At 37.6% G+C, this 71,492-nt stretch overlaps 5 protein-coding genes and 1 non-coding gene across 7 annotated transcripts; 3 read left to right on the top strand and 3 right to left on the bottom strand.

The window, feature by feature from the left end:
* The first annotated feature begins 46,150 nt into the window (after positions 1 to 46,150).
* On the top strand, positions 46,151 to 49,015 carry LOC133794345 (uncharacterized). Of its 2 annotated transcripts, none has more exons than XM_062231562.1 (9): positions 46,151 to 46,367; positions 46,821 to 46,897; positions 47,101 to 47,329; positions 47,418 to 47,572; positions 47,703 to 47,748; positions 47,831 to 47,922; positions 48,009 to 48,105; positions 48,192 to 48,248; positions 48,333 to 49,015. In XM_062231562.1, the coding sequence occupies exons 1-9, from the start codon at positions 46,233 to 46,235 to the stop codon at positions 48,462 to 48,464; spliced, it is 1,020 nt and encodes a 339-aa protein (XP_062087546.1). In that variant the 5' UTR covers positions 46,151 to 46,232; the 3' UTR covers positions 48,465 to 49,015. The 2 variants fall into 2 exon arrangements, with proteins under 2 accessions (XP_062087546.1, XP_062087545.1); XM_062231561.1 differs by having other exon boundaries at positions 47,819 to 47,922.
* On the bottom strand, positions 48,948 to 49,031 carry LOC133798787 (small nucleolar RNA SNORD36). The gene has a single exon (XR_009876006.1). It is a non-coding gene; the product is annotated as a small nucleolar RNA SNORD36 (small nucleolar RNA).
* Positions 49,032 to 49,364: 333 nt separating this feature from the next.
* On the top strand, positions 49,365 to 51,160 carry LOC133794346 (uncharacterized). The gene is made up of 4 exons (XM_062231564.1): positions 49,365 to 49,520; positions 50,200 to 50,288; positions 50,469 to 50,566; positions 50,899 to 51,160. The coding sequence occupies exons 1-4, from the start codon at positions 49,511 to 49,513 to the stop codon at positions 51,002 to 51,004; spliced, it is 303 nt and encodes a 100-aa protein (XP_062087548.1). The 5' UTR covers positions 49,365 to 49,510; the 3' UTR covers positions 51,005 to 51,160.
* Positions 51,161 to 51,752: 592 nt separating this feature from the next.
* LOC133794343 (uncharacterized) lies at positions 51,753 to 56,321 on the top strand. Its single transcript, XM_062231559.1, has 14 exons — positions 51,753 to 52,052; positions 52,283 to 52,676; positions 52,875 to 52,969; positions 53,131 to 53,289; positions 53,481 to 53,817; positions 54,001 to 54,119; positions 54,206 to 54,278; positions 54,347 to 54,570; positions 54,677 to 54,733; positions 54,826 to 54,997; positions 55,068 to 55,187; positions 55,277 to 55,447; positions 55,578 to 55,637; positions 55,774 to 56,321. Exons 1-14 carry the CDS (start codon positions 52,003 to 52,005, stop codon positions 55,888 to 55,890), a joined length of 2,148 nt encoding a protein of 715 aa, XP_062087543.1. The 5' UTR covers positions 51,753 to 52,002; the 3' UTR covers positions 55,891 to 56,321.
* On the bottom strand, positions 56,280 to 60,794 carry LOC133794344 (protein MODIFIED TRANSPORT TO THE VACUOLE 1). The gene is made up of 5 exons (XM_062231560.1): positions 60,227 to 60,794; positions 58,919 to 59,665; positions 58,526 to 58,681; positions 57,084 to 58,019; positions 56,280 to 56,880 (listed from the first exon to the last, which is right to left on the bottom strand). Exons 1-5 carry the CDS (start codon positions 60,431 to 60,433, stop codon positions 56,839 to 56,841), a joined length of 2,088 nt encoding a protein of 695 aa, XP_062087544.1. The 5' UTR covers positions 60,434 to 60,794; the 3' UTR covers positions 56,280 to 56,838.
* Positions 60,795 to 62,597: 1,803 nt separating this feature from the next.
* On the bottom strand, positions 62,598 to 67,528 carry LOC133794342 (tRNAse Z TRZ4, mitochondrial-like). Its single transcript, XM_062231558.1, has 12 exons — positions 67,214 to 67,528; positions 66,718 to 66,807; positions 66,141 to 66,185; positions 65,957 to 66,011; positions 65,807 to 65,847; positions 65,338 to 65,676; positions 64,962 to 65,227; positions 64,733 to 64,856; positions 64,549 to 64,599; positions 63,784 to 64,187; positions 63,205 to 63,697; positions 62,598 to 63,100 (listed from the first exon to the last, which is right to left on the bottom strand). The coding sequence occupies exons 1-12, from the start codon at positions 67,346 to 67,348 to the stop codon at positions 62,825 to 62,827; spliced, it is 2,319 nt and encodes a 772-aa protein (XP_062087542.1). The 5' UTR covers positions 67,349 to 67,528; the 3' UTR covers positions 62,598 to 62,824.
* Between the last annotated feature and the right edge of the window lie 3,964 nt (positions 67,529 to 71,492).

Raw genomic sequence — 71,492 nt, 5'->3', positions numbered from 1 at the left:
GACCGACCAGGCATGACCTTGTCTGACCAGTCATATGATTGTCTGCCCAAGCATGACCTTGTCCAACCAATCATATGATTGTCTGCCCAGGCATGACCTTGTCCGACCAGTCATATGTTTGTCTGTCCAGGTATGACCTTGGCCGACTAGTCATGACCATGTCCGACCAGTCATGACGATGTCTGCCCAGTCAGGTGCGTGTCCACCCAATGAAGGTTTGGCCGACCAGCCTGAATGTGATATGGATCGACTAGACAGAGCAGGGCTATGTAAAAAATCCCAGAAACGGCTTCAATAAGAATCGGTCTTGGCTTGCGTGGGAATCTCTCAGTTTATCCCATGAATCTAGTGTATTGTTATATTTTGAATATTATTGTAAATTAAATATAGTGAGAATAACAAAATATCCTGATTATGAGGGACATCATCTGTACGATCCTAGACCTATAAATACAAGGCTCATGGCATCATACAAGGATTCAGATTTTATTTTTCCAGAGAGAGAGTAATCATATCTTGAGAGAACTCTTGTATTCTTATAATCTACACTGAAGAAACTCAGTTGACTCTGGTTCATCTGATCTTGAGTGTAGATCTATAATCATAACTCTAAGTGGATTAGGCTATTACCAACACATTGGGGCTGAACCACTATAAAAATCATCTGTGTCGTTTATTTCTCTTGAAGGTTTTTTGTCGTTTTGACGTCTACACGTCGTTGGCCAAAAATGCGGTCAACATTTTGGTGTTTTTATTGAGAGCCTGAAGAGAAAGACAGACGATCTCTGAAGTATTATGGCGCCTAAGAACACTAATGTAGCCTCCAAGAAGACAGGTTCCTCTAAAGAGCCTGCCAGATCAGAAAGTCCCAGCCCTCGAGACCGTGAGACTGAGCCTAGAGTCATGCTCGAGGACGTGACTCCAGAGGTTGAACAACTCCAGGAGGCCATGGGGGCTTTTAAGGAGGAAATGGCACAATTCAACGCCAGACAGGAGGCGTTCACTGAAGAAATGGCTAGGCAAAAGGCTGCATTTGAGCAGCAAAGATGGGAGATGGACGCTAGGAGTGAGGAGATCCGACGACAGCAGGAGGAGGCCAATAGGCAACATCACGAGGCTGCACTCGCTCTGGAGGTAGCTACGCAACTGACCCAGGCCAATGCCCAAGCTGCAGCATGAGAAGCAGCCACCCCAGGAGCAAGGACCACAGAAGTTGGTCGTAAAAACACTGATAGACCCAATTCTCGAGAGCCAAACAGGAGTGGTAGAAACCCACCTAGTCGGGAAGAAGATGGGATCCGGTCGGGCACTGCCTCAACCCAAAGGGGGAACTCTAGAACCCCCTTAAGGAGCCACCGATCAGAGACTTCTAGATCAGGAAGTCGTAAATCAAGTAGCAAGAAAACTCCACCCGAGCAGGAGCAAAATAGAGCTCCTCGAAGTAAAGAAACTTCACACTTCAAAGATGGGCATGGTCATGATGAAGCTGATAGTCATCACATTGATCAGTCAAAGGAGAAGAATGATAATAACCATCGAGGAGGAAAAGACCGCCCAGCGCAGACAGGAAGGCCACCACTGCATCCCAACCAGCACAGTGGCAAGGAGCATGTTCCGCATGGCAAGCCTTCCAAAAAAACTCGGAGTACGGTGTTCGATCGGTTAGGAAAGCATACCGCTCAGAAGGATCTAAGAGACGTCATTGCTGATAGGAGAAGGACCGTCCCGGTCGAAGGGCGAGATCCGAACCGACCTACCAGTCAAGTAGAAATACTTGATGATGGTATGCCGGGTAGAAGCACCCGACCAGGCGGTCCCGAGATGGAGACCCAAGCAGTGGCCCCAGGCATCCAAGCCCAGCTTGATGCTCTGACAGCAGCAGTTCAGGGTCTGTCGAAACGACCCTCTGCGATCGATCCAGTAGACCACAGGTGTGGCAGCCCGTTCTGTGCTCGAATTAGAGCAGCCCAGCCACCAGCGAAGTACCAAGCACCGGTACTGCCAGTTTATACAGAAAAGGTAGATCCGATAAGGCATGTAGGGAAATTCGAAGATCAGATGGAGCTGCTCAGAGTGAGTGATGACTATCGGTGCAGAGTCTTCCCTACTACATTGTCCGACACTACCCAGGAGTGGTATTGGAAGTTTAAGCCAAACTCTATCACTTCTTGGGAAAGTTTCAGAAAGGAATTTTGCAGGCAGTTTAGTGCTGCACAGACCCCTCCAATTTACGCCAATCACTTAGCGAATATTAAACAACGGAAGGACAAATCTCTCAAGAACTACATACAAAGATTCATGAGAGAAGATAACCGAGCTACTGCAGTTGGATATGAGGGGAAGATGGTGGCAATTTCTTCCGCCATAATATATCGGAGTCCTTTATGGGACAACATTCATCGCAACCCAATTTCAACGTTACAACAATTTCTTGACCGGGCGGACAAGTATATGAAATTGGATGATGCGATTGAGAAGGGAGAGAAGGGCCTGAAAAATCCGGGCGGATCGAATGATCCTCCCAAGAATGGTGGAAATGATCAAAGTGGTGATAAGAAACGTGGGAATAACGAGTCTGACCGCCACAATGAAAAGAAGGCTAAGTCGGGGTCAAACGACAAGCCAACTAAGTATGAACCTCGGTTCACCAATTGCACCACTCTTTCGGGGAGCCGAGCGGAGATATATCTCGCAAGTCATCAGGAGGTCCCCTACCAGAAACCCCCACCAATCAAGAAGGAGATGAATAAGAGAGATATGAACAAGTTCTGTCGTTTCCATGGGGACTATGGTCACGACACGAATGAATGCAATCATCTCAAGGATGAAATAGAGTTTCTCCTCCAGTCGGGGAAACTGAAAAAGTATTGAGCAGAAAAGAACCAAAGAGAGGGAAGTAGCAACAATCCTGGGTTCAAGCGGCAACGATTCCCACCTTTGCAACCTGAGCCTATGGACTTTACACTAGACACCATATGTGGAGGTCCACATCTGGCTGGAGATAGCAACAAGGCAAGGGAGAGGTATGCTCGCACCCTTCGTCATGAGTTGGATGCAGCATCAACCTCCGAAGTTATGGCCGTGGAGGAGTGACCTCTGAAGAACCCATGATACGAAAGTGAGTCCCTCACTTTCACTGAAGATGATGCTGGACACGTGAGATATCCTCATAATGACCTTCTCGTCGTGACAGATCAAATAGCGAATATGAAGGTGAAGAGATTCTTGGTCGACACAGGGAGTTCTGTGAACATTATTTATAAATCATCCTTTGACAGGATGAAGCTATGTATCAATGACTTGAAGCCATGCTCTCAAGTAATTTATGGGTTCACTGGAGAAGGATTGTCACCAGCTGGAACGATCAAGTTTCCAGTCACAACGGGGATGCTCCCAAGCATGAGACAGTGATGACAGAATTTTTGATAGTTGACTGCCCGTCCGCCTATAATGTGGTTATTAGTCGACCACTGCTCATAGCCTTGCACGTAGCAGTCTCTATATGGCACATTTCCATGAAGTTCCCGACCAGTGCAGGCATAGGCTGCGTCCGAGGAGACCAGAGAGAAGCTAGGGAATGTTATAATGCCTCGGTAGCTAAAGCAAGGAAGGGGGCCAAGGAAAGCAACATGATTGTGTGTGTCGAGAGAGAGGAGGTAAACTAGATGGATGTCGACCAAAGTTTCGCAGTCGTAATCGATCAGGAAGAAATGTTAGAAGAGTTTGGCCAAGAAAGCACTCTTTGTTTAAGAGAACAAAAGGCCCCATCCGGTGATGAAGTCACCAAATAGGGCATTGCCCAAAGAAAGGGAAGGGACTTTGATCCTCACTTTGGGGATTATGAAAGTGAGGTGGGACCGCCCGAGGAGTTAGAGGACATCCTAATAGATGAGAATGACCCGACCAAAGGGGTCAAAGTTGGAAAAAAGTTGAAGGCAGAAGTGAGAGCACAGCTGATAGAATTTTTGCAAAGGAATCAAGATGTCTTCGCCTGGTCTCACAAGGATATGGTGGGTATCTCACCAACTGTGATCAGCCACGTGCTCAACGTGGATGAAAGCTATCCAGCAGTGCAGCAGAAGAGGAGATTTCTTGACAAAGATCGAGCAAAGGCTCTCAAGGAGGAGGTGGAGCGGCTAAAGGAGAACGGGTTCATAAGGGAAGCATATTACCCTGCCTGGGTATCATACCCAGTGTTAGTGCCCAAGCCCAATAGAAAATGGAGGACTTGTGTGGACTTTACCGATCTGAACAAAGCATGCCCAAAGGACTGTTTTCCTTTGCCGAGAATAGACCAGTTGGTGGACGCGACCTCTGGTCATGAAACATTGTCCTTCATGGATGCGTATTCGGAGTATAACCAGATAAGCATGCATCCTCCTGATGAAGAGCATACCAATTTCCGAATGGACATAGGGCTGTACTATTATAAGGTCATGCCATTTGGATTGAAGAACGCCGGAGCTACCTACCAGCGTATGGTGAATGGTATGTTCCGTGACTTAATCGGCAAGAGCATGGAGGTGTACGTAGACGATATGCTGGTGAAGTCAAAGGAGGCTGCAGGACATGTACGAGACTTGGAGGAGTGCTTTGCAATACTGAGAAAGTACAACATGAAGTTAAACCCCCTCAAGTGCTCATTTGGAGTAAGTTCTGGAAAATTTCTTGGGTTTATTGTGAACTCCCGAGGAATAGAGGCAAATCCAGAAAAGATAAAGGCACTCGCAGAAATGAAGTCTCCGACCAGAATTAAGGATGTGCAAAGCTTGACTGGGCGTGTAACGCCCTGGCTACCCCAGAACAGTTACGGTGAACGGTGGACCGGAAATTTGACTCGCTACCCGAGTCCTTTGGTCAAAAACGTGCTCTAAGTGTAATTAACAGGTTAAGGCATAAAACCAATAAAAAGGAAATGGATATTTTCATTACAAACTGCTCTGCAGAGCTAAACAAAACATTTACAAGTGGTTCTCAGTACAAAATGGTCATTAGTGTTTTAAATTTACAATCCCGCCGACCTAAGCGGCAAAAATAGGGTAAACCCCCTAGTTCCTCTGAGAACTCCTTGGCCGTGGTGGTCAAGCGACCGCATATGTACACATCACCACATCGGCTCTCCACTCAAGGCTAGGTGAGCTTTTCTTTCCCTTTACCTGCACCACATAGCACCCATGAGCCAAAGCCCAACAAGAAAACATAACACTTTATATAAACATTATCAAATGATTATCATTATAATCACACTGAGCGTAAAGCTTTTAAACAAATGAGTGAACATCACATGATTCAAGCGGGAGAGTGGCAGCTAGGTAAGCCACTAGCCTCCAAGTGCTTATCTCAATCATCGACCCTCGGGGTCTGTCTTGCATTAATGCTCCTTGAGTCATTCAATGCTAATAGTCGATTAGATCTAATCTCTGTTGGCTTGCGTGATCCACGCTAAGGTCGTTCTGACTAATGAGTCAGCGCTATGTGACCAGTGTCCAGTATCACTGCTGAACCTGACTAATAAGTCACAGATTCACAGTTGATACTAACACCTTTGCCAATTCTGACTGATAAGTCAGTGCAACGTGACCAGGGCCCAATACCACTGCCGAACCTGACTAATGAGTCACAGCTTCACAGTTGATACTAGCACCTTTGCCAAACCTGACTAATAAGTCAGTACAATGCACAAGTGAGCAACATATGCCCAACATTCTATATTCAATCCATGTCCATATTACACAACCAACATGCCTCACGAGTGTCCATGCATGTCACACTTGGGGTGCAGTTTTCTTACCTATGGTTCGAGCAAGAATGAATAAAAGAACGACCCTGAGAATGATCAACCTTTTGGTCCTTTAGCGGTTACCGGGTCATAACCAATTATGGGATTCCATCAATAAAATGAACAATAAAAGGTTCCGAGACCAAAACCTAACCTCCGGGACATCAAACACTACTCAACCGGGTAGTAGGTTCAACCCCGAGGCCTTAGGTTTGAATCCCCATGCTAAAAACACTATTCTGGCCAAAATTTCCCTGTTAGGCCGCGGCTCACCCTCCTGACAGAGACGTTTCCACCTCTGAAGGCATCTCAGGCCGCGGCACACCCTAGACAGGCCGCGGCTCATTATGCTAAATTACCCAGAATTCAACAATGCATCAGCAAACTCCCCTACGTTTTCCCTCTCAAACCAGCCCTTCAAACCAACTCAAAACCTCTTCCAAACACCCATTTAAACCTCCAAACATCACCCATAACTCTCCCCCATCATAACCCAACCTAAACATCACAAAAACTCCCCTTGATTCCAAATTTCCACACCAAAATCTAGAGCTGAAATCTTAAAACGAAAACAGAGCATACATGGAAACTAGTGGCTAAAAGCGTACCTCAAGTTCAGGTTATGGTGCTCTTCCACAGTGGAACACTCTCCCAAAGTGCCAAGGCCTAGCTCCTAAGTTCAAATTGTTGGGGTTTTATGCCCTAATTAAAACCCAAATTCTTTGTAATCTCATTTCATGATCAATAAAAGAATTGAAATCATTTTTTGACTTGGTCAATCACTTTGCTCACATGTTTTATTTTCATGATTATTTGTTTAATATAAACTTCTATTAAATCCCAAGCATATAGCTAATCTTATTTATAGTGACGTAATCACAGTGGAATATAAATACGATTATATGTTCAAAATAAGTTAGTCCTAAGATTAGTCAGCGCACCGGATTTACACTGACTTGCCAATCTACGATATGATCTACTTACACATTACAGTGTTATGTTCTTTCCAGAACATTAGCAAAGTAGATAAGATCGGATGTATTTGTTACATCGGACATGACTGATATTGACAGTTGATAAGATAAGTAAACATACTGTTATTATCTATTCTAGTCATATCATATAGTTGACCATAGGTCAATTCAATCTCAATTCTGAGTGGTTAGTATTCTAACTGATTGTATTATTTAAGTTCTTTGACTTGTTCGTTACCAGCTTACCCTATGGACTAGCCCATACTTACGTCTTGGGAACTCGGTAGTATAATTGAGTGGGAGTGTTAATCATAGATATGAACATCTATAGCTTCTGATGAAGAAGTGAAACGATGGTTTCCTTTTAGTTTGGTTCAAGGTGTTAAATGATAGAGATCTCATTTCATTAATTAAATTAGTTTACTGAAATATCATTTACAAGGAACTAAGTGTTTTAAGGATAAAATACAATGAGGGGTAAAACGGTATTTTAGTCCCATCTCATTGTAGACCGTCTATAGATGATTGAGTGACAATTATGGTTGTAACAATAGATAATTAATAGTGTATCTATATTTGTTATAGAGCGTTCTATGAATTCAAGAGTGCAATTCAAAGTCTATAGTAGAGTCACGAGGAATTAATAAGTTAGTAAATTTATTTGTTAGATTTATGATAACTTATTGGAGCTTGATTTCATAGGCCCATGGTCCCCATTGTACCTTGGATAAAATCATCTAGATAGTCTCAATTAATTAATTTAATCATCAATTAGAATTATCAAAGTTGACCAGGTCAATTTTGGATAGTTTCACAGAGTTGTGTAATTTTGAGAAGAAAAGATAAATTATGGCAGATTTATTAATTAAGATAAATTGGTATCTAAATTAATAAATAAATTTAAATCAATGTTCAAATTATAAATAATTAATTTGATAAAAGATTTAAATAATTATTTAATTAATTAAATCAATAGAAAATAATACATGCCTTGATTTTAAGTCCAATGGGCTTATAATCAAATGGGAAATTTCACGGGCCTATAGCCCATGATAATTTCGACCTAGGGCTTCAAAATGGCTGTTATTTTATTGATTTTTTAATTAAATTAAATGGCCTAATTGAGTCTATAAAAGGAGTGCTTAGAGAGAAGATTTTAGGGACGACAGGTAAGTCACAAGTCAGATTTCTGATAGTTTTAGATTCTCTCTAAACACAAGTCCTTTTCTAAGCCACTTTGTTATTTTATCTTCTTCTCTCTATATCTATCTCATGTGTTGAGAATTGCCCACACTAGTCTAGGTGGTTCTAAGGATACATTGGAAGATTGTGAAGAAAATAGAAGATCGGTTCAGTTTCTTGGTAATACTCTGCGACAGAGAGGATACAAGAGTTAGAGAAACTGAAGGAAGGACTCTTTAATTCCGCTGCGTATACTGTGAGTATTCCATTCTTTGTTTCTCTTTGAATTCAATTTTAGAAACATGTTTTAGGCTATCTCGTATTAATTTGTTTAATATTAGATATACATGAAAATAAGTAAAGATCCTGTTTAAGCTTTTCCAACACAAATCCTCAACAAGATCACAAAAATTCACAAGGAAAATGAAGGAAGGAGAAGGTACGGGAAGGAGAAGAAGAATTGTCTCTGTTTTACTCTGTTTATTCTACAGCCTCCAAACATCATATATATCCAAGCCAAAAGACTAAAATACCCCTAGGTCTTTTAAAGCTTCTAAAGCCACTTCAAGGGTAATTTTGGCACTTTCCATTTACACCGTTAATCATAATTAATGCTTCCCAATTCCTGCTAATCTCAATATACTCAAACACCGATAATCCACATCTCGTTACCATTTAATGTCCGGTAACACTCTAATCATTAAAACACCCCGAGACTCACCCCGAGCCCCGAGCTTAAGCCTGTTATGACCAAACCGATAATTAACATTCCTTGATCGTCTCATGCCAAATGGCTCGAGCAAACCCACATCATAATGTGGTCTCAAATTATATCACCAACATGCGTGCAAATAAACAATTTACCCTCAACGGGCCAAATTACCATCACACCCCTGTAATTAGAAATATGGACTCATATGCATGCATTTCACATCATATCATAATATAATCAGCATATACATGCATTTTGTCAATTAATAACATAATTAAGTAAGTATGGCCCTCCCGGCCTACTGTTCACGCCGTTAAACACATCGGAGAATTCGGGGCATTACAGGGCGGATTGCAGCTCTAAGCAGGTTCATCTCTAAATCGACGGACAAGTGTGTCTTGTTTTTTAACCTGCTTAGAGGGAGCAAGAAGTTTGAATGGACGGTAGAATGTGAGCAGGCTTTCCAATCCATAAAGGAACACTTGGGCCAACCTTCTGTTCTTTCGAAACCAGTTGATGGAGAAGACCTCTTTATTTACCTAGCAGTCATGGAGCACGCTGTTAGTGCTGTCCTAGTACGAGAAGAAGATAAAGTGCAGCATCCGGTGTACTACGTTAACAAGTGATTGATAGGAGCAGAATCCCGGTATCCCATGATCAAGAAGTTGGCCTATTGCTTGGTACTTGCATCATGTAAGGTGCGACCGTACTTCCAGGCACACCCCATTAAAGTCCTTACCGACCAGCCCCTACGTCAAGTCTTGCAGAAGCCGGAGTCATCTGGTCGGCTACTTAAATGGGCGGTTGAATTGGGCCAATTCGAAATTAAGTACCAACCGAGATCTGCTATTAAGGGTCAGGCTTTGGCGGATTTCATTGCTGAATGTACTGGGATCGCTGATGTTCCCGACCAGCATGAGCGTGTCACTGGGCAGAAAGAGGAACTTCCTACTTGGCAACTTTTTGTTGATGGGTCGTCGAACGAGCATCATTCGGGAGCTGGAATTATATTGGTCACGCCAGAGAAGCACCGAATTCATTGCACATTAAGGTTCAGATTCAATGCTTCTAATAATGAGGCAGAGTATGAAGCCCTCCTAGCAGGCTTGTGCTTGGATAGAGATGTTCGTGCCCGGTCGGTTGAAGTAAACAGTGATTCCCAATTGGTGGTCTACCAAATCTTAGGGGAATATCAAGCAAGGGGCCTACTCATGATGGCATACTTAAATAAGACCAAGGATCTGCTAGCACAATTCGAGGAGTATACCATTAAGTTGGTACCACGGGAGAAGAACTCTAACACAGACGCTCTAGCAAAACTAGCTAGTGCAAAAGATGCTGAAAATCTGAATATAATACCGGTGGAATACTTGGCAGCGCCGAGCATTAATGAACAAGAAGCCATGCCCATCACAATAATTGACACTTGGATGACACCCATCATTGCTTACCTTGAGCAAGGAACCCTCCCAGATGATCGTAATGAAGCAAAGAAGATCATGAGGTAAGCTGCTAGGTACATTATGATGGATGGGGTGCTGTATAGAAGAGGGTACTTTTTGCCTCTACTCAGGTGCGTAGCGCTCGACCAGTCAAAAAACTTATTAGCTGAAGTGCACGAGAGGTTCTGTGGAGATCATGCTGGGGGGCAGAGCCTATCCAAAAAGATTTTGCGGCAAGGATTTTTCTGGCCTACAATGAATGCGGATTCCATGGAGTACGTAAAGAAGTGTGATAAATGCCAGAGATTTTCTCAAGTGCCCAGGGCGCCTCTGAATGTCTTGAAGCAAATGTAGAGCCCATGGCCTTTTGCAGTATGGGGGATTGATCTGATCAGGAAATTACCCAAAGGGAAAGGAGGAGTACAGTTTGCAGTGGTTGCTGTGGATTATTTCACCAAGTGGACTGAAGCCGAACCACTAGCCACGATCACCTCAAAGAAAGTGTTAGTGTTTGATAACGGCACTCAGTTCGACAGTGACATATTTACTGATTTCTGCACTCGGCATGGCATCACAAAAATTTTCTCCTCGGTGGCCCATCCATAAGCCAATGGGCAAGTTGAAGCAGTAAATAAAACTTTGAAAGATACTCTAAAAAAACATCTAGAGCGAGCTAAGGGTGCTTGGGCGGAAGAATTGCCAGAAGTCCTTTGGTCATACAAGACTATTGCCCGGACAGCAACTGGTCATACCCCCTTTTCCTTGGCATATGGGTATGAGGCCATGTTACCTGTGGAAGTAGACCCACCATCTCATCGAAGGACCATGTATGACCAGGAGGAGAATCACCAATTGTTAGCTAAATCTTTAGATTTCCTCGAGGAGAGACGAGAAAAAACAAGCCTGAAAGTTGCTACTCATCAGCAAAAGGTGGCACGCTATTTTAATTCCAAAGTCAAAGATCGAAAGTTCCAGGTCGGAGGTTTGGTCCTCAGAAAGGTGTTCATCAGAGACCCGGCAGCTTGAGTACTAGGACCAAACTTGGAGGGACCGTATCAAATTGAGCAAGTCTTGCCACCCGACATTTACAAGCTTGCTCGGTTAAATGGAGAGCTGATCAGGAACTATTGGAATGGTGAGCACTTGAGAAAATATTATCATTGAATACTACTTACAGAGTAGTAGCTTTGTATCAAGTGTTTACCTTGTTATTTAAGTTTGTTTGTGAACTGGCTATTTGCTAACCAGTCATGTTATTTTGAACAATGTTATTTTGTTTGAGACTCGTAATTATACATGTTTTGTTTATTTTTTTTTCACGAGTAATAAAAGAGATCACGCGCAGCACGGTCGAATCTTGCTACAAAATTTTCATATGTGTTGATTATTCTTTCTTTGGCAGTGTTCAACTGTCATTACAACTTAAAACAAAAAAGGTCTTCTAAAAGAAATATCGGGCAGTGTTCAACTAGTCGGTATCCATCAGATGAACGACCAACGTTTAAATAGTTGCATGTTTTTGTAGTGGTTAACTGCTGAAATATTTTTTGTATATTCAATGTGTTTCACGAGTAATAACTGCTCGGACAAATTCGGTCAAGTAGCAAGTGATCAAGGATTTTTCAACCCTCAATCACTTGGGGGGCACATAGAATATATTGGCATACACTTCAACACAGGCAATAAGAACACGAGCAAAGATATTTGTTTTCAGGCTGACTTGCAAGGCTTTGAAGTCGAAAGGGTTGTTAAGCTAACTTGTTTACAAAGCTTAATTAGCTTGGAATTTTTTCAAAATTTTAAGTTAGAAGCAGATATTCGTGTGACAGTAAACATTATGCTCATAAAATATTAGAGCAATAAGAGTGTGAGAAAGTATACTTAGTATGGACTTATGAAATGTCTAGAATTTCTAAGTTAAAAAAAACTAAGTACTCACATAAAAAAAATAAGGCATCTATATAATGAAACTTTTAAATGATTGAGTCTATAAAAGTAAAATGTTCACAGCTCGGGGATACGAGCAAAAAGTTCATAGAAAAATAGAAAATAAAGTCTACAAGTCGAACTGGTCGGATGGGGGCCTCTCTGGTCGGATGGGAGCTTACTGGTCGGCTATGGCAGGTTGATCAACCCCTTCCTCAGCATCAGCTGCTTCTTCCGGTCGGAATGACAGCGTGGGGGAAACAGATGTAGTGCCGGTAGGATTAGCTTCTTCCTTGGCAGCCTTTGCCTCACATTTCGCAAGCTCCTCTGCATTGAATTCCTCTGTGAGAAAGTCAAGGTTGAGAGGCTTGTTCCGCTTCCACACCTGGTAAAAGCAGTTGAAGCAGATGTCCTCATAGCGAGCAAGATCCGCTTCTTTCTCTCGCTTTAGCTCCTCGGTCTCACGAGTCAATTCCTTGTTCTCGTGAGTCAGTTTCTCCAACCGATCAGTGAATGACTTGTTGGTTTGGGTTAGCTTGTCGTTCTCATCCGCCAACCCCCTAAGAGACTCATCTCGCTCAGCCACAGTCTTCTCTGACCGCTCCAACTTGGATTTAAGATCCTTTTCTGAAGAAGTCAAAGTATCCACCTTAGCTTGGGCCTCCACTAGTTGATCATTTAAGACCTTGATCAACTCCTTGTAGTCTACTGCTCGATGCTGAGCATGACTGATGGTGATGAGCGTCTGCATGGAAAACAAGAGGTTACTACAAGTATAAATATAAATAACAAACTGTCTTGTGATAGAATACTTACATTCGCCAACTGAGCAGGCCCTCTTTGTAAGATGACATCGATGCTAAGTCGAGGAAAGGATTCAAAGCTTTGAATCGTTGAAGCGTCATGAAGAGTCTGATCAACCCCTTCCTTCCCAATAGTACCAGTAGTGCGAAGTGCCTCACTCAAGCCAGTCAGGCAAGTGGGGGTTAGGCTCGCAGAAGGAGGAAGCGAGGAAGGGGTCAGCTGCGGGATTGCAATCGACCCCTCGGGTTGTCTCCCTTGGCTGGGCGGAGTGGTCCGTGGGACTTTGCTCGGAGGGGTGGAGCCACTTCCTTCCCCGTATTTCCTCTTTGGGGCAGGAGGGGCGTTGAAATGTCTAAACATCTCTGAATCTGCAAAAGAGAAAGCACAAGATTTGTTAGTAAAAAAAAATACAATAAAGCAATATGTGGATAAGTACATTACTACTACTAGACAGTTCTATAAATCCCATATAACCAAGTTATCAAACATCTCACTATGACTACTAGACCTGAGTTGAGGATTTGGTCGAGGAAGTTGTCCTCGCCGTCGGATGATGAACTTAAGGCCCTCTCAAGCTGGATGGCCTTCCCCTTCCCAGGCTGTGTGGGAATAGCAGGTCTGCGATGGTCCTCTAGCTGGGGCTCCCTAATGAAGAGATCGCCTGGTCTGCGGGAGTGAGGAGATGGTCCAAGAGAGAACGGATCGGTCACTACCTCAGTGCCGGCATTGGACTGATTAGTTGCATTATTTTCCTCAGTAGTGCTCTCCACTATGATGTTCTGGTTACTTGGTAGCAGGCTCACCATATGAAGATTGTCTACAGTAACCAAAATTTTCACATCCTTCTCCTCGATGCACATGTTGGCCAACTCCTCTGCTCGGTCAAACATTTCTTTTGTGGGCAAGGGTTGGAGAAATGGATCCGCATGCGTAAAATCCAGGTTGTTGGCTTTGATGTTCGAAGTGAGAAAATACTCTGTATAGTATTTCCCAGGATTCAACTTGTGAGCAATTCCATATAGGTATTTAACCCCTTTATGCCTATGAAAGAGGTGGAAAAAACCTGTGTTCTTATTGTTAGACCCAAAACGGGTATGTTTAAAAATTTATAAATCGCAAGCGCACGAATCATTCATATGGAATAGTGATCGTGTAAGCAAGGATGTCGAACCCAAAGGAGTTGTCTAAAATCGAAAAAAGAAAACTATTTTAAATCAAAAGTAATAAATTCTAACCTAGCTCCAAAGATTGATGAGTTTTAGTAGTATGAACATAAAATAAAATATTGAAAAATAAAGCTATTGAAGAGAATAAAAATAAAGCAATAATGAGTTGACAATAAGTGTTAAGAGAAAATATTATTAAGATATTAGAATCCACAAAATGTAAGTTTAATAATATTTATTAGTATATTGATTCCCAAGTTTTAGTGATAGTTAAAATAATTTAAACTATCATTTTCAAAAAAGATTTATAATTTTAAGCACTAATTTCTTATAAAAAGATAGGATTTTTCTTCACTTTTCAAAATTATAATTTCAAAGCATTTAATGTAAATCAATCTAATGAAATAACAAATAAATCAATGAACATTATTTATAAGACAAAACATAATATTTTTGTTCTAAGCATGGATGTGTACAATTTAATGACACATCTTACACAAAGAATATTATGTTTATGCACTAATGAAGAACAAAGTGTAAATATGTTCTAACAATCTAAAATACAAGATATTTAAGATGAAAGAAATATATGTAGAAGAAAAATCCATAAACTTTGTTGTATTACAAGGGAAATCAACATACAACATAAATAATACATAGTTACAAGTTGCTTCATCGTGATCTTAATAATCTTATGAAAAAGATTAGAAGCACATAACTAGAGTAGAAAATACACACTAAAAATTACAAACATAAATAGGAAAATTTGGAAGAGAAACCCCCAAAATTTCCTCTAAAAATACATAGAAAAATAACAAAAAAAAGAAGAAGAAGATGAAGAGAATAGAGAGGTTTTGAAATGTGTAGAGTTTTTGGTATGGTAACCTCCCCTCAAAATGGACACCCTAAATCCCTTATTTATAGCCAAAAATAAGGTATTAAAATAATCAATTTAAATTAATTAAATTGATTAAATTAATTTAATTAATTATAATATGGTAAATAGGGGTAAATTATAGGGTGTAATAATTATGTTTTTGGGTAAAATATGTGTAAAGTGGGGAAAAAATGTTGGTATTTTTAGACAAAATGGACAATGTTGGGCTCAATAAAATTGGGCAGCTTTGTGCTTGAGGCAGGCGTGTGGCTGGGTGCAAGGGGCTGTTGCAGAGTGTTGCACATGACTGTGGAGAGCTGGCTGGGGGATTCGGTTGGGCAGAGGTAAATGGAAGCTGCTGATTGCTGGGAGGGACACTTGAATGTGGAGGTGCATGAGGGAGAAGATTGATGTCTTCATTTGGGCCTTGGAGGTGGGCCTTTATCAAGGCTTATGGCATTTGAAAAATGCCATTTTTTTTTTTTTTTTTTCCAGCTTTATATCTTTTCTCTTCTTTTCTTTTCAAAGCCCACAAATACAATAAATTCCCTACAAAATAAACATAAAATAAATCATAATAAAATATTTTCAATTATAAAATAAATCAATTTAATTCTTTGAAAATATTAATTATAACTTAATTTATATTTTATATTTAAGTTCAATAACACAACATTTTTTTACCACTAACTTAACAATAATAATTCAAATAATTAACTACAACATTTTACAACAAAATAACTATAAAAACACACAAAAGTATATAAAATCATGATAAGACTAATAAATTCAAAATTACTTAAAAACTTAATAAATTACTTAAAAACTCAAGAATTAAGCAACAAGTAGCACATAGAAAGTGGTAAAATAACTCTATTTTGTAGAGTTATCACACCCCCAAACTTATTATTTTGCTAGTCCTCGAGCAAAAGAAAAATTAAAAACACACATTTTTTTTTTAATTGGTGATGTCTAATGTTTAACTCAAAAATTACATATTGGAAATAGTTCAAAGAAAATCACAAATAAAAATAAAGCTCATGTAATTAATTTGAAAAGTTAAAATTGTTTTCAAAATAAATATTTAACATGCAAACACAAAAATCATCATGTGAACGTTTAGACAAGCTTATGCAAACAAAAATAAATTAAATCTCAAGAGATAATCAAGCAAATTCTAGGATTTTTTAAATTTTTTTTTTTTTAGAGATTTAAAGAATTTAATGCTTAAATAAACTATATCCAAATATCACAAATTCGAATATAATAGAAAAGTGACATATTATGAAAAATATATATTTAAACAAAACTAACTTAAAAATTAAAAGTAAAGCTTAATAATTATTTATATTTTTCTAAGAACTAAGAACAATTTCAATCATAATTCTTATTATTAGAAAATGAAAATCACTAATATATTTTTTTTCAAACAAAACAAAGACAATAAATTTTTTTTTTAACATTATATAACAAATGAAAATCACATAAAAACAAATAAAGAAAATAATATTTTTTTTTTGAATTTTACTACAAATGAAAAACATGCATAAACACAAAGAAAAACACATAAATACAAATAAAAATACACACACATTACCCCCAAACTTAAATGAAACATTGTCCTCAATGTTTAATAAAATAGAAAAAATTAAGAATTACTCCCTTTGATGAATGCTTCATTGATTTGACTCATTTGGTTGCTTCTCTTCTTTTCTTTTTGGGCGAGAAGTTTCCTTCAAGCTTTTTGAAAAACAAAAACACACAACAAAAGTGAAATATAAAATGAAACATTAAAGTATGGGTTGCCTCCCACAAAGCGCTTTAGTTTATAGTCTTTAGCTCGACTATAAATTTTTTTTTTCTTTTAACCTACACCCAATCGATGGTGTAAAATTTCATTAGTAGGGTGAGTTATGACTTTGATGTAAATGCCATAAATAATAATTGATAACATCACACCTACAAGAAAGTTAGAAATATGCAATTTTAAGGGAATATCAATAAAGTAAGGAGAGATCTGGAAAGGAGAGACGTTGAAATAATCCGCTACTGACTGGAAGAAGGGGTGTAGCAGGATAGTAGCTCCTGCATATATATGGTGTCTAGACTAGGCACAGTAAGGTCCGCCAGGCCTGTTAGCCCTCTGATGAGGGTGCGGACATATCACATTCACTCTCTTAAGCCCAAGGCTTGGATGTGTTTGTCAAACATCCCAGGGTTAAGTTTCGTAGGCTTGGCGGTAAACCAAAAAGGTGTTTCTTCTCCTTCCCTCCTTGGTTTTTGGACAGCCAGACGCTGGATCTCGGTAGCGAATTTCTGGGTAATTTTTCGCCGAGGCTTATTTGGTTTTGGCGTCTGGTGGGGTGGTCTCGAAGAAGCCGCAGTTCGGACCTCACTGCGTTCCACCACTTTCTGTACCGCTCTACGGGCTACTTGAGGATCCTGGTTCTGCGGGAGTCTGTTGGACTTCTTTACCCTCATTGTCGACTGTTTAGCTTGATTGAGGAACTACTCTTCGTGAAGAAAATATAAAGCTAAACGGGAGAGAATCTTCTTAAAGCGACGGAGGCGGTCCTCAGGAGTGCGACTGTCAGGAGACGACGAGGAGTCGCTGCTTTGAGGAGTATCGCTCGACTGCGGGACACGTGTCAGAATTCGTGTGGTTGTCACCTCCCCTATGGTCGAAGCGATTCATCTACAAAAAATAAAAATGGGGAGGTGAGTAACCATACAAATATAATTCAACAGAGCAATGTTTATTTTTCTACTTAGAAATTTTTTATCTAAGTAGTAAAAATATAGCATGCATGAGGGAAAATAATTTTTAAAAGTGCCTAAGAGTGCCTAAAAAATGCTTAAAGTGTTTAAAAAGGGTGGTGTCCGAGTGGCCCATGTGGTGTCCGAGAGGACACCTTGGGCTGGCCGATCGGGTGCCATGCTTGTCCGAGCAATTCGCCTAGCTTCCATGTGCGCGCCTAAGCTGATGTCCGAGGGGCCATGCTTGTGTCCGAGTGAATGGCTAGCGTCCGAGGGGCTGCGTCTGGGTCTGAGGAGCGTCGTTGTGTCCAAGCGGGAGGCCTAGCTCCCGTGTGCGCGTCTAAGCACCAGTGTCCGAGGAGCCCATTGTGTCCAGTGTGCGTGTCCGAGGGGTATGCCGAGAACATCCGACTAGCAGCTCCAGGCATCCGAGGGGCCGAGACATAAGCATCTGAGCGGATGCTGAAGTATCTGACCAGAAGCAGCAAGTGTCCGAGAGGCTGGTGCATAGGCATTCGAGCCTAGGGTGCATCCAATTGGAGTGAAGCATCCGAGCAGCCCAATGCTAAGCATCTGATCGGGCTAAAGCATTCAAAATACAAAGGGTAGTGGCCAATCGGCCATACCCCAAACATACCTGAACCTCATCCATAAACCCATTTCGAAAAACCCTAAATCCCTAGGACATAAACATTATTTCTCATCCAAAACACACAACCACATGATCAAAATGAGGAATTTGTAAAGTTTCAAATGTTCTAGAGACCACATTCGTATCATCCATTGCCCATAAAACCATATATGTGATTTAGGTTGAAAAACTCATTTTTCTTTAAATTTCTATGAAATTGAAGGTAAAATTGAGTTACCCATAACCTAAATAACATCAAAACAGCCACAAAATACATTGCATTTCAAAAGATTCAGACATAGATTCAAGGGGAAAATTTTCCAAGAGGGTTTCGGCCAACACTCATATTTTCATGAAGTTTTGAAAGAAAAAAAAAACAATACAAGTGAAGATGAAGGAGAAGGACTTACCCAATCTTGAAGAGCCCTTGGATTTTCTTGGAGAAGGCTTGAAGAATTGAAAGCTCCTCCTTGAAGATCCTTAGACTTTCGGGCAAGAGGAGAGAACCTTGTGGGTTTCGGCCAAAGAAAGAAAAAAAAAGAAGATGAGAAATTTCTCTTGATTTTTTGCTCTCTTGTGTGTGTGGAAGTGTGGGAATGTAAGGGTCTATTTAAAGGAAAAAAGTGGGAATTGTCACTTATTTTTGGACCCTTGGAATTCCTTGGATATTTTTTCTCCCCACGACTATGAGCAGTTAATTGCAGTGATCGTGGTCTATGGAGTTGTGGTCTGTTGCATGGGCGGGAAAATAAACAGTTGGATTTTTTTTTATTATGCCGTTAGCTGTGGAGAAAAAAGTTTATTATGTGAGAGCATCATATAATAAACTTGGGGGGCAAATGTTATCCCCAAAATTTGAAAATGATGACGTGGAAATAGAAATGACAAATGATAATGAATGGTTGGGTGATCTGTGTAATGCCCCAAATTTCCTAATGAGGTTTAGGACCTTGATTAGGAGGCCGGGAGGGCCATAATTGATTTATTATAGTATTTAATGATTATATGCATGTTTACGTGAATTATATTATTATATGATGGTGGATGCATGCATATGGGAGAATTTACTATTGTGAGGGTATTTTGGTAATTTGGTCACTGTGGGCGTAATTGTATATTTTGGGTGCATGGTTGTGATTAATTAACATAGCCACATTATAAGGGTGGTTGGTTCGAGCTATTCGACATGAGACGATCATGAGATGTTAGTGTTCGGTCTAGTCATAAAGGGTTTAAGTTCGGGGCTCGGGGTGAGTCTCGAGGTGAATTTAATGATTAGAACATTACCGGGAATGAAAGGGTAATGAGATATGATTTATTGGTATTTGGGAATATTGAGAATAGCGGGAATTGGAGAGCGTTAATTATAATTAACGAGATAGGCGGGAAATGACGGTTATACCCTCGGAAGCTTTTAGAGGGATTTATTTGGCTTAAGGGCATTATGGTCTTTTGACCTTAAGGATTTATATCAGTTCTTGGGGGTTTGGAAGGCTGTAGAAACAGAGCAAAACAAAGACGTTTCTTCCTTCTTCCCGTACACTACTTTTCTCCATTTTCTCCTTTGGGGTTTTGAGTTCTAAGTGGGGTTTCAAGCTAGGGAATTCAAGAGCTGAGGTTGTGGACTTGGTTTAATCATTGAGGAAGGTTCAAAGCTGGTTTGAGCTGAGTTCCAGTCTTGTATTTTATGGTGCGCTCTGTTTTTGAGTTAAGTTTTGAGTTTCTTAAGTTTTTACGCTTATAATTGGACTTTGGCAATTGTTGAGTTTTTGGTTGGTTTGAGCTTCAGGTTTTGGTGGTTTTGGACCATTGGGAAGTTTGGTAGCTTTGTTTGGGTGATTTGTAGATGTTTAGATGGGTTTTTGGAAGGTTTTAAAAGTGGAAAAACGAAGAAAAATGGCTGGTGCGAAGTTGGGCCGCGGCCTTGTTCTTGGGTGCCGTGGCCCTAGCTTGAAGAAGGTGGAGGAGGCTCTGCCAGGGGGGCGGGCCGCGGCATGGTCCATGTAGGGCCGCGACCCTTAAGGGAAAAATTTCCCAAAAGTGTGTTTTTGTGATGGAAACTTAACTCTAAGGGCCTAGGATCAATCCTACTACTTAGTTGAGTGAGATTCGATGTTCCGGAGGCTTGGGTTGGGTTTGGAAGTATTTAATTACTCATTTTGATGAGGTTTTATATTTGGTTATGACTAGGTGACCGCTAAGGGCTTAAAGGTTGATCGTTCTCAAGGGTCGTTCTTTAAATCGTTCTAGCTCGAATCTGAGGTAAGAAAACTGCACCCTGTGTATATGTGACATGCATGGCTATTAATGATGCATGTCGGTTGATTAATGAGTATGACATGCATGGCTATTATTGATGCATGTCGGTTGGTTATTGAGTATGACATGCATGGTTATTATTGATGCATGTCGGTTGATTATTATGTGTGACATGCATGGCTATTCTTGATGCATGTTGGTTGACTATTAAACGTGACATGCATGGCTGTTATTGGTGCATGTTGGATTGCTGGATATATTGCATATGATGCATGACAAACTTGTGACTGGGACATGCTTTGTATACTGGGTATGATATTGTTCAGAGCTTGTGCCTCTATGGTTGTGCATGGTCCTAATTGTACTAGTATCTGTTTAGTAAGCATGCTGAACACCTTGTTTACGAGTATTGGGCATGTGATATATAATTGGTGGCATGACTTACTTGTGTATGGCACTGACTAGTCAGAGACCGACCCTAAGGTCGATGAACATGCATTGAATGGCTCTATGGCATTAATGCTAGACCGACCCTAAAGTCGAGAATCATGCATTGAATGGCTCTATGGCATTAATGCTAGACCGACCCTAAGGTCGATGATCACGCATTGAATAGCTCCATGGCATTAGTGCGGGACCAACCCTAAGGTCGAAGAACTTATAAGCGCTTGCCTGGTCTATGACCAGATGTTTATAGCCAAGGTATATGACCCCAATGACTGTCTGTCACATGGCTAGGGGACGCTGTCCATAGCACGACTCTAGAGTCGGGAGGAAGGTTATGTTAGTGACCATTCACCATGCACCTGTCCTGATCAAACTTATGAAAGAATCACTTATCAGTTAAGCCCTGGTGACCCTATCGTCACATGGCTAGAGGGAGCTATGCTCATTATGGTGACTTTTGGCTATTGTCACCTATTTGCTTGGACTGATAGTCCTGAATGGTTATTATGATCATTGTTGATATTATATCATGTTTTATTATGTTTTCTTGCTGGGCTTTGGCTCACGGGTGCTACGTGGTGCAGGTAAAGGCAAGAGGAAGCTAGACCATCCTTGAGTTGGAGACCTTAGGTGATGACGTGTACTTATGCAGCTGCTCGTCCGCCACGGCCGAGGTTTAAAGTGGAACTAGGGTTGAACCCTGTTTTGCCGCTTAGAACGGCTTGTTGTAAATATTTTATGTAATAGACTCTGAAATTATATTTTTGGGATCCCAATGTATATACTAAACGTTCTAGTGAAACGTTACATCGTAACCAAGGTTTTTAATCCCTAAACCGCTAATCATACTTAGTTCACGATTTTGGCCAAATAACTCGGTTAGCGAGTTTAGCATTGTTTACAAGGCACACCGTAACGGTCCCTGGAGTTTGGGGCGTTACAATCTGGCTTAGGAGTGACTCGGTAGACCAATGAAGAATTTTGACTAGCCAGCCAAGTGTCATGACCGACCAGGCATGACCTTGTCCGACCAGTCATATGATTGTCTGCCCAGGCATGACTTTGTTCGACCAGTCATATGTTTGTCTGCCCAGGCATGACCTTGGCCGACTAGTCATGACCATGTCCGACCAGTCATGACCATGTCTGCCCAGCCAAGTGCATGTCTGCCCAGCCAGGTGCATGTCTGCCCAGTCAGGTGCGTGTCCGCCCAGTGAAGGTTTGGTCGACCAGCCTAAATGTCATATGGATCGACTAGACAGAGCAGGGCTACGTAAAAAATCCCAGAAACAGCTTCAACATGAATCGGTCTTGGCTTGCGCGGGAATCTCACAGTATATCCCATGAATATAGTGTATTGTTATATTTTCAATATTATTGTAAATTAAATATAGTGAGAATAACAAAATATCCCGATTATGAGGGACATCATCTGTACGATCCTGGGTCTATAAATACAAGGCTCATGGCATCATAAAAGGATTCAAATTTTATTTTTCCAGAGAGAGAGTAATCATATCTTGAGAGAACTCTTATATTCTTGTAATCTGCACTGAAGAAACTCAGTTGACTCAGGTTTATCAGATCTTGAGTGTAGATCTATAATCATAACTCTAAGTGGATTAGGCTATTGCCAACACATTGGGACTGAACCACTATAAAAATCATCTGTGTCGTTTATTTCTCTTGAAGGTTTTTTGTTGTTTTGACGTCTACACGTCGTTGGCCAAAAACGCGGTCGACAAGATATTTTTAAGATATTTTATGATAATTTAAATAATTAAATAATATTTATTTAGAAATAATAAATGCATACATATCATTTTTTTTATATTATAAATTTGTGTAATTGTTTGTTTTTTATCAAGTGATTGGAGTTTTTTTTCTTCATCAAATTCACCTAAGGACATTGCGAGATACATTAAAAACTAAAAATAGTTGATGCATGTATATTAATGTCTACACTATTGACTTTTTCTATTTTTATTTTATTTATATTATTAATTTCTTTTTTAATATTATTGTAATTTATATATATATATCATGTAGTAATGTAAATATATATCTTTGTCACGTTGTGTTTAGATGTCATATATGTAGAGATTATTGATATAAATATCTATATATACTATAGAACTATAATTTATTCTATTATATATATATTTTAAAAATAGTTAACCAGTTTTTATCAAAATGATACACAATGTTTATAACTTTAAAACTAAGCAAACGTGGATTTCGCGTTACTTCTACCACCTAGTATATATATTTAAAGAAACAATAATATAACCTTTGGAAGATAGGTACATCATATATGCATGATGTTTATGTGTTGCTTGAGATTGAAGGAATACAAAAATCAAACTATGACACTAGCCATCAAGAAAAATGACAATTTTAGTAGTAAAATTCAAACAGTTTAGTACGAGAGCCACATATATGAAGATTACGTAGTTCAAGGGGTAACTTATTAAAAAACAAAATAATCTTTATCAGAGATTATAATAACTATAATAAGTTATTACGACATTTTGAATAATGTATATGTTACTATGTTATTTACATTTGACAAATTTAATTTAGTTATTACTTGGCTGCATAGGTTATCGATCCAGTTGCCAAAATCAACATTATCTTCAATATTAACTTGACTATATCCCAACTTCAACTATCATAATCAATCATCTACTTATTATAAAAGTGTGGAGAGTAATTTGGTCTTGAGAATTTTAAGACCATTTTATTCTAATTATCATATTCTGAAAATTTATTCGTTCTTCATAATTTGAGGACCATTTGACCTTAGTTATCTACTTATTATAAAATTGTGAACACTTTGCACCAATCATTTTTACTGCAAAAATGTTTTGGGTCATGCTTGAAATTTAATTCAACGCCGGATGATTTAGTATTTTTTTAATTTGTGGATATACCTCATGCATACAGTACAGTATAAGTTGTTTGTTCGTCAGAATTTTTTAAAAAAAAATTAATAATGAAAGATCAATCGCATTAAAGAAACCACTCCTACTGCTTTGTTTTTGATCTTCACTTTTTAGGAATGGGCTCCGTTGAACAGGGTTCTCAATAGCATGCCATGGTTCTTTACAAATGGAGTTCTGATTCTTGAACTATTTCACAGTTTACCAGAAACTTGGGACAATAAATTGGTGAGATTTCCACTTCGGGGGAGAGCTTTAGGGATTTTGCACAGATTCATCACCCAGAATATAATGCCTCAGATTTCCTAATAAAGTTTAGGACTTTGATTAGGAGATCGGGAGGGTCATAATTGATTTATTATGTTTTTAAATGATTATATGCATGTTCAGGTATATTAAATATGCAAGTGAACTCATTTCTGATTAATTGGTTAATTTTCATATTTTGGTCATTTCGGGCATATTTGACATATATGTGATATGTCTGTGGTGCTTTATTATTATTTGGTTATGCCAGGGTTACCCAGCACGAGACGATCCTAGATGTAAGTTAGTGGGAAAGTTACAATGGGATTTATTCTTGACTCGGAGTGAGTTAAGGGGTATTTAGTACATTACTGGGTTATTGAGTAATGAGAATAAGTATTTGATGATAAATTGGGAGTTAGTAAGATCAGGGGGAAATTCTGGAGGTTTTGACTATTTTGTCCCCGGGGTGTTTTCAATTTGTTTGACGCTACTTAAGCTTGAAGTAACCTTTTAAGAAATAAAAAGAACGTTCAGTAAGTTCTCTCTCCCTCAAAGTTCCATTTCTGTCTCCCAATCGCATTTTCGAAGAAAACTTGAGTTCTAGGACCCAGATTCAAGCGAGGATCAAGGCATAGCGATCCTAGGAAAGATTAGAAGCTTATTAGCCGGAGGATTTAGTTGGGAAACAACTTAATCGGAGGTAATTCAAGTTTTAAGTTATAAGTTTTTAAAGTTTTATGCTTGAATTGGACTTTGTGTTTTGATGAGTTTTTGGGCGATTTGAGACTTGGGTTATGTTGGTTTTGGATCATGGGGATGTTTGAGAACTTTGATTTTTGAGTTTGGAGATGTTTGGATAGATTTTTGGAAGGTTTTAAAAGGTTAAAAATGGGAAAAGATGGCTGGTCCGAGGTTGGGCCGCGGCCCAGGCTCGAAGAAGCAGGTGGAGAATTTTCAAAGGGCTGACCGCGACGCTTGGATAGGTGGCCGCGGTGCTTGGTTCTGTTTATGGCCAAATTGATGTTTTGTTCAGGGGAACTCAAACCTTAGGCCTCGGGATCATTCCTTAGACCTTAGGCTTCGGAGGCTAGGTCTTGGTTCTGGGATTGGTTTTAGAACTTGAACTCATTGGATCACCATTTGTGGTTGTGACTAGGTTATCACTAGAGGCTTGGAATCGAGATCGTGCTTGTGGCTCGTTTATTGGTAACCTGTGCTTGGACCAGAGGTAAGAAAACTGCACCCCATATGTGACATGCATAGTTATTTTTTATGCATGTTGGATGTTTAAATGTGAACATTGATAGCCTATCAAATGCTTAGCAATCTTGCTCACTTGGGTATGATTATTATTGAGGCATGTCGGGTGATTAAATGTGATGCATATGAAGCACAAGAAACATGTGTTTAGGGCATGCCATGAATGTTAAATATGAGACTGATCAGAGCTTGATTCTCTTTGTTTGTGCATGATCATAATTGTGCTAGCAACTGTTAAGTAAACATGTTGAATGCCCTACGTTTGGATATTCGATATATGATATATGCTTGGTAGCATTGCTTACTTGTGCGTGGCACTGACTCATTAGTCAGAATTGGTAATGATGTCAGTATCAACTGTGAAGTTGTGATTCATTAGTCAAGTTCGGCAGTGGTACTGAGCACTGGTCACATGGTATTGACTCATAAGTCAAGAACAGTCTTAGCATGTTTAACGCAAGCCAATAAAATATTAGATCTAATCAACATCTACATTGAATGACCCAAATGAGCACTAATGCCGGACCGACCTCAAGTTCGATGAAAATTAAAAGCGCTTGTCTAGTCTAAGGGCTAGTTATTTAGAGCCAGAGCCAGAAAGGCTAAGGTCACATGGCTAGGAGGGTTTGGGACCTCCAGAACGTGATTCATTAGTCATCTATACAAAGTGTGACTCATTAGTCACTAATATAGAGTGTGATTCATTAATCACCTATACAGGGTATGGCTCATTAGTCATCCACACAGAGATAGACTCATTAGTCATCTATCCAGAGCGTGATTCATTAATCACCTATACAGAGCGAGACTCATTAGTCTTCTATACATAGTGTGACTCATTAGCCACCTATACAGAGACAAACTCATTAGTCTTCTATACAGAGTGTGACTCATTAGTCACCTATACAGAGATAGACTCATTAGTCTTCTATACAGGGTGTGATTCATTATTCACCTGTACAGGGTATGACTCATTAGTCATCTATACAGAGTGTGACTCATTAGTCACCTATGCAAAGTGTAACTCATTAGTCACCCACTCTGAGATTGACTCATTAGTCATCTATTTTGATGCAGGACCCCATAATCATTTATTTGTACCTGTGTGCATGTATGATGAAGGCTATTATTGCTAGGCATGCACATTATGATTTGATGACATGTTAGTACTATTCATGAGCATATTGAGTTTTCTTGCGGAGCTTCGGCTCACGGGTGCTATATGGTGCAGGTAAAGGAAAAAGAAAGTTGAACCATCCTTGAGTTGGAGAGCTTAGGTGACGATGTGTACATATGCGGCTACTCGACTGCCACGGCCGAGGGTTGAAAAAAGAACTAGGGTTACATCCTATTTTGCCGCTTAGATCGGCATGGTTGTAAATAGTTTCTTGTAGTAGACCTTTACATTATATTTTTGGGATCCCAATGTATACAGTAAACGTTCTAATGAAATGTTATATCTTAACCAAAAAATTTAATCCCTACACCGCTAATTATACTTAGTTACACGACTATGGCCAAATGACTTGATTAGCGAGTTTAGCACTGTTTAAAATGAGCACAGTAACGATCCCTGGAGTTTATGGCATTACACAGAAGAATGTCGAAAGAATTGCCAAAATGGCTAGAATAAAAAGACTCTACAGCGACGATTCCAAAGTCATCACTATATGTAGTCGAAATCCACAAATTTTTTTAATTTATTAAAAAAATAAGCTACAGTGACGACATATCGTCGTTGTAGGGTCGTCAACAACACACGACCACATCCTCCAAATTCCTCGTACCCTACAGCGACGACCAGTCATTGCTGTAGGATACTAGGAATTTGGATGGAACAAGAGGCGGAAACTGACTCTACAGCGACGACGTCGTTGAAGGGTCTTCGTCGAAAAAAAAATGGAAATATGTTTGTCTATAGCGACGACCTGTCGTCGCTGTATGATGGGAAGAGAACTCAGCCGTCTAGAGTTGGTTGCCTATTTGCACCCTCTATAGTGACGATAAGTCGTCGCTTTAGAGTCCTCGTGGAAAAAATGAGTGAAATATGTTAGTGTAGAGCGACGACATGTCGTCGCTGTAGGATAGGGAGGGAACTTAATTGCCAAGAGTTAGCTGTCTATTTTCACTTGGTCAGTTATTTTGTACTCTATCGCGACGACATTTCGTCGCGATAAGGTAAAAAAAACGTGGGAAAGTGAACTACAAAAAAATTTAAGTCAAATTTCACACTCTATATCGACAATATGTCGTCGCTGTAGGGTAGACGCGTAGCACACGAGAATAGTAATAATAATTGAATAAGAATAATCAATAAAAAAAAAACATACACCATTTTCACTGTGGAGAAAAATGATTACAAGTGAGCGAGTTTTCTTTAGAGAATTAGAATTCAAATCTCCTTCACCAATTAACTCTAACTCTAATTATAGTGAAGTATAGGGGTAAACTTGGTAATTTATGAGATAAAATATTATATTTGTTATAATATAATAATCATTTAAATTCAATTAAAAACATATTTGAATTTAAGTTACATTAAATAAATAACATGTAATACTTTAATTATTTTTAATTTAATTTTTTGGATTATATATAATGATTAATTGATAAATTATTATAGATATTTTAGTTTTCTTTTTCTATAATTTAAATCCATATTTTACGTTATTTAAAATATTTGATAGATATTTATAATATAGATTTATTTTAAGCTTATAGTTGATTTTAAAGCTTTTAAATATATATATGATATTTATCATTTTTATTTTTTCTAATTAATTATTTAACTTTTTTGTGACTATAATTATTAGAAAATTAATTAAATAGTTATAAATTAAGAAAAAATGAAAAAAAAAATAGAGTACTTTAGAGAAATTTTAGAGTGCTATATGGGCTCTCCTTTATATAAGTATATAGATTTAAAATATTTGATAAATATTTATAATATATATTTAAAATTTTAGTTATAGTTGATTTTAAAGCTATTAAATATATATATATATGATATTTATCATTTATATTCTTATTATTAATTAATTGCTTAACTATTGTTGTGACTATAATTATTAGAAAATTTATTAATTAGCTATAATTATTAGAAAAAATAGAAAGAGTACCTTAGAGAGATTTTAGAGTGTGAAATCACCTTTTTGGGCTCTCATTTACATAAATACTATGTATAAGCAATATGCAATACATATTTGTTTATTTTTATTTAGAATATTTAATAATTTATTTTTATTATGTTTCTTTCGTTGTTATATAAATTTTAAATAAATAAATAATAGTGTGTATTATAAAAGAATGAGATAAACATATTTAAAAAAATAAACCAAATTAGATATATACTTTTTATATATAAAGATATGGTGCATTATAGTTTTAAAATTAAATACTTCTTTTTTTTCTAAATTTTTTTAAGAAAAAATATCTACGAATTTCAATATAATAAAATATTAAAAAATTCTAAATTAAAACTATGAATTTAAAAATTTTATTTAATTATTTAATTTAAAAAATTTTAAAGCCAACAAAAAATTATATATAAATATATATTATTTAACGAATGGTTAGAACAATTAAAATAAGTAATTTTTCATTAAAAAAAACTAAATGACAAAATAGAAATATGTATATTTATGTCTTACTTCATTATTACAAATATGTTTGGATAAACAAAATATGTTAAGAAAAAAATAAATTTAAGCACATATGTTATACCCAGATTTCGAGACATGTTAATTATGACCTCGAAAGTTGGATTCGCAAATAAGTGGACTCATAAGGTTGGAAGCAAGCTCCAGGATCATATGCCGAGCTTGCATGATATGGACGATCTCGAGTATGGTGACCTCGAAGAGTTCATGATTTCGGAAGATAGCCCCGGGAACACATCCATCTTCGGATACTACTTCGGATCAGGTTCCCGAGTTCGACGCGCATACGATCTCGAACAGATTGGGTGACCTCGGAAGATGTCTCCAGCTCGAAAGGTGACAGGAAACCTGGGAGACTAAAGCCTTAGAGATACGCAGTAACCACATTGAATATCTACAAGTATTATAAATATGAGATGTAATCCTCATTTATTAATGTAAATCCCCTAGAATCGTGGGATATTATTTGATCAGTTATGTGTTTCCTGGTCTTCAGGGACGTTTCCTTTTATATATGATTAAAGGCATTTAAAGCCATTTATTTTATTCACAAAAAGAGTAACTACCCAAAATATGTGGGATAGTATTCTGCATCCTTCTCTATAAATAGAGAAGCCATACGCCATTGTAAATGACCAAAATTCTGAACCTTGAGAGAAACTCTGAAGAATTCATGCTTAAGAATTTTCAGAGATAATCTTGAGTTTAATAACAGAGACTCGTGGACTAGGCAGATTTAACTGCTGAACCACGTAAAAATCGTGTGTTTGATTTGTTTTATTGTAATTGGCCATTATCTATTATTGTTTTTGTGCTCTTCTTTCACTGTTTGACGAAAAACAGCGTCAACAGTTTGGTGCTTTCATTGAGAGCCTTAAGCATTCATCCCTGAGAGATTCATGGCCATGAACAATCAGAACACGCCTGATGAAAGTTACCCAAGGCGTCCTGGAAAACAACCAATGGAGAACCCGGATGCTGAGGAGAGAAGTGGGTCTTCTGATTCTCGAGGACCACCGCCTCCACCAAGGGATGAGGACATGTACTACAATCCAGAGCGTTACGTTCCTATTGTAGAACTGGAAAACCGGCAGTTGAAACAGCTGTTGGCAGAGGCCAACAAACGGAATGAGGAGCTAACTAGGATAGTCGTAGAGGCGCAGGTGGCTTAGCCCCCGCCTCCGCGCGAAAACCAAGTCCCTCCTCCAAGGGACGTGCATGTTCCTCCCCGGAGGCCCCGTGGGCGGCCACGAAAGGGTGTTGCCACAAGGAGGCCGACTCAACCTTTGGCGCCAGCAGAGCCATCTGCTCCTCCTAGGCCCCAGAGGAGTACCCGAGCTCGGGTCCCGCCTAATCCACCTGTGGAAGTGCCTGCAGGAACTGAGAATAACCGAACTCCTGTCGAGGCTCGGACTCAGGTTCCTAGTAGTGCACCGAACGCGACTGACCCATCTCAGAAAAATTCTGGACCCTCTAGGCCGAGGCAAGGGCGACAGCCACCGTCGCCTATACGGTTCCCTCCGTCTCCCATAAGATATCCTTCACCTCCCCGCAGAAACGCTCAACCTGTTCGAGATCAGGATCAAGGGCGTACGAGGGAAAGACAAGGAAACAGGGAGACATTCCAAGAACGAAGAGGCGCACCCTCTGAGAAAAGTCAGACGTCTCGGTCTCGCACTGCGGAGACAAGGCGACATGGGAAGAATACATCACGAAATGACCGATCAATGAGTTTCACCAGTGACGAGTCCGGAGAGACCAGGTCCGTCAGTAATCACGACCGAGGTCGTAAAAATACTGGAAGTCGCAAGAATCGTCATGACCTGCGAAGTCATCTAAATCAGAGTAGGGGGAAGGAAGATCAGACAAATCCGGACCTGAGGGATCGCTTGAATAAGCGTAGAGATCCCTCACGGAGACGCCAGCCTGGAATCATGATCAATGACAGTCAATTCCAGACAACACCTCCTACTGACCCAGTCCAAACAAGGATCGATCAGCTCGAAAAAGCCTTTAGGCTTTTAAAGAATGAACGAGGAAATGGTCGATATGAGGACTCTGATGAGGAGCTCGAGCCGTTTGCTCCACATATTTCCAACACCCAATTTCCTCAAGGATTCCGGATTCCTCACGTCCCAGCGTTTGAAGGAAAAACCAACCCATGTAGTCACCTGAGTACATTCAACACTATTATGAGAGCCAGTAACGTGGGTTACGAGCTCAGATGCATGTTGTTTCCAACATCATTGGCAGGACTTGCCAAAAGTTGGTTCGAAAAGTACAAGAAACACTCAATAACTTTATGGGAACAGTTGTCTAAAGACTTCAAGAAGCAGTTCCGAGCTATGGTGGGAGTCAGACCAGAGGCATCCACTCTGACCAACGTCCGACAACAGCCAGGCGAAACACTGAAAAGCTACCTGACGAGATTTAATCTGGAGGTCGCCCGAGCTCGAGATGTAGATGACAGTGGGCACCTTATGGCTATCCGAGCTGGTGTTTTACCCGGAAGTGCCCTTTAGGATGACATGCAAGGGAAACTGGTGAGGTCAATAACCGAGTTTAACAGACGAGCGCAGAGGTTTGTCAATGTAGAGGAGGCGAGGTCAACGCTCAAGGCGACCTCGCAGACCGAAACTACAACGATAAACATTAACTCCGCCTCAACCTCGGCTGACCCAGCAGCTCCGCAGCCTACTTCGGAAAATCCCTCAAAGATGAAAAAGAGCGAGGGAAATAACCCCGAGGCTGAGGGAGGAAAGAAAAAGAAAGGAGAGAGGTATTTCTTCGTGTATAAAGTACACACCGAGCTCAACGAGTCTCGGGAAAACATATACCTGGCTAATGAAAACCAGGTTCCCTTCAGGCGTCCGGACCCAATGAGAAATCAAAAATCCAAGAGGGATTCCAGTAAGTATTGCCGGTTCCACAGAGACACCGGACACACAACTGATGAATGTCGACAGCTGAAGGACGAGATCGAAGGGTTGATCTTGAGAGGTTACTTCCAGCAGTATGTCAAAAACCAGAGTACTGGACAGACTACAATGAGCCAGAGAGTAGCCGCGCCTTCGACGGCACAAAATAATAACTCCCGACCTCGGGAAGAAGACAGGCCCCCGCCGATAGATGGAGAGGACGTGATAACCATCTCGGGAGGGCCTCATCTCGCAGGAGGGGGCAGAAATGCTCAAAAGAGATATGTAAACGAGCTGAAGACAGGGGACGGGTCTCCTTATGAACCCGAACCTAGGGCAACGAAAAGCCAAAGGATTGAAACACAACCGATAACCTTCACTGAGGAGGACGCTTCCCATGTTCAGTTCCCTCATCATGATCCATTGGTTATTACTCTTCAGCTTGCCAACAAAAGAGTCCGCCGAGTTCTCATAGATAATGGGAGCTCGGTCAACATTCTTTATAAGGCGACCCTCGAGAAAATGGGACTCTCCCTTCGCGACCTGAAGGCATGTGCAACTACTTTGTACGGCTTTTTAGGAGAAGGAACTGCCTGTATGGGATCCATTGAACTCCCTGTGACCTTGGGAGACTATCCGGTCTCGGTGACCAAGATAATGGAGTTCGTGGTAGTAGAGTTACCATCTGCCTACAATGTATTGCTCGGGAGACCCGCCCTGGTCGGGCTGGGGGCAGTTTCATCTGTGAGGCATCTGGCCCTTAAGTTCCCAACTCCAAGCGGGGTCGGGACATTAAAAGGAGATCAATTGGCAGGAAGGGAATGTTATAGCATTTCTTTGAGGGGAAAGAAACAAACGAGTGCGCAAACACTCGCTATCATACAAAATAAAGATGGAACAGTCTTAGAAATTGACGAAGAGATCGATCCGAGGATTGAGGAGAAAGTTGACCTCGAACCTTTAGAGGAGCTCAAAGAAATTCAGCTCGAGAAAGCTGATCCCTCGAAGAAGGTGAAGGTCGGAAAACACCTCCGAGACGAGGCAAAATAGCAATTAATTTGCTTTCTGAAGAAAAACCAGGATGTCTTCGCATGGTCACACTCAGACATCGTGGGGATATGCCCGAATGTTGCGAGCCACGCATTAAACATAGACAAAAGCTTTCCCCCGAAGCAACAAAAGCGAAGACAGCTGGACGAGGACAGGAAGAAAGCATTAAAAGAGGAAGTTGACAGGTTAAAAGCAAACCATTTCATTAGGGATGCCTTTTACCCTGACTGGGTAGCCAATCCAGTGTTGGTCCCAAAGCCCAATGGGACATGGAGAACCTGTATTGACTACTCGGATCTCAACAAAGCTTGTCCAAAAGACTGCTTTCCGCTACCAAGAATTGATCAGCTCGTGGATGCTACGGCGGGACATGGCTTGATGTCATTCATGGATGCATATTCTGGATACAACCAGATTCCCATGCATGCCCCCGACCAAGAACATACGAGCTTCATCACAGATAAAGGGCTATACTGCTATAATGTTATGCCGTTTGGGCTCAAGAACGTTGGAGCTACATATCAGCGACTTGTAAACATGATGTTTTCAGAGCAAATAGGGAACAACATGGAAGTTTATGTTGATGACATGCTTGTAAAGTCTCAACTTAACAAGAACCATGTTGATGACCTCGAAGAGTGCTTTGGCGTGCTCAGAAAATACAACATGAAGTTAAATCCTCAGAAGTGCACTTTTGGGGTATCTTCGGGAAAATTTCTGGGTTTCATTGTCAACTCTCGTGGAATCGAGGCTAATCTCGACAAAATAAAGGCCCTGATTGATATGCCTTCACCTCGGAAGCATAAAGATGTCCAAAGCTTGACTGGCAGGATGGCCGCCCTGAGCAGATTCATCTCGAAGTCAACAGATCGTGGCCTTCCATTCTTCAACTTATTAAGAGGAAGTAAGAAGTTTGAATGGACATAGGAGTGCGAGCTGGCCTTTCAGGAGCTCAAAAGACACCTCGCTGAACCACCCATCCTATCAAAACCCGAAACGGGAGAAGTATTGTACCTATACCTCTCAACCACAGAACACGCGATATGCGCGGTCCTCATTCGAGAGGAAGAGAGGGTGCAGAAACCCGTCTATTACATCAGTAAGAGATTACTGGGGGCAGAGTCAAGGTATCCATTGATGGAGAAACTCGCCCTCAGTCTAATTCATTCGTCTCGTAAGCTCCGCCCCTATTTTCAGGCACATCCCATCCATGTACTGACAGATCAACCACTTAGGCAGGTCCTGTCTAAACCAGAGGCGTCAGGTCGACTACTTAAATGGGCTGTTGAGCTCGGACAGTTCGAGATCACCTACCATCCAAGAACGACCATTAAGGCACAAGCATTGGCGGACTTTATAGTGGAATGTACTGGGATAGCCGACGACGAGGTAATAACCACGGCCCACGAGCTATGGAAACTTTACGTCAACGGCTCGTCAAATGAAAATGGAGTGGGGGCAGGAGTTATCCTGATCACTCCTGCAGGGAGCAAATTTCACTCTGCTTTAAGATTTGGCTTTAAAGCATCTAATAATGAAGGTGAGTACGAGGCTCTACTCGCGGGACTACGAATAGCAAAAGAGCTCAAAGCCAAAGCTATACATTGCTACAGCGACTCCCAACTCGTGGTTAATCAAATCTTGGGAGAGTACCAGGCTCGTGGCACAAGAATGGCAGCTTATCTGGAAAAGGCAAAATCCGCATTGGAGTATTTTGAATTTTATGCAATTGAACAGGTTCCCCGAGAACAAAACTCAAATGCAGATGCCTTAGCTCGACTCGCCACATCCGCCGAAAATGAAGAGCTGAATGTTGTACCCGTAGAACACCTATCAGCACCCAGCATTACTGAGCCAAACGAGGAAGATGTGTGTATGATTGAAACAGAACCGACCTGGATGAGTCCAATAGTTGACTATCTCGAAAATGGAATTCTTCCAAAAGATCGAAATCAAGCTCGAAAGTTGATGTATCAACTTCCTCGTTACACCATTCTGGACGGAAAGCTATACAGAAGAGGGTATTCCATGCCGCTGCTTAGATGTGTAACCCCTCCCGAAGCTAAGAAAATCATTGAAGAAATTCATGAAGGGTTCTGCGGAGACCACACCGGGGGGCATAGCCTATCCAAGAAGATCATACGCCAAGGATATTTCTGGCCAACCATTAAAACAGACTCTTTTGAGTATGTGAAGAAATGCGACAAATGCAAGAGATTCACCACGATACCCCGAGCTCCACCATCCGAACTGACCATGTTGACATCCCATGGCCTTTCGCAGTATGGGGCATCGACCTCATAGGCTCTCTCCCAACTGGAAAAGGCGGAGTGAAATATGCTGTAGTCGCCGTTGATTACTTCACGAAATGGACGGAGGCTGAACCATTGGCAACCATAACTTCGAAAAAGATCCTTGATTTCGTGGTAAATAACATCGTATGCCGATACGGAGTGCCGAGAAAAATCGTATCCGATAACGGAACTCAGTTCGATTGCGACTTATTCACCAGCTTTTGCAAAAAGAATGGCATAATAAAGAGTTTTTCATTTGTGGCTCACCCTCAGGCGAATGGTCAGGTCGAGGTCGTTAACAAAACTCTCAAGAGTTCTCTGAAGAAAAAGTTGAAAGAAGCCAAGGGACGATGGCCCGAGGAATTACCTCAAGTCCTTTGGGGGTATAGAACCATAGCTCGGACCTCAACAGGGCATACCCCGTTCTCTCTAGCTTATGGCTGCGAGGCAATGTTGCCCATCGAGGTCGAAATCCCAATGATTCGAACTCAGGTTTACGATCAAAATTCCAATCACACTCAGCTCGAAGAAACTCTAGACTTGATTGATGAAAAAAGAGAAGAGGCTCAGCTGAGAAACGCTGCTTACCAGCAACGAACTACACGATATTTCAATAAGAGGGTTCGAGATCGAAAGTTCGGAATGGGAGATCTGGTATTAAGACGCGTATTCTTGGCAACCCGGGATGCAGCAGCTGGAGTGCTCGGGCCGAACTGGGAAGGACCATACCAGATAGAGTCAGTCATCTGACCTGGTGTGTACAAGCTTACGAGATTGGATGGGAGCTCAATACCGCGAGCATGGAATGGCGAACACCTTAGACCTTACTATCAGTAGTGTAGGAAGTGTTGCCTGTAACCATGACTTTCTATCTGTACTAGTTTGTTTGTTTGTTTTTGAATTTCATCAAATAAAAGGTCTATTTTGTTCCATATGTAATCTCTTTTTATTTTTGCAATCTCTCTTAATTTAATAACCTATGGTCACACTCATAGGATATTAAGGGGGCATCATTGGTATATATACCATCAGATTAAAAAATAAAAAATATATATATACATGAAGTATTTGGAGATAACCAAGTACGCGAGCTTAGATAGTTCGGACATAACCGACTTATCAAAAAGATAAAAAGTATTTGGAGATAACCAAGTATGCGAGCCTAGATAACTGAGTTATCAAAAACATATGAAGTGTTTGGATATAACCAAATACGCGAGCTTAGGTAGTTTGGACGAAACCGAACTACCAAAAACCTAAAACGTTTGGAGTTAACCAGATGTGCAAACTTAACAGGTCTGGAACCAGCCAAAAAATTGGTCGATAATAAGTAGGAGCCTAAACCTATCACGAGACAAGTCGAGATCGAGGCTGGAATATCTTAAGAGAAAAATAGTTTCAAACTCTTAACCTCGGAACAAAAATGAGGATGAGGAAAAGTGACTAAACAAAAAAAAAGATATAACCAGATCATTCACATTACATACCATATAAATACTCTTGAGTTCATGGTTAAAGTAATATCCGACCTTGATAAGTAACGAGGTCGGAAGCGGATAACTCGAATAGACTATGCATGAATGCATCGAATTTCGAGCCTAAATCCAAACTATGTATGAATTAAATAAACATAACCGGTTCATCAATATAAAAATATGCAAAATATTTCGAGCCAAGAAATGTAAAGCATATAAAAGAATGGTAAAAGAAATTGTATCAGCCCCGTGGGCATATATTAAAATAATTACAGAAATAAGGGGACGCAGCCCCGATAACTGATCTCCCCGAGGTCAGATTCAAGGAAGAGGAGTCTCCTTGGCCTTCTCAGCGTCGGTGGCACCAGACCCCCCAGGACGAATAGCATGACTATCCTCCTGAGCTCCCTCCGAAACGGTGTCCGGAGCAGCCTTCTCCTTCTCGAGCTGTTCAGCCTCTTCCTTCTCGAGCCGAGCATTCCATCGTTCAAGAAGCGGCGCCTCGTGGGGACCTAAGAAGCTGGTGTCCAGATCTTCATTATAAGCCCACATCCGGTACATGGCTGAGTCGACCGCCTTTTCCTTCTTTTCTTTGTACTCGGCAAGAAGGCGAGTTTTGGCATCCTCTATGATGTCGAAGGTGGAGGCCTTGTCCTCTTCGAGCTTCTTATTGGTCTCCCGAAGCTGGGTATTATCTTTCTTTTGCTCCTCGAGTTTAGCTCTCAGCTTTCCGAGCTCCTTGGCCATGTCCTCACGCTCCTTAACCACTGTCTCGAGTTTAGCATTCGCCGCCTTCAGATCGTCATTCGCTCTAAGGTGGAGGTCCTTCGCCTCTTGAGCATGAGTCCTGTTCGAATGGATCTCGTTGTTCAGCTCGTAATTGAGCTGAGCAGTGAAGGCAAGAGCCTGAAAAAAGGAAGAAACCACCATTAGCCTCAGGTCAGTATGAATGTAAGCAAAAGGAATATAGAAGGATACTTACCGCAGCAGTGTGCTCGATACTCTTCTCGTAAAGGACAGTGCGGTCTCGGGTGCCAGTTAGGCATTGCCACTGGGGAGCTTCGAAACTGCCATAGCTCTGGCCGATCCGGGACATGACATCCGAGATCAGCGTAGATCCGTGAGGTCCAACAGCATTGTCCACCACATACGAGTCCATATGGGTGGAGATTGTTAGCTTCTGAACTCGAGAAGCAGAAGGCCTTCTGGAAAGTTGAGCAGAAGACGTTTCGCCCACCACAGGAGGTTGGGACTCAACAATGGCAGGGGCACCAACCAGCGAAGTCGGTGCAACCGCGGAGACGACGGCAAGCGAGGATGGCATTGTCGTGGAGGCGCTGGCCTGGACAGTCGACGCAGCAATAGAGCTCGAAACCGGCGGGGCAAGGGGAGGTGTCTTTTTGGATCTCTTGGAGCCTTTGCCCGGCTGACCGGTCTTCAGTGACCCCGCCCTAGGGCGTTTGCTCCTCTTGGCGCCTGCATTGTCGATAAGGGCATCAAGGTCGGAGTCCATTTCGCCTGCACAAGTCACAACACAGTGAGTCAGTAAAAGAGAAGTGTACATCAAGTAATTTCGGTATCATACATATAGAGTGATGATAGAAGAAACCTAACTGGAACTCTCCCCCGAGCTCGAGCTTGGGGACCATGAAATTCCCCCGTCTTCAGAGGAGGCGGGGGGAGTGCCTTCCCTATAAGTAGGTGATAACCTCGAGAGGTCCCTATAATCATTGGTCCCGTACTGCACAGCTATCCCATTCCACACCTCGTCCGTGGTGTACATGGTATCGTATTTCCCGAGCCCACTATCGAACGTATGGACACAGTCATCTACCCAACTCCATAGGTAGAAGTGGTATCTATCTTGTGGGCACGAGACTAACCTATTGGGCCTGTGTTCTAGTAGTGTGGGGGACCACATCCTCGAGGTAGGGAGGACTTTACCTTCGTCTGAGTCCGAGCTCGAGGCTTCATCATTGGCCTCATTCCCGGACCGCGGACTCCTCAGACGAACTGGGAGTGATGGCCTCCTTTCTCTCCTCGGAGGAAGGGCGCCTGTGGGCAATGGCACCTCCTCCCAGCGTTCATATTTTTTGCTGGACCAGTAAGAGGTTGACTGGCCCTCTCCCAACAACCCGCAAGCTCGGAGCCTGTCCTCGTGTAATAGATACGAGAGAGACCTCCTGCCATAAGGAAGTTGGAGCAAGGCCTCTCTGTGCCTCATCATTGCTTCATTGGGGGTGGGACGCTTAAAATTAGCTGAAAAATGAAACACATTTTAACTAAATATGGATTTAAGAACTAAAGTCTCGAGCTCAGGAATAAAAGTAACGAGAATACTTACGAATCCGCCTGAACGAGTAATGTCGAGACGGGGACAGACCATCTGTCCAGAAGAAGGCCTTCTTGAAATCAGGCGGGTGATTGGGGAGATCCCCAAAAACCTTCGTCTCTTTGGGATAGCTCGAGAGATAGTAAAAACCATCCCCTCCCCGAGCTCGGGAGGGGTTACTTTTCAAACAAAAGAGATATAGAATCTCTTGAGGTGAAGGTCCTTCCCACCCCAGCTCGTGGAATAAGGACCTCAGGGCAGACAGCACCCTGTACGAATTGGTGTTGAGTTGGAACGGTGCCAACCCAACGAAATCAGTAAAGTCTTTGAAAAAAGACTTCAAGGGCAGCAAAGCTCCTGCCCTCATGTGCTCCTGGCTCCATGTCGCGTATCTCACTGTGGCGTCGCGGCCGCCAGGAGCGAAACAGCTCCGTTCATGGCTGGTCGGAACTCGACACTTAAAGGCGTCTGACGAGCTAAGGCCATGGAAGGTCAGGATTTCAGATATTTGGCTGGTTGTGGTAACCGTGCTCCAGTAGAGCTCGGCCTCGAACATCTCCTTCCTCGACTGCGAGGATGAAGTTTCCCCCATTAATGAAAACTGGAGTTCTCCTGGATGATACGCAACAGTGACTTTTAGCGCAGGGTCGAGGGGAATGGGCCTAGGTCCTGAATTGGGCTCCGGATAGAGGGCCTCCCGAAGAACTCTTCTCTTCTTTTCAATGACCTCGTCTATCTGGCGGCGATAGTGAGCTCGAATGTCTTCTTGCTCGCGTGCAAGCTCGTATTCTCTTATCCGACGTTGGTTCCGGGCGAAGAGCGATTCTGGGCTCGGAGATTTCGGCTCGTAAGGGATTGCCAGCAATGACCCCCACCGTCTTTCCAGATTCTGTGACATCAAACGAGAAAGAAAAAATGGTGAGGGCCATGCATGCAAGAATCACGAGCTCGATGGGTTGAGCTCGGAAATTTAGGAACGAGACTAAATACTAAGACCCTTATTGAAGAGTCAGGGGTGTGTATTCCACGAAAAAGAAAAGGAGCGTGGATGATTTTTTGAAAATCCTGAAATTCAAGGGAAAGAAGAGTGGCGGTTAACCAGGAAAGGCGTCTTTGGGTTTCGTGCATTTATCAAGACCCATGTTTTTATCCGAAAGCTTAGTGCACAAGAAACGTTGCCTAAAAATTTCAAAACCCAGAAAATGGGAACCACATTCAAACGTCAAAACTGGGTATAAACAAGAGACGAAAATCCAGAATGAAAGCCTATCGTGTTAAAACTTCCTATCGTGGACGCAAACCAGTATAAACAGATACACAACAAGAACAGTTTAAATAAAAAGAAAAAATGGCATACTTACACAGTAATGGCGATTGCAGAGAGATCGTCGATCGAAGAAGAGGTTGCAGGAAAGAGCTCACTGATTCAACAAACCAGGATTCCTTTGCTTCTTTGGTCGAGAAAACATGCACAGAATGGGAATTTTGCGAAGAGGTCTCTGAGTTTGTTTTTCTTTTTTGCTTATGGCGAATGAAGGTAAAAGTGAAGAAGAAGATGAAGAGTGGGGTCTTGTATATATAAGTGGGGAAAAGGAATTAATCAGGAGCGTCGAGTGAAATCCTCACTAGATTGAACGGATGGGGATCAATGACAAGAAGGCGCCGAAAAGTTGTCAGACGGACGATCGTGGGCGTGTTTCCAAGGCACTCGAGTACCAAAAGTGAGCAATACCCAGCTGACGCGTGTCCATTTTCAAAGGTGTGACGGTGCAGTTCTCAGGGAAAGTAGTTCAAAAGTTTCCTTCTCTTAGGATTCGAACAAATACTTTTGAGGGGGCAAAATGTTATACCCAGATTTCGAGCCATGTTAATTATGACCTCGAAAGTTGGATTCGCAAATAAGTGGACTCATAAGGTTGGAAGCAAGCTCCAGGATCATATGCCGAGCTTGCATGATATGGACGATCTCGAGTATGGTGACCTCGAAGAGTTCATGATTTCGGAAGATAGCCCCGGGAACACATCCATCTCCGGATACAACTTCGGATCAGGTTCCAGAGTTCGACGCGCATACGATCTCGAACAGATTGGGTGACCTCGGAAGATGTCTCCAGCTCGAAAGGTGACAGGAAACCTGGGAGACTAACGCCTTAGAGATACGCAGTAACCACATTGAATATCTACAAGTATTATAAATATGAGATGTAATCCTCATTTATTAATGTAAATCCCCTAGAATCGTGGGATAGTATTCTGCATCATTCTCTATAAATAGAGAAGCCATGCGTCATTGTAAAGGACCGAAATTCTGAACCTTGAGAGAAACTCTGAAGAATTCATGCTTAAGAATTTTCAGAGATAATCTTGAGTTTAATAACAGAGACTCGTGGACTAGGCAGATTTAACTGCTGAACCACGTAAAAATTGTGTGTTTGATTTGTTTTATTGTAATTGGCCATTATCTATTATTGTTTTTGTGCTCTTCTTTCACTGTTTGACGAAAAACGGCGTCAACAACATAAATATTATTCGGTTATAGTTTTGAAAACATAATTAATAGAGTAATTTAAATACTTTAATATGATATTTTAAAATATGTGATGAAAAATTATTATGACTCATTTATTACTTTTTTTTCAATTTATTTAACTTATTTAGGTAATTTTATTAGTTTTTATTTTTTTAATATATTTACATTATTGAGATAGCTTTAAAATTAATGATGTTAGAAAATAAAAATAAAAGTGTAAAATTTAATAGAAAACAACAATTTTCGCAATACACACATTTATAATATATTAAGATAAATATAGAGATGTATGCAATAGACGTACGTAATTTAATTATATTAATATTACAATATATATAATCCGTAAATATAATATGCATAATGTGAAAGATTATATTAAAATGTTTATACATTTTTTATGTTATTTTGTCCCATTATTTGTTTGTATTCTGTATTTTAACAAATTATTTTTTGGACCTTATATTTTATAAAATGGTTCAAATAGAACCATAAACTCGATTTTGGTCAATATTTTTTCAACTGAAATCACAAATATTTCATCAAGCTAACAATTCATAACAAAAATAAAATCATTCTACTTAAAAATTATGTTGTTATATTTAAATTTTTTTCTTCATCAAAATTGAGTTTAGGAGTCTATTTGAACAATTTTACAAAATATAGGGTCCAAAATAATTTTTTTAAAATATAGAATCCAAACAGATAATCGATAAAAACACATGATCTAAAAAAAGTATAAACCCAAAAATTTATAATTGCAAATATAATTGGCAAGAAAACAATATACCTTAAATATGGAAATAAAAAAAGCTGGACCAGGTAGACCCACCCCATTTACAACCCTATCTTCAACTATATATATATTTTTTTAATTTTATGACTTTATATAACCATTTTACATTAATTTTTTTCTTAAGTTCTATATGTTTATATGTCAATAAATCGCTATTTATGGTACTTTCATAAATTGAGTTAATAAATAGTTTTCTTAGATTAGTTAGGTAGAACGGATAATTATGGAAGATGATAAGATATAGGAAGAGATGGTTTCCAAATTTATTAGAGGACAGAATAATAAAATAAATGAAATAAAACGAAGTAATTTTTTTTTAAATAAAAGTATAATGTTAAAAATAATTATATATATTTATATACTAGATACAAATAATGTCACACATTTGCTTAGTTTTATTTATAAAACTTATTAATTATTCTTATTAAATTTATATTAATATCATATAAATTTCAAATAAATATCTTATTTTAACTAAATAATTTATTTATTTTTGTTTAAGTTTATGTTTGTTTTAGTTTTTGAATTTGAGAGTGACAACAAGAGATTATATATTATATATTTAATGTATTATTAAATATTATACGTGAATTTTAAATTTAAGTTTCTTGCTAGATTTAAAAAAAAAATTGTTGCTAATTGACAGTAGATTATATTATATATTTAATATGATATTATTCTAATGAGTAAGTTTAATTAAATTTTATTTAAGTTATAAAACGTATGATTTTGTTATTTTTAAATAATTATTATTGTAAAATATCTCAAAAATATCATATTTTAATTTATTTAATTATTTATTATTTATTATTTTTAAATAATTATCATTGTAAAATATCTCAAAAATATCATATTTTAATTTGCTTAATTATTTATTATTTTTAAATAATTATCATTGTAAAATATCTAAAAATATATCATATTTTTAATTATTTTTTTTATTTTATTTAAATTTAAGTGTTTACAAACTACCATTAAATATAAAAATATTTTGTTAAATGCAAAAATATTCCGTTAAATTTAACATTAAATAATAAAAAACTATTAAAATCAATAATATTCGTTATCTATACATACTTGTTATATAGGAGAGATAAAAAGAAGCCGTTTAGATCACTCAATTAGGTTGGTAAAATTGACCAATATAGTAACATTAAACCAAGGCTGTCCTGAAGCATTAAATTCCGATACAAATTTGATATTTTTATAATACTTTTATATAAAAAAGTATTTTGTTAGTTAAAAAAAGAGCTTTTTTTTTTATATTAACATACCCCCAAAAGCAAGGAAATTGCAATAATGACACATAAAATTATTATATTTAGAGTATTGATACAAAAATATACCAAGTAATATATAATCAGAAAACATTGACCCAGAATTGATTGGATTGCCATATAAATTTTTCATAGATGATAAAATTTCGTTAAAATCAAATAAAACCATAGAGTTCCAAAGATATGTTCGAAATAATAATAAATATTTTGATTTTTCATACGGTTCGTTTTTAAATATGATAAAACTCTAAATATATTATAATTAAAATTGTAAAAACCATACAAAAAGAAAAGAGGCTTGTCAGCTTTTCTCATTCCTCTAAGGCCCATCTTCCGAAGAAGGCCTAGAAAATATCTTGTTCAGCCCAACCAAGGGTATATAAACCCAGATTAGTTTTTGTTGAAAAGATATTAACACAAACTTAAGTGTGTTACTTTCACAAACGCCAATTAATTGACTTATTAATTAGTTTTATTGCTACAATTAAATTAAGATAAAGATACTTATCATGTAGAAAGCGTGTAATAAATCATCTAAACAAGTATGTTGGTAAATTAAAATGTTAAAAAACCAATTACAAAAGTAGTACAAATTATTGATAAGAGATTAAGATACGATTTGGGCTCACATAGGATGCACTTTTGAGTTTAAATGCATGATAATTTTACTCTTGGGCCTCTTTACTCTTTTTAAGTTTTTGGTTAAAGAAAACCATGTTATTCATGTACTAATACTAATACAGAAATTTGTTGTGTACACCCAAAATATGTAAATATATATAAGCATATTTTTAACTATTTTCTTTTAAATTGATACTATCAATAGTGCTGCCACTTTATCATTCTTTTTGTCTCAAAAAGTTAGTAAATGGTAACCATATAGTAACAGTACCAAAAAACCAACAAAAAAGAGAATATATGGGGAAAAAAAACTCATATTATAATGTGTCACTATATGTTACTATGATTACAATTTGTAAGAACATTAAAACAATAATATTTATGTAAATTATTAAAAACAAAAATTGATGGTATTTTGTAAGCAAAATGGTCAATACAGTTGTAAATTGTTACTAAATAGTCCATTTGTGATAACTTTTAGACCGTACAAGAAGAGAAGTAAAAAACTATATATATATATATATATTTAAATAAATAGTTTTCTTTACCAAATGAGGAAAAACAAAGTTGATGCATGTTTTTTCTTTGATTAGAAAAAGAATTTACTTTTAAAACTGGATAAAATAAGAAATATAAAAAATTCATTAAAACTATAAAAAGAAATAAGTCCTAGGTTTTAACTTTTTTCTTTGTATTTTAATTTCTATAAAAGTTTAGCATGGGGGAAAATTGTATATAATTTTCAAATTAGAGGGTTGATATTTATAATTTCAAAATTTCAAAGTTGAATTGTCTAATCTAGTCAAAATGGGTGCATTTTATTTTTTCTTTTTTCAATATCTCTACATATAGAATTGTTACACACATAGGTATATTTTGAAAGTGTTAACTCGATTAAAATCATGAATATGCATATAAATTAATTTGGTCCATTTGGTGGAGTAGGATTGAAGGAAATGCAGATTTTGTTAGTGAGTTTGTTCACCTAATATTTCTAAAAATCGAAACTCACAACATTTCCAAAATTACACAAACTAGATATAATCACATCTACCATATTCTCAAATGCAAAAAAGGAAGCTTTTATTATTAGTAGTATTTTATTTCTTCTCATTTTCTTATTGATTTCCAAGTGTAAAATGTCTATTGTTTCGACATGAAGAAAGGCTTAATAAATAGTCAAAAAGTCAGTCGCCTTGTCTACCTAATTTGTTTTTATAGTTGTTGATCGTGTACGTACACAAAGCAATCAACTTAACCTGTTTTTTCATTACAATAGATTTGGTGAACAAAGGCTCAAATAGAAAGACTTCTAAACTATTTCACAACACAAAAACAAAACAATCTGATTAAATTAAACTACCCTCCAAATCCATTTTCAAGTATTTTGTATTACCAAGACCTTATTGGTTATTATGATAATTATACTAATATTGAGAAATTATTGGAAAACAATATTTTGATGAGGCTAATTATTAGGAGACCATAAGATAAGGGAGTGGAGTGGAGTAATTTGTATGACATGATCATGAACTTTAGCCCACCAACTTCACTTCGGCCCATAATCTTTACATTTTACCACTCTTCTCTTACGAAGAAAAAAAGAGGGGCATTGTTGTCATTCCAGTAAACATTAGTTACAAATACATCCTATCCATAACAATTGCGCAACACTCGGGGGGCTTAATCGTCAATTCACAAAAATGATTTGAACACAAACCCAAATCAAACGGACACGTTCGATACGTGTCAGCGTATATAAAGCAAGAGACCACAAAGGCCTTTTCTTTCAAACACAAGACCAAGACCAAGCAGGGCACCAACGAAGAAGCCTTTCTCTTCTCTCTAAACCGAAAAAGAGCTTCTGATTTCATTAATGGATGCTTCGGACGATACTGGGATTGATGAGTCTTATAGGCCACTCCCTGCTCTCTACTTGGCTTTTCTCTCCATTTGGCTTGTCTCCGCTTGTTCTTGGACTTTCAACACCTACAAAAAGCGCCATTTTCAGGTCATCTTCCTGAAAAGTTTTTCTTCCTTATGTTTAGTTTCCCTGTTTTCGATTTGGTTATTTGTGTTTATTGATTTACATGGAGATTAAAGTGAGAAATAATGTGTTTTTAGATGTATTGAGAGGACTTTAACGTGTGATTTGGTTTCAGAAAAAAACTGTGGAGAATACTCTGTTTTGGTTTAACCAAATGTTACGTCGAACAACTGATCCATAATTCGTGTGATTTTGTATAATTGACATCATATTTCATTAATTCTATAGATACCCTTTTCATTTTGATTGTTCTAAATTATGATCTGCAAACTATTTAAGTTGATCTTTTTCTGTATCTGTTTCATCTATTTGATTACTGATCTTACATGTGTTAATAGGTGCAACTAATTTGATCTAAAAACATCTCTGAGTTTGGTTTAATTTCTTATTTTCTGATGTATGGTTGAACTAGAGCAGACGAATAATTTGCAGTGGACACTCGCAATTGTTCCATTGATTAAAGCTTTGCAACTTACCTTGTCTTTTCTCTTCTGGTACGCTACGCTCTCCTCTTTTCAAACTTTATATTATACACAATTTGACTAGATATTACAAGTAATACAAAGATGTCTTTAATTTAGATCCTCAAAGATAGGAAGCTGTTCCATTATTTTTTATAAGGCTTACTATTACTATTATCTTCTCTCGTTTCTATTTTATACCAATTGAAAGTTTAAACTGTAAAATTTGTATGCAGGTATTCATGTTTTCATCTTGAGATATGCTCATTATGGATGTCGTTTGGTGTGTATGTAACTGGAGTGTTATTCCAAACGGCGTCGTTTGTGTCTTTCCTTCTTATTGCTCATGGCTACTGCATCATGTCAGAGCGTCTATCAGTAACTGAGCGGCGTACTACTGCCAGTCTTGGCTGCGTATTTTATCTTACTCTTGTTGGATATCGAGCCTCTGTGCCTTATTTCTCTGTAAGATTTTTTGTTGACGAGTTCATTATTCACCACTAAATTTTCTAATTTATCATTAATTTAATTGCTATATATGCTTGTGATTTAGGTTCTACTGCTGCTGAATTATGTGATTACTTTCTACGTAATATTCCACCACACATCTCAGAATCTGTTAGTTCTGAGGAATCAACTTAGTTTTATTGAGGACGAAGATGTTCAGGCAATGCATGATGCAGTATACACAAAGTACATCATGTTTAAGTACGTATTAGCCCAACTTACATTGCATATTTCTGCAATTTATAATTTTTATTCCATAACTTGCATACCGTTTAGAAAAGTCAAAACATGTTCTTACCTTAAATTTGTGTTTTGGGTATTGTTTATATAGGAAATTTCAAGGTGCAATGCAGATTGTAGCGATGGCTGAGGCAGTGGTACGACTTTCTATACTTTTGCTTGTCAATATACAATGCTAACCATCTTTGTCATTTACAATAAGAATAGACTGGTTTTCAGATATACATTAACTTCGATGACTCGTCAGAAAATTACTGGGTTCGCTTGCTAGTTCGAGAATGGGCTCAGTTATGCATCCTTGTTTACATAGGGTATGTATGCTTATATTTTTGATACTGCATATGTTGTATTCACATAAATGTATGATCTTGAACACACAACTCAACCTCTATTGCAGGTGGACTTTTAGGTCACAAGACTTGGCACCACGGTTTTCTGTCATGCCAACTCTAAAATCAAAAGGGGAGACCATAGTCCCTCCAATATATAGCATAGTAGGAGTTCTGATATATCCGAGCACCCAGTTCTGATTTCTTAGTTTATATCTAGTTAAACCAATTCTAAAATCACGTCACTGCAGGAAATGGATGCTGCAACTTTCAAGGATTTTAGTTGTCATGAATGGCACATTGGTGTGGTAAGAAATGTTTTCACCTATCCTCAGTCATATATTCTTACTTCGTAGGTTACTGAAGAGTTTGATTAAATTAAATTACTGCAGGCAACTTCGACATATGATGAAAAGACCAAAGATCCAGTCATAGTAATAATTCAACAGCCCCATGCATTGTATAAGCATACCCCAGCCGCAATAGCCAGTTCTCTTCCTTTACCACAAGTTCAGCAGCAGTAAAAAAATTTAAGCCGAGAGAGTTTCAATTTATTAAAGCCTTGTCGCAAGTTGAGGCACGACGAAAAGGAAGCCTAATATGTATTCAATGTTTTAAGCTTACGATTTACCACAGAAAATTCCGAGAGAGGCTTTGAACCCTAAAATATTTCATGTACTAAATGTACCAATGAGACATGAGGCGTTGTATAATCCAACCAAATATAGAGAAACAAATTGTAAATACTGGTTCTCATTTACGACCTTCTTTAGTTTTTATCGAGTACCCGGCAATTATATGATAGCTATCTTTAAGGCTGTTTTCGGATCTACAAACAATGTCAAAAAAAAAATGGAAAAGAGATGAAACCATTGGAACCAAAGCCATTGAAATGGACTTTAAAATATAAAAATATATCAAGAACTCAAAAGAAATTTAAAACAAAAAAGTGGCAAAATCATAACCTAATCAAATAAAAAATAAAATAAAAGGGGCAATAAAGAATCTGAGCATCAGTTTTAAAAAGCTCGAATTTTGGAAGCTCCATATATAGGTCAGAACTCAATACCAATTTCTTTCATCATATGCTCAGATCTTTAATATCACATGCAAGAAAAGAAAGCACTAAATAGGGCAAATAAATATGAAAAAAATCAGCCAAAAAACAGTAGAAGAGAAGCAATAAAGATTTAGGAACAAAGCGAAGAAAAACACTAAAAATAGATGAAGAGAAAGAGGATGAACTGAGAACTCAGAAGCCGGTTGAAGAGTCTGCCGTACTCCCTTGTTGAAGTGAACTGAAGCCAAAGCCAACGTATTTATAGCCAAGGGTTAAACCCTAATTTGAATTATTTGATAGTACGACGCCGTTTTAAAATAATAAATATAAGGGAGTATTCATCTTTAAACGACATCGTCTAAAGTCTAAACCTTTAAAGGACTATTGTTTTCCCTCGACTCTTGCAGAGGTCTGGTAGTGCAATTTCTCTCAGTTGCCTGAAAGCTTCCTAATGGTGAATCTAGTAAATTGAAGCTCAGATAGTGGATTATTTATCAACAAGCTTCCGAAATGAGTGCAGGTTCTCTCTTTCTATTAGCTGCGTTTGGTTTCTATTAGTGTTTAGGGATTTTTTTTGTTGCTGGGAATTTGTGGAATTTAAAATCTGAAGTGTTAATTGTATGAAATTATCATTTTTTTCCCAACTTTATTTTGGTTTATTTCTTGTGGGAATTGGAATCTTAAAGGAGAAGAGTCACCTGGGATGGTATTGGTTTGGTCTCAGAACTTGTGAACTTGAAATATAGCAGAATTTTTTGTTAATTGGTATTATGATTTTTATGGATGAATAAAAAATTGAAACCACTGAGTTTGCTTGAGACCAAAGTATGCATCTTTTTCTTCCTATTAGATTCTAGGACTCGAAATCTTTGATCTCATTAGGGAAAAGACATATATTTGTTTCAATGTCTTATGTATTAGTGTAAAGGACAGTTCTTGAAATCAAATCCTACAATGTCTCTTAACTTGACTGGAAAAAATGAATTAATAGGTTGCTAAATTTGACGCTCATGGGCCTATCAAACAATTTGACGATTGTTTTTTTAATGTCCTATATAACTTGTTTTCTTTGAGATCACCAAAATTGTATGTTTGGTTGTAGAACGAAAGTTTAGGTCAATTTTAAATAGGCATGGTTTACGGAGAAGATTAGATTAAATTTGGATATATGTCTAATGTTTATATGTTATCTCTTGTAGGTGGCGCCTTTGGTGGAAATAGGGGACTGAGACCAGTACCTCCAGAGAAAGGAGTCTTCCCTTTGGATCATATGCATTTGTGTGACTTGGTAATCTTAAATCAAGTTTCGTAATAGAAATTATTTCACTATTTCGCTCTCGAGTATGAAATGCTAACACAAGTTCTTCAAAATAGTACTTCTGTGTCCCTTGCATACTTATTTGCCTTAATTTTTGCTATCGCTCAACATTATTCTAATTGCACCTTTCCTTCTCTTTTTTTTTTTCAGGAAAAGAAAGAATATCTCAGCTGCCTTAAATCTTATGGCCATCAATCTGATAAATGCAGAAGCTTCTCAAAAAAGTACCTACAATGTCGTATGGAGAAGTGAGTTTGTTGCTTTTAGTGTGCTATGTTAATATTTTTCAATAGCTAGTTGTAGATCCTATCTCCTTTCATTTTGAGCATTAGTATTAATTAGTCCCCCGATAAGTGGATAATTTCATTATTAGCAAAGTTTCTAAGCACTATCTTGTCACTTTTGTTGACACAAAAGATCTACATCAGAAGCTTAACACTCATTTCATGGGTTATTTCTCATTCAAGTAATAGCTGTTTTGATGTGGAACTCAAACCTTCATTTTTTTCCCGAGTTCAGTTATTGTGTAGGAGTTATTATTACAATTACATGTCATGATCTTTTCATTTACATCTTGCAGGAATTTGATGGCAAAACAGGACATGTCTGAACTTGGATTTGGAAAGGAAGGTGACACAGAAGGGTCTGAAGAGAAAGCCACGAAGAGTATTGATGACCAGAGCTAACAATTTTTCTGAAAAAAAACCATAGAAATGATCTCCCCCCCAGTGTTTATTCCAAATGTATCTTGAATATAAGTGATGCATTCTATTATGAAATGACATGAAAGAACACAAAATGTAATTTTGAGCCATGTCTTGTGAAGAGGTAAATAACTTTTATTGTGTGTGTGTGTGTTTTTTTGGCAAAATTAGAAGAAGAAGAAGAAGAAAACAAAGTATACAGTCAGCAAACTTAAAAGTCAGGAGTCCTTGTTCTCTACTCACAAGTATGGCAGTTTTTGCATTGAATACAACTCCATGCCTCCACTGTCCCAACTAATTAGTTATAAGTTATAACCCCACCATCCCATCATGATGGCTTGGCTTGACTTGGCCTCCCCTGTATTGCCCAAGCTATGAATTTTATATTTAAGGACCTGCATACCCTCTGATTCGGACTGGACGTGCATATCGTTTTCAGTAAAAAGACCAAGTCACCTTGTTACAAATGGTGAGACAAGGAAAAAAAAGAAGACTCATGATGTCATATAAAAACAAATATGGGGTGTTTACGAATCTATGACCATCCCCACCGAACAAGGCATCAATCAGAATAAAATTTACTTAAATGGAAAAAACACATCCGTTACTTCAGTCTTAAGTTTCAGTTCTATTTTATATCGAAAAAAAAAAATTGTGGTAGTGGTAAATAGTAACAATCATATGTGATGTAACTACTCCTCGTATCATTCAGAGCAGTGCAAACTGTCCAAGAACTGAGAAGACAAGAGGGCTGGCGTGGCGGGAGATAAACCCTAAGACAGTAAATTCATGAATATATCATTATTATATTAATATCCATTGCCAACTCTTTATTATAATAATAGTAAATCCTGTATTTCTCTTTCTCTCTCTAGACGTGTGTGTGTGTGTGTGTGAGTGAGTGTGTGCACCTCGGTGGTTACGCTCAAGGCTGAGTTAAATGGCTCACATTTTCTTCTGTTTCTCCTTTTCGGTTTTTTATGGCTTTCCATTTGTCTCTGCAAATTACCCACTTCTACTTTTACCACTCGTAAGCTCTCTCTCCTTCCTTCCTGATTTTGATGCGTCTCAAAGATGTATTACTAATTCACTTCATTGGTTGAGAAAAAGTCTACTATTTGTGCTTGCTGCATATATATATATAATATATATCTGTAGATATATTCTCAAAGAACAAAGAAGTATGTTAAAATATGTTTTTCTTTTGGAATTTGACCTTTTTTTTTGTTGGTAATTTGGATTTTTTTTTGTATGTGGCAGGAAATATATTAGATCAGGGAACAGGAAACACAATTCAGCCAAGGCAGCTCTATCTTCAAGTTGTAAATCAAAGGAACAAAGAAAGTGTAGGCTTGTAAGAAATAATGTCCCCTTTGAGTTGGTTAGATGTCACACTTCATCAAAGCAGTTTTCACCTCCAGCTACTGCTTATAATGCTCAAATCAATAGTGAGAGTTGTGATCCAGAGGCCAAAGCTCAGTGTGGTGAAATCGAATTCAATCGGGTTGACTGTCTTGTATGGGTATTACATGAATCTGCTAGAAGCTTCTCCCTTGCAGTTGAATCCCTCAAATTGAATGGAACTGGTCCAGAGCTTGCCATGGCGTGGGTTGGAAAGGATGTACATGAATGGCATAAACGGATTTCTTATCTGGTATTGATATTTGACTATACTGTTCACTTCAATTATATCATGTCAATGGCAATTTTTGGCATACAATACAAGTTAGTTTGCACCCTTTCTGTCCTACTATTCGGCCTTGAAGTTTGGTGTCACTGTCACAATGAATTGTAATCAAGTGGAACTGAAATCAAATCATGACTCATTGATTACCTTACTGTGGCTTCACAGGTCGCTATTTATGCTATGTTGAAGACAGCAGTTGAAGTAGAAGTTCTGCTCTCTCAGGAACGCCGTTGTAACATCCTTTCCCCGGTAAAAGAAATGTAAGTATGAATGTTATTCCTGCACAATGGTTTTAGACTTCTTTAAATGTCCAGAACTTAAATTTCCATATCTGAATGAGTCTAATATATTTCTTTCCATATGGGGATAAATATAGTGAAGTACAAACTAGGTTTGACTTTTGTCCTTTCATCTGTTTCAGCTTGACACCAAAGATTAATTTGATTGGTGAGTGCATCGAAAATCAGTTGAACGCCAGGCATTCTGAACTAGGAGAATGGTTTAGGGTCGTTGAACTGCCGCGTGTGACATCATTTTTCATCCCTTTGTTGAAAAAGTGGTCAATGGAATATGCAGGAAGGTTTGCTTTTTATCATTTTCCAGTTCTTAGTTACTATTTGCCACTTGGATTATTACCCATTTCCACAGTCATTAACACGTGAAAGAAAAGATTAGTGTATTAATGGATAGGCAAGTGTTTCTTAATAGTTCATTTGAGATTTGATGTCATTTTTACCATTACGAGTAAAGCCTAAACACAGAAGTGTTCAGTGGTGTCGCAGGGATGGTTGTGGCTATCAGCTGCTGTGCTGCAGTGGGGAAATTGGGTTCTAGGCGTGTCTCTTGTCCTTTGTTTACATTTTCGGTTGAGGATGTAATGGTAGAATTCATGGATCTTGCACACAGCTTTGTATCCGTGGAAAAATTGCATCAATTAGCTACTGAGGCAGGGTTTGAGTTAGATTTCTTGTCCCATTTTGGTAAAAAGGTCTTTCCAAGTAAGAAAAGTGAAGAGCTAGAATTTTGGATTGGATTGGCTCAGAAGAAACTCTCAGTAGCATTCCACGAAGTAACTGTTATTTCAACAGGGAGGACTTTCCCTGACAAGGTCAATCATCATGAAATCATTTTTGCTGTATTCTAATGGTCTCAAAGACCTTACACAATGGTCAATTTGGCCAGTGGTTTTCCTGCTTACAAATTTGTTTTTTTAAGAACAACTATTATAAAATAAATAGTTTATCTTTGATATATGAATCATTGATGTTGGACATATCTAATGCATTGGTAGGTTCAAGCAGATACTTTGGCTACTTTAGGACTTTTTGCATATCTTGGAGGAAGGACTAGATTATTCTTATCAAGAATGGGCATAAAGGATCTTGATGAGCCAGTTAGGGACTTGCTCAGGTATTTTTCATTCATCATGGCTGTAGTCTGACTGTATCAACGATTAACAAAAAGAAAACCTTTGGATTTTAATGGTTTTCTTGCAGCTACTTGGAGTGTGGTAGCATATTTATCTATCCAGAATTTTCTTCAATATCCATGTACCAGTCCTTCATGGAGGTGCATTTCTATTCTCCTCCTTTTAAATAGTTGAAATCCACACTTTCTTATCTTAGAAATCCTTACAGGTAGTGACTGATGAAATTGGATGGCTTGATTTTTATGCTCCATTTCCTTCGGTAAGCAGTCAAGAGAGACGAAGATCGAAGCAACATGTCCTACAAGCAGAGAAAGAGATTGTTCTGTCCACAGTTTTTGCTGCATGCTATGATGTTTACTCAGGATTTGCTCACTTCACTCGTTCAACTCAACAGCTCTTAGACTCTGATTTGCTATCATTCTTGTTGCAGAGGTAGCTTTAACAATATCTTCTTATTGCAGAGAACTTTACGGTAAAATGTTTATTTTTACTAAATTTCCCAATCAGTTTTAAAGTTAGGTTGTCATCAAATTTTCAGTCAGACCCTGTTAGCCTTTTGTTTGGAAGACTACTGGGCTGTCTATGGTAAACCAAGGTAATTTGTCTCTTTTCATTCTTAAACTGCTCGGATTTTGAATGGATAGCACAGGAATGAAATATTTCTTTTGTTTTGATATTCTGAACCAGTGAATTTCTAAGAACTACAGAAAGTAGTTTTTATGATCCCACGCTATCATCAATGAAAGCCATAGGTACAACCAAGGCATCTCTAACCATGGAATCTCAACAAATCCATAGTAACTTAGTTACGACCAGGCATCCAAATGAAGAGACTTTGCATGGTTTTAGACTAACAAAGGTATAACTTTTAGATGAAATCTTCTATAATTGACTAGTATATTTTTCAACTCTAATTATTGTTTGTGCAGGCTACTTGCGCACCAAGAACCGAAACATTGAATTCTACAAAGGAGAGTACTTCAAAACCAAGTCCTATTCATACGAGTTTAATAAAAAAGTACAGCACCAAGTTGGCATCTGCAAGCTCTGTAAGGCCATTAAGTACCTACTCACAGTCATTATGGATATCTTTCCATAATTTGCAGAAGCTAATCTTTGAAACTGAACTGCTTTGAAGGATATATGGATGGGCACTCGCTTGCTTTTTGTAGACATTAGAAGTGCTTTGGAGCTGTTCTTCAAACAAATGGGTGGATACAAGGTTACAAGGAGTGAGAGCAATAAATTGAAAAGAACACTTAATGACATGGCCTCACTAGTCCCAGTTACAATTCTAATGCTACTTCCCGTAAGCACTCATAACATTGTCTTGATTTTGCTGTGGAAAACTAACTATAACAGAATCCTTTTGCTAGTGCCATACCATTTGCTGATATGAATCAAATGTACGCAAATTGTTTTTCTTTTTCTGTGACAAGGTATCAGCTATAGGTCATGCAGCCATACTAGCAGCCATCAAAAAGTACATGCCATACTTGGTAATTTTTTATCACCTTCGCCATTTGTTCTTCTTCTTCATCGTGTTTTTTTTTTTTTGTTTAATTTCGGATTCGAACACATTTTTCTTATTCTTTTTTGCACTATTTTTTTTTAAAAGAACTTTTCCGCTTGTAGATCCCTTCTCCTTATTCTTCTGAGAGGCTGGATGTTGTGAAACAACTAAAGAGAACTAAGAAGATGGAAGTAAGGATACGAAGCAACCCTGAAGATCCTTCCTCCAAAATATCATGAGAATAGGGGTGATTTTGAACCTTTAACACAGCTTCCAATTTAACAAGCTGGTTATGATTTCTATTATTTGTGCTTCTGAAAGGTATATATATGTGCATGGTTTACTAGCACATGGACATTTGGCTTCCTTAAAATCTCCAAACAAGAACAAACAATATCAACTTTTTTGGTTGGTCTAAAAGGTTGAAGATCCATTCTAGAAACCATTTCCGGTTGAAGTTTGAAAATTAAAGAGGTCAGACGGGTGGAAGACATGCTGCTACATTCAATCTGTTGAAGATCTGATTTATAATTTCGAACCATTTACAAATGTTTGTACAAATAAATAAATGAAGAGTGACATTTGACGATTTATCTTGTATTGTTTAAGCAAACATTCAAACAAACAATGAGAACAATATGTACCACCATAGGCTTGGCCATTATTATTATTATACGACTCCATAAATTAAAATATAAAAGCTTGACAATATATAAAGCCTTCTATTACCTTTCCCCACCCCGCTAACCAAAACTGTGTTCGGAGATATGTTCCACGAGTACTTCTCGTGGAAGGAGAAATCAAAGTACAAAAACTCATTGGAGAAAATGAAAGATAAAAACACTCCAGGAGTCTCGAAAGGAAAGAAAAAAAAACATGAAATTGGTGCTTGCATTACAGATTCGAAAAACGGAAAAAACTAGCTAAACAACATTCTTTTGCTTGTTCTATTTTGAAAATGGACAATATTTTTAACCATTCCCACCCTCTTTCATCTAAGCTCCTGGACGTTTAACCCTCTTGTCAATTTGGACGCAATTTACATGGAAACATGTGGGTAATCTTTGTGCAAATGTCCCATTATTGTAAAAGAATATTTTTTAATTTATCCGTCTCAAGCGAATACACTCCTGGTCAAACATGCCTTCAAAGTACTCGTACCCATATTTCTGGTTCCTTTTGAAGAGTTACACCAATCTCTTTGGATCACGGGCAGCTGCAATATGATCCTGCAGGACAAGCCATGGAAGACCAGTCAGGTTTCTCGTGATTTAACCAATAGATAGATACGCTTAACGGTAAGCAATGGCATCTAAAACATTGAACTTCTAACTCTGTCGATGAGTTCATAAAATCACTTCCCTCTCTAAACCTTACAAATAAAATCATGCAGTAGACATAACTATAAAAACAAGAATAAGAATCAACTTACAGAAATAAAATCAAATGCCCTTGTGTCCTCTTTTTTTGAACTGTTCACTGTTGGATTAGCAGCTGGAGCTGGAAAATTTGGTTGGAATATGTCAGGAAGGGCACCATCTGTCGCTCCAGCAACCTGAACACTGCCAGAGTTTTGAGCAGTTAGATGCCCAAGCTGTTGGAGGGCTAGCTGTTGTGCAAATAGATTTCCCATGGCAGCATAATTAATCTGTTGAGAAGGAAACGCTTGATTGAACATAAACCCTGGTGGAATATTATACGGCATAGCACCCTGAGGGAACATAAAATTAGCATTCATCCCTACAGTTTGAGGACCAAGGATACCAGTCATATCATTAGAGACCTGATGACTGGGATGACTTTTTGTATCTGAGAATAAAGCTTGAGAAAGTAACCCAGAAGAGCTTCCCTTTTGCTCTGCCTTTGGGCCATTTTCATTGATGGACAAACCAATCATTAAATCATCAACATCTTTCTTCTGGTTTTCCTGCTCCATTGTAATTCCAGAATCATACCCAAAAATATCAAATAGTTCAGGGGCAGTTTTCTTTGCTAAATGATTTGCACTAGCATCCTCTTTACTGTCAACAGTCATCTCAGAAAAGAGATCAGCAGGTTCTTTACTCTCGCTTGAGTGAAATGAAACATCTGCAAAGGGGTCATCATCATTTTTCAGTTCACTAGTGCTAACAGCATTGCTGAAATTATCCCCGAATAAATCATCAATTAGTGGGGGTGGTTTTGTCAGGTTCGTGATAATTTGGTCATTTTGCTGGTCTTCTGAATTCTGTGTTCCTAGGAAATCATCTTGATCACCAGTGTCTATCAAGTCAGGCATTTGAACAACAGGAACGGCGTCGGCCTTCACATGCTTTTCTGAAACACGTATAGTACTTCCTGTCTGTTCTCCACCCAGGAGGCTCAAAACCTGTCACTCAAGACACAAAACTTTATACAACCAGAAAACCTAACAAATATTCTAGCTCAAAATTAAGATAAATAAATAACAATACTAATGCCTCCTCCAACACCCAAAAACATTAAAAATAATGAGGACTGACTCAGGGTAAGAGAATACGCCTCATATCTTATTATGACTACAATAAACCTTATTTGAGAAAAATAGCAGTATAATAAATAAGCATGTAAATAATATTTGATCAAGTGGCCTCTTCCAATAAATAAAGAGAAAGGCCTTTTCTCTAAGGACGCATGAAGACCAGCAATATAAAATATTCCAAATTGAAGAAAGAAAATATGCAATGACTGAAGCTAATAATGTAATATTCTCTATATAGCTGGATTATGTCTGTAGTGACACAAATGAGTAAGCATTTCGGTACTCCATGCTGTCTTGGGGTAGATTGAGTATTGGTGCCCAGAAGTTCTTTATACTCTTTAATTTATTTTCATTCATATAAAAAAAGTTTGTACCTTGTTTGCCTTTTCCCTCAGGGAAGCTTGGGGCGACTCGGAGCATTTCACAACAGCATCTATGTTTTCACTAAAATATGATGCAACAACTGTAAATGGTTCGTCATCTTTCTTCCTCAAAATTGACTCAAGGACACATACAGCTTTCATGCGAGCCTGAAAAAAAAAACTATGTGTAAAAGAGAAGATACCTTAAAATTTAAAAGGAAAACAGTGCAACCAAACAAAAATAATCCCTTGCATTTCTAAAACTAAAGTTCTGAATGCTGCAACCATATTCAGAAAGAAAATAAATTACCAAATTATAGATTATACTTATAACAGACAAGTATAAACCTCAACACTTATTTAGTTTTTTTCTGTGTTGTAAATGCTACATATAAAATGGCATACCTGCCACAGCGGGGATTGAAGCTTAGATTCAAGAGCATGACTTAAAGCTAATGCATTCAACTTTGCGGCTTCCCCAAGGAAAATCTGAATGGCATCTCGAGTAGGTTGTAATCGTACACCACCTGATGTTACAATAGTCTCCAGCAGTCTCTCCTCAGGAGTCTTACTTTCAGAGTGACTTGAAGATGTATTCCCATTGGTCATTTCAGTGTTACTTGATCCTGAATCTTGATTCCAAGGCCCACTGGCCACACTTCTCGAAAATCCAGAACTTCCCTGAGTCTCATTGCGTAATTCAACTGGTTCATATCTATCCGTATACTCTGATTCTCTGGTCAATGACCTATGGAGAGTTGGACTCTTGTAGTTTCCACTGTCATTCTTCCTCATCGAGTTACTTTGTGTGAAGCTACTTATACCCTGCTTGATAGATGCACTTCCAATACCAACTACCTCACTGAGAAACGATTTCTTATCTTCCGATGGCATTTCATAGTTTTTATTTCCAAAACCTTGGATTCTTCTGTTACGATCTTCAACAGGAGCTGGCTTATTTTCCTCTGAAAAGATGGCAGAGATCGTTTCATGAGCAGTGTCCCGCACAGCTTTGTTAAGTGCATCCCCTTTCAAAGGATCCAACTGCCCCTTGTAGTGAAATAACTGACGCACGGCAACAGAGTGTCTTTGCATTTCTCTCCTGAACTCCACGCCAGATTTCCCCACAGCATATTTTATCAACCTAAGAGCCTGCAACAAATTCGAGCAAAATCCAGCATTATCATGTGAAAAAGGAAAAAGGAAATCCAACTTTCTGACTGACTATTTTATAAGTCTTATGTTTTTATAACGACTTTCTGAACATCTCTCCACTACAGTAACTGAATGCCTGCTCCTTAAGCTACAGATAACCTATAAATTATGATTCCTGATTATGGTTTCAATTTTCTGTTCTAACCGTGCCATGCAAAGTTACTATTGAAAAACAATAGATGGATTAATCCAATTTAATATACAGCTGAGGCTTACATTTTGTTTTCCTTTTAATGAACTTAAATTTTGCACTACATCATAGTCAATTTCTAAATCATCGTTATCTTAAGCAGCAATTCAGAAAATTTGTACTTCCCAATTGACCAGAGCTCTTCATATTCGGTAACAAAGAAAAGAAAAATCAAGCATGCAACTTCCACTCATTGTTCTCCATTTTCTCAACAATCAATATTCAACTGAAACCCAATCCGGGAACCTCCAGATCTATTCTATTCCAAGCTCAATAGCAACCCAGAAAAAAAAATAAAAAAATCATACCTTCTGCTTAACAATTGGACTCTTATGGTCAAGGCGTTTCAATATAAACTCAGAAACCTCCTTTACAATACTGGCATGCGAGGACCGCAAAAGTTCACAAATTTCTTCCAATTTGTAAACGGGCGTGACCTTGTCTTCATCAGAGGTGGCTCCATCGATCATACGCGACCTCCAGTACGATTCCACCGCTCTTCGACTCGAATCCATTTATCCCAAATTCAAAACCCAACCCAGAAAAACCTAAAATCCAAGCTTTAATTTGCAGGATTCCCCTACTTCTAAAAGCTGCGAACGGACCCGATCCAATTGAACCTAAATGAATAAAGCCCAATAAAGATCGGTCCGGTGATCGTTTCCGCCCAATAAAGATGATTTGATTGAATCGATAACCCTGGTAGTTGAAGTGTTGGATAATATCGTGGTAGTCGATTGAATTGAAGTAGAAGGTACGGGATGAGATGGGGAAGTTGAAGACTTTAATGAGGGAAATTTCAGAATCAGAGTAAGTCCAAGGAGGAGAGGTGGCTTGTTAGCTTGGCTTGGCTTCGCGCGAATACGGACGGTTGGTTTTGGTTTGGGGGCTTGGGCAATGGGCAGGGCTCTAAAGACAGGTCGACGCGCCTGTGTGAAGTGGCTGACTCGCCGTCACCGACATGTATTGTTAGAGCTGCTCAACAATTTTAATATTAAATCAATTATAATCTTATTCGTTTAACTAGATTGTTCTCTTGTTAACACATTCTTTAATCAAATCTTAAGAGCAAATTAAGTTTTAAAACATAAAATCATTAGATTAGTATTTATATCTGTTAAATATATTCTAACCATTTTGATGGAAGGAATTAAGGAATCTTTCTATAAGGATTTAATATACATTTTGTGAGAAATAGCTGAAGAATTTCAATAATTTTGATAGAAAAATTCAAAATGTTTAATTAATTTTTTTAACTAGATTAATTAATATTTTCAACTCCATATTGGCCCATCTATTATTATTTAACCTTTAATCGAAAAAAGACAACTTTAATCGAAAAGGGAGACTATGACGAATAATGCAAAAAAAAAAGTAAAGAAATGTTCAAATTAGTGGATGGAATTATGGAAAAAAATTTGCATTTGATCATATTAATGACTAATTTTGACCTATAATGGGTTTAGAAAATATCAAGAAAGAAAAGAATAATTCTTGGATGTGTTTATTGGTTCACATCTAATAATTTTAGGTTTATTCGATTCGATTCAATTATTTATTAAATATTGGATTTTTACAACTGATCAAATTTAATTAACTTGTCTCCATCGATCTAATTATCTATTGGATTAGATCAGTTTTATCCATTGAATATATCCGCTTGATTATGTATTTGATGAGATTGAATCCATCTAATATTTTTTAATATTTATTTAACTTAATTTGATCAAATAATTCATAATATTATAAATAGAACGACTAATTTGTTCAAAATAATACAAAACTATATAAATACAACATAAATTATAAGCATAATCTTAAATAAATATATTTTTAAAATATATATATAATTGGATCGGTTTAGTTTTATTAAATTTTTGCATATATCATCTAACAACTTATCTAATCCAATTTAAATCTTCAAAATATAATTAAATCTAATCATAATTGAATATCTGACAATGAATTGTAATTGAATCGATCTGGAATATTTTTTTTGCACATGCCTAATAACTTCTTTTAAGACACCCCAAACATTTATTGTGTCCAATAAAATTTAATCAAGAAGAGATAAGACATATATTTCTATAAAAATAAGAAAAACGTCATGTAAGAAAACGACTTTAACATATTTCGTTAATTACATACTATTTAATTCTATTGTTATGTTTTACTTACAAAAGATGAGCTGTTTTGGACCAATCGTTTAGTTCATTCCAAAGACAAGAAAAGTATACGTTTTCAGCTTTTGAATAATTATATAGTCATTTTTCTTTTCTTTTTTTTTTAAAAAAAAGCTTTAACCTGACAATGCGTGGACTATGCTCTCAACACACACTACAACAACAACAACAACTAGAAATAAAAAGGTACAATAAAACACAATAATAGTATGAATTAAAATGGTGGTGGGGCTAATTAATAATATTGTGATAGAATACGTCCACAGTCACCAAATTTGCTCCAAAACAGAAGCTTCGTATATGGGAAACACAGGCAAATCTGTTATGTCAAATGTCAAATGCGAAGCACGTGTTTACGCATGCACGCGTGTCTCATCAAATACTGGAATTATTATTATTGTATGTTTCTTTTACCTGTGCTTTCCCCACTCAACATCATAAGCACACAAATATATTTTTATCATAATTATATGAGATTACTATATTGAAGAAACAATGTCAACTCAACTAGGATTATTCGGTCAATTTTTTTTACAAATTAATTCACTATATATAATTATAGTGAATCCCCTCAAAGAATATTACAATGACACTACAAATTACACAAGAGTAAGGAAAAAAATAACTACTTTCTTTGTCAACTTATTCCATACGGGAAAAAAAAAAGAATTAGTAGATAAATCAAACTATAGTGAGATGAAGAGGAAACCGAATTACATTACACTACAGAGCCATCTCGTTTCTAAAAAGCATCTTCAGATATGGAAGTACTCTTGGGAGCACAGGCAAATCTGCTAAGTTGACGCTCATCATGTCAAATGCGATGCACGTGTTGTGCATGTGTGTCTCATCAAATACTGGAATTTTGGGATATCTTTGGCTGAAATGGGTGAGAATTATTCTATAAGCTTCAGCAGAGTTGCCCACTTCAATGGCTTCTTTTGTTGTGCTGTGCTTTTTTTTCTTTGCCTCCTCTAACATTCCATCCTCAAATGTTGCCTGCAAAAATCATGGAAACAAACGAGTGCGGTTACAATCAGAGTTGCCAAGATCAAGCTAGCATGGGAATTTATTTTTGTGAAAAGTATTATGCAAGTACTTGCCTCATGTATAAGAATAGTAGCACGATGAGATGCTTCTCTCAATTCTTGACAGGGCCTAGTGTCGCCAGAATAGACAATCTTCCATCCTGGAATGGCTTTTCCGACACTATTAGTTCTCTCAGCTGCCTTCAACACAACACCGAATGCCTGTGTGCAATGAACAACAGGAAAACTAATCAAGGCCTCCAAACCAGCATCACCGAGCATTTTCTTTAAGCTCTTTATTTCTGTGACATTGTCAACTGAATCTTTTGTGGTGTGCTCACAGTCAAGAAAAATCATGTCCAAGTCTTCAAGTGTTTGGTATGCATCTAAAAATCTCTTAAGCTGTCTCGGTCCTACAACAAGTATTGGTTCATGAGGCACTTCTTTCAATAATTCACATCGATGGGCAAGTATTCTTGCCAAGCCTGCATGGTGATCAGCATGAATGTGGGAAATCCAAATGCACCTCAGACCTCTCACCGCATCATCAGCATCATAAGCACCATATCTGTGGACCATAACCACTATAGGTTAGTACATGGAATAAAAGTGTTATCATACTAGTATGCATTTGAATAATATGCTCGAGTTTACCTTCGTTTAAGCTGTCCTAAGGTTCCTTCACCACAATCTAAAAGCAAACCCCCTTTTGAGAAAAGATTGATATGGATAGAGCTGACATTCCGATATTTTGATGGCTGAGATGATCCAGTCCCAAGAAAGACAACCTCCAAGTCCTCTCTTCCTATATTTTCCAGACAGCTAGGAAGAGTATTGTCATGCAACCACGGCCCTTCAACACTAAACTTAACATCTTGAGCAGAACTTAATTCTCCTGTTGCTCCGGTGGATGCATGCCACAACTGACTAACATTTTGGGCGGCAACTACAATGTCTGGAATCTCAGAATGTAATTCATCAATAATTTCTGTGGGTACCAACAAACTTGGTACACAAGATTTATCCAATCCGTGCTTACTATGAGGTAGCAAAACGAACTGTTCTACAAAAAACAGAGGAAGTAGACTATTATTCAACAAAATAACCCTAGAATACTCCTGTACTTTTGCCAGTTTTCAGATCAATATTTCATATATCCATTGCGTGAATGTTTAATGTCAAGTAGTATGTCGTTAACTTCATCACATAATAAATTTACAGTGAATTTTAAAGGAAATTTGAAATCTACAAGTTTTCAATAATGAAATTGAAAAGTTTGGGGAGTTGTCAAATGAAATTAAATAAATGAGTTATAGTGAATATAAATATGTCCAAATATTATATTCCAAAAACAGAACACTCTGCTAAGCAGACAGATACAGAATAAATTACTAGCTAAGTTTAAGTAGCCATTCATACCTTCTGAAGATTTTCAGCAGCAATGCTTTCACACAGCTTTAGATCAGAATCCTGGTAGAATAAATTATATTACAAGTGGATTGGTTTAAAACTTGTAAAATAACTATCACTCCTAATGTACGTGTTTTTTTCTTAAAATAAAAATAAAAATGAAGGTCCAATTGAAACATTTTGACTGACAAACCTCACTTGAAACAATGGAGTTTGATGAACAAAGATCTGGACTTGAAAAGAACTGGGGACATAAATAATTAAGCCTTGCTGTAATTCTTGCACTTGATTTGAGAATTGGAATTCTCACATTCTTCCTGTCAACAGCAGAGAGAATGAGATGGGCACTTAAATAACATTCCCGTGATTTACTATTATTTTTTCAAGAAAAGAAGAAGAAAACACACGCCAAACTAGCAAACCTTTCATGTCCAGCCATTATATGCTGTGCTGAACCAAATCTCTTCATCCAATTCTGGTAGTCCGGACTGCTAACTACAGATGCGGGACTCAAATGTATAATACAACTCACCAACTTAGAACTCTCAGGTGAACCTGAGAAATCTCCAAAATAATTATTGAAATACTCTGTGGACAACAGCTGTTTCAAATGAGATTCCTTTGGGCAGTCTACAAGAAGTACAATGGGACCAGGAAGAGAGGATCCCATTACATCACTTGGATGAACCTAAACAGATTTTGGAGATTAAAAAAAAAAAAACTTACTTTCCATAACAGATAGGAGATACATTCAGCATTGACTAAGCACTAAAGCTTCATTATATTTCTATAACCCACCATGATATCTTGGCAGTCCGACTTTACTGATTCTCCTTTACAAAGTCGACCACGCTTTGGCCCAACTCCAACACCCAAAGCCAGGGCTTTTTCATCGTCAAATTTCCCCTTGATTTCAGGTAATTCACAAACATATACTACAGACATATCACCAGGCTTTCCTCCTGAAAGAGTTGGTTGTAAAACAATAGCTGATATTTTTACGACCCCATTATTCATAAGAACAATGGAGCCAAGTGAGGCTTCAAAGCTCTCTGTATGAATCATAACAGCGTTTGGGATGAAAGACCTTATTGCATCAACTAAGTAATTCAGATCTGATGGGCCCCATACACAAACCTTCAAAATATGAGAAACTACAATTTAAAATATTAAATAAAAAATAGAGAATATTTGTATCAATCTTCAATTAAATTAAAAACAGATAAAGAAGTTGAAGAGATAGACAACAAGCCACTTCGACACTCACCGACAATCCTTCACCAACACCAGCCAAAGTCAAAAGCAAACCTGCAATGCATGCAGAGGATTTTAGAAGACAGCAATAATCACCCTTCAAATGACCATTAAGTGTAGTAAAAGCTCCAAACACACACAGCTGGAAAATTGAGAAACAAACCTGGAAGACCACCTGCAGTCTCAGAGCATACACGAGAGAGAAATATGTGATCTATCTGAAAAAACATCATGACCACCAATAAGCTTTCCCAACAATATAAGTGACCCTCTTGATTTGACAAATAAATTTCGAGACATAATTTTGGAACTGAATGATTGGGTATATTTCTTTAAATAACTCACACCTTAGACAACTTGATCTTTTGCTCTGTGCAAAACCGTTGTAAACCCTGCAACAAGATTCATATGTTAAGAGCCCGCAGAAAACAAATGGGAGAAGATAATCTGCTCCACACACAAAAAAAAAAATGCTGTAAAATATATTTAAGTCATATGCTCCACAAAATAACTACCCCAAGCATTTCTTAATATTTTCTCCACAAGCTTCAAACGCTATAAGAACAAAATGATTTTTTCTTTTTTGATAAAAAGAGCAAGATGAATTGATATAGATGGTATTGTACAAATGCGCTCGTCACCCATTGAATCTTCCAATGAAGTTTACAGATCCAGTATTAAGGAAAAAAAATTTGATGACATAGCCCCTCAAGTTTCAAACAATTTTTTTTACAATTGAAGATTATTAGAAGCCTTAAATAACTGCAGTAGAAATTCTTTTATTTAGATTAAGTAGATATTTGACATAATCCAATGCTGCATTTTTACCAAATACAACACAATAGACGCGGCAAGGGTTACCTACAAAGTAATGAGATCAGTTTACATGAATGATTCCTTAACAAATATGTCTAGAAGATTTACCTCTCCCGCATTAAAGATAATTCTCACACTGTCAAAGAAAAGCAACACCGAAGGTGATGTATCTTGGGTGTCCATTCCAGTCCCCAGTATCTACATACAACAAGTAAAGACGACATTAAAATCCAATCTTGTAAATAACTCGAAGTGTTCATTACTCAAGCGCTTATAGTAACTGCTAGTGCTAACATTGTCCTCCAAGCTAAATCCAAAAAAACCATTATCTTTCTCAAATAACAACATAACGACAAATTTACATCCTTTTCAGTCTATCAAAGTCAAGAAACGTTACAGGAAAACTCAATTCGATTCACGAATCAATCAGCGTCTTTTCAACTAACAATGAAGGAGGAAGAATATTGAACAACTCGAATTCGCAAAACGCATAACTGTAACACGAGAAACCTATCAATTCATCCTCAAACTACTTGATAGTTAATCGCAAATATCAAAAGCACCCAATAAAGGAACACTGCATACATGAAAACCCAAAATATACCTGCAAATAACTAGTGGTGTTTGAAGGATTGAGCTTGGGCGTTTCCAAGTGCGGAGTCTTCTTGGGCTTATCGTCCTTGTCCCGTCCATCAGCCCTTCTCTTGTTGAACCCAGAAGACCCATTCTTCCCTTTCATTGGCCTTCTCTTTCGCGGCTTTTCCTCTTTCTGAAAGTGCTTATGTTTCTCCGGCCAGGGCCACGAGGAGGGTGGGGATTGAAACGTGGTCGTCTTTGAGAAGAAGATAGATAAGGAAAGAGCAGCATGCGTTGGGTTTATGAAGCGAAGAAAAAGAGAGTGGATTTAAGGAGGTGGAGGGAAGAGTAGGCGGAGGACGTTAGTGATATTTAAAAATATAAAAATCTAAACTTAAAAAAAAAAAGTTGTTTCTTGTCTCTTCTAAGGTTTTTGAATGAATTAAATAATATACTTTTTACAAAATTCAAAGCAATGTTTTCGAAAATTAATATATAATTATTTTTGTTTCAGTTAATTAAAAATCTTAGAAAAAAGAAACAACAATAATATTAAAAAATGAGGTTGTTTTGATTTTATTAAATATAATATATATTTTATATAATTACAGTAAATATATTTTAGTGATATTGACAATAAATTTAATTAAAATTATGTTCCAACTATATTTTTATTGATTAATACGTGGTAGTACTTTGTTATTAACAAGAGGGGTTTAATCTTATAATAAAATTTCTTAAAGTATTATTGAAAAGACTAATTACTTTTCACTAATATAATTCAAAGAGCGAGTTTGTTATATCTATTTTAAAGCTCAAATTTTAATATTAAAAAAACCTAATTAAAGTTCAAAATTTATTCAATATATAAAAGATGTGTACTTAAGTTTTTTTTTTAATAATTTTTTTCCTTAACTTTAATCGAATATTTTAAATATTTAACATAGTATATTTTTAAAATCAATTAAAAATATATGTTTATTAATTATATTAATATAAATTTAAATATTATAAAATGTCATTATTATACAAATATTTAATATAAAGACTACATATTTAATAATTATATTAATACAAATTCAAATTCAAATATTATAAAATATCATTATTATAATAATATATAATACAAAAGTAGATATTTAATGATTATATTAATATAAATTTAAATATTATAATATATAATCCTAATTTTTATAAAATTTCAGTAGAATAAATATTTACTAATTATATTAATATGAATTTAAATATTATAAAATATTATTATTATAATAATATTTAGTACTAGATATTTAATAATTATATAAATTTAAATTTAAATGTTATAAAATACCATTATAATAAGAGTTTATAATACATAATCTTAATTTTTATTATAAAGAAATTAATGAAATGGGCATTTTTAAACGTATAAAATTAAGGATGTTACCCAATTTAATTCATATTGCCTTGCTCATAATACATTTAATTTACACTAAGTGTGGATTTCATATTTTGGATTCAATCCAATCCGGACAACAACTCATTTCATATAATACAATCTAATTAGTAAAAGTGTAGATTAGATTAGTTATTTTTTTAATATTAAATTATTTTATAACTCACTAAAGAAGAACGATATGTGAACCAAAATATTAAGCCACGTGACATCCTAATTATTTTTAAAATAGTAGATCCCACTAGAAATAAATTTGATTGGGTAAATAAAACACTACTACGTCACTTGATATAATGTTTTGGTGCATAATTTTAGTGCATCTATCATTACTCCTCACTAAAATACATTTTTTTATCACATCACCAAATTAATAAATCATTTAAATATTGAAAATAAAATAATCATTTTAATCTAAATCTCCAACAACAAAATAAGCAAGCTTCAATAACACATATATCTGCTTTTGTGTCTGGATTTTTACAAGCGCCAAGATTTGTATAATAAAGTGCGTTGACTTTTTTTTTCAACTTACGCAGAGTAATAAATGAAGAGTTATTTTGTGTATAAAACCATAAGTGGAATATTTATTGTGAATAATGAACCATAAATAGAGAAATAAATACAGTAATAATTGTAAAAGATACAATTTTATAGTGGTTCAGTCTCAAAAAGATGATCTACGTCCACTTTAGTCAGTTATATTTATGATGAACTTTGAGCCAGCATGAACAGTTACATTGAGTTTTTGATTCTGTTCTTGAGGTAGTTACAACAATGGAAAGTGAAAGCTCTCTTGATTCTGTTCTTGAGTTTTTGACTCACTAACCAACCTGTTTTACATATGTAGTATTTATAGCCGCAAAAATGGGAAGAGCTGACGGTGGCAAGTATTTTCCTAATCCGGCTAATTTATGAGACACTTGAATGAGTATCCAATTTCTATACTCTTCGGATATGACAATCCAGTATGTCATTTGTGTAGAGAGGTTGGTTACAGATTTTGGTGCTGAAACCAGCTAGCATTGATGGTTACCAAAAACCAGCGAGGGCCACCAATGGCTGGCTAGGGCCATCGTGATGGGGGACTAGCGAGGAGCCCCTCAACCTTGAGTTGACGAAGGCCTGGTGTGAATGGCAATAAAGCCTAAACGATTGAGGGTCGATTGACTCGTGTTGACAAAGTAGACTCTTGTTGATGAAGTGTTGGATATTTTGAATGAAAAAAGCAATTGAGATTTTTTGTCCCACATTGGTTGCAAAATGTTTTACTCCTTTTCCAAGGGCTATATAATGGAGTCTAGTCTTGTTGTTTAAAACACATCAAAATTCCTTCTTTAAGGTATATAATCATATTGAATTATATTTATATTATGATTTTAGTAAGAAAAGCACATCGAAATTTGATTTGAAAGTGATTGTAAGAAAAACATATAACTAAAATCATAATATAAATATAAAATCACAATATAAATATAAAATCATAAAATAAATATAATTCACTATGATTATATACCTTAAAGAATGAATTTTGATGTGTTTTAAACAACAAGGCTATACTCCATTATATAGCCCTTGGAAAAGGAGTAAAACATTTTGTAACCAATGTGGGACAAAAAATCTCAATTGCTTTTTTCATTCAAAATATCCAACAATCCCCCACATGAAGGAAAAATCTGACTCAAGAAAAACCAACAAAAGAAATAGACCTAGGTGATAGAGTTCAACGATAGAAATCTGCATAGGATAGGTAGGTATTACCCTTTGAACCTTCCCTTGGGTAAGTATATTTACTTTACTGGCTGATCAGTAGACGCGATGTCTTTGAACTGTTCTGCCGTTCGTGTAAACGATGATATACCACACACAGGAATCTTTCCTGACATATATTGGTTCTCAAGATTATGTTCGTTTTGGCCCTGGACATTTCCCTAGTTCTGCAAGAGATATTCTAGGAATTGAGCCCTTATTCAATCCCTATAAAAGCGGCCCACCTCCTCTCTCACATAGGTGATTTTCTTAATTAAGAGTAACCCGTATTACTCTGCTCGACGTTTCGACGCATAAGAAATCATTAAAAGCATAGCTTAACCTTTTCCTTACGGTTATCACTGTTTCATCATAGGAATGGACAATGAGGATAACCCCCACAGTGATCCAACATAGTCTTTACAGTTTTAGTTGTCCCTTTGAACCTAGATCTTGGGATCTCCAGTCAACTAGGTGGGGTGTCTAGTATATTGAATTTATTCATTCATGGGCCTTAGACCCATTCCCCTCAATGATTTTTCAACCAACTCTCTATTTAACCCTTTGGTTAGTGGATCCACGATATTATCCTTTGACTTCACATAGTCAATCGAGATAACTCCAGTTGAGAGTAGTTGTCTAATGGTATTGTGTCTACGACGTATATGTCTAGACTTACCATTATACATATTATTATGCGTCCTACCAATTGCAGATTGACTATCGCAATGTAAGCCAATAGCTGGCACTGGTTTAGGCCATTTTGGAATATCTTCTAAAATTGACGAAGCCATTCAGCTTCTTCGCCACACTTGTCTAAGGCAATAAACTCAGATTCCATCGTGGATCTAGCTATTACCGTTTGTTTAGAAGATTTCCATGATACAACTACACCACCGAGTGTGAACACATATCCACTCATAGATTTTAAATCTTTCATGTCAAATTTCTAGTTCAACATACTCTTGATAGATTTGATCATCTTATCACTGCTTCCAACAATGAGCATGTCATTTATGTAAAGACAAAAAATGACATAGTGATTATCTGTTTCTTTAACATAAATACATTTTATCGTATTCATTGATTTTGAAGCCATTTGCCAACATAGTTTGGTCAAATTTCT

The sequence above is a fragment of the Humulus lupulus genome, chromosome 8 (assembly GCF_963169125.1).
Source record: "Humulus lupulus chromosome 8, drHumLupu1.1, whole genome shotgun sequence".
NCBI classification, from domain to species: domain Eukaryota; kingdom Viridiplantae; phylum Streptophyta; class Magnoliopsida; order Rosales; family Cannabaceae; genus Humulus; species Humulus lupulus.
Note: the sequence above shows the minus strand (reverse complement) of the source record. Positions and strands in the feature narration are given on the sequence as shown.

Bases quoted from the DNA above. Each gene is read 5' to 3' on its own strand.
- LOC133794345 (XM_062231561.1), top strand. From the start codon at position 46,233: ATGGATGCTTCGGACGATACTGGGATTGATGAGTCTTATAGGCCACTC. The intron at 46,898-47,100 runs GTACGCTACGCT...ATTTGTATGCAG, and splicing joins ACCTTGTCTTTTCTCTTCTG to GTATTCATGTTTTCATCTTG. The intron at 47,330-47,417 runs GTAAGATTTTTT...CTTGTGATTTAG, and splicing joins CCTCTGTGCCTTATTTCTCT to GTTCTACTGCTGCTGAATTA.
- LOC133794346 (XM_062231564.1), top strand. The intron at 50,289-50,468 runs GTAATCTTAAAT...TTTTTTTTTCAG, and splicing joins ATATGCATTTGTGTGACTTG to GAAAAGAAAGAATATCTCAG. The intron at 50,567-50,898 runs GTGAGTTTGTTG...TACATCTTGCAG, and splicing joins CTACAATGTCGTATGGAGAA to GAATTTGATGGCAAAACAGG.
- LOC133794343 (XM_062231559.1), top strand. From the start codon at position 52,003: ATGGCTTTCCATTTGTCTCTGCAAATTACCCACTTCTACTTTTACCAC. The intron at 53,290-53,480 runs GTTTGCTTTTTA...AGAAGTGTTCAG, and splicing joins TCAATGGAATATGCAGGAAG to TGGTGTCGCAGGGATGGTTG. The intron at 54,571-54,676 runs GTAGCTTTAACA...TCAAATTTTCAG, and splicing joins CTATCATTCTTGTTGCAGAG to TCAGACCCTGTTAGCCTTTT.
- LOC133794344 (XM_062231560.1), bottom strand. From the start codon at position 60,433: ATGGATTCGAGTCGAAGAGCGGTGGAATCGTACTGGAGGTCGCGTATG. The intron at 58,020-58,525 runs GTACAAACTTTT...CTTGAGTGACAG, and splicing joins TGAGGGAAAAGGCAAACAAG to GTTTTGAGCCTCCTGGGTGG. The intron at 56,881-57,083 runs GTAAGTTGATTC...CTTGTCCTGCAG, and splicing joins GGGCATTTGATTTTATTTCT to GATCATATTGCAGCTGCCCG.
- LOC133794342 (XM_062231558.1), bottom strand. From the start codon at position 67,348: ATGAAAGGGAAGAATGGGTCTTCTGGGTTCAACAAGAGAAGGGCTGAT. The intron at 66,012-66,140 runs GTGTGAGTTATT...ATGTTTTTTCAG, and splicing joins AAAAGATCAAGTTGTCTAAG to ATAGATCACATATTTCTCTC. The intron at 65,677-65,806 runs GTGAGTGTCGAA...CATATTTTGAAG, and splicing joins GTGTTGGTGAAGGATTGTCG to GTTTGTGTATGGGGCCCATC.